The 72,089-nt window shown below is 38.8% G+C and overlaps 2 protein-coding genes across 2 annotated transcripts; both read left to right on the top strand.

Moving 5' to 3' along the window:
- The first annotated feature begins 62,255 nt into the window (after positions 1 to 62,255).
- On the top strand, positions 62,256 to 63,023 carry LOC138898921 (uncharacterized). The gene has a single exon (XM_070185030.1). The coding sequence runs from the start codon at positions 62,256 to 62,258 to the stop codon at positions 63,021 to 63,023; it is 768 nt and encodes a 255-aa protein (XP_070041131.1).
- A 723-nt stretch (positions 63,024 to 63,746) lies between these two features.
- Positions 63,747 to 64,343, top strand: LOC138898920 (uncharacterized). The gene is made up of 2 exons (XM_070185029.1): positions 63,747 to 64,041; positions 64,090 to 64,343. The coding sequence occupies exons 1-2, from the start codon at positions 63,747 to 63,749 to the stop codon at positions 64,341 to 64,343; spliced, it is 549 nt and encodes a 182-aa protein (XP_070041130.1).
- Positions 64,344 to 72,089: the final 7,746 nt, after the last annotated feature.

Here is a 72,089-nt window from a genome sequence, read left to right as displayed (position 1 = left end):
GCAGTGTGGTAAAAAGCAAGAAGATGAAAGTGGAGATTGTTGTAGGTGAGGGGTCCTCCTCACAGGCAGCACTGCCTGAGGGACCATTTGGGATGTTGAACTCACATCTTGTCTCCATCCGTGACTTAGTGTCACAGCTCCCTAGTGGGCCCTCACACTCCCAGCCTACGCCCGTGTATTTTACTAGGGAAGAAATGAAGACCTACCTTGAGAACCAGAAGAAGCAAGCAGAGTTGCATGAGAAGTTGGCAGCTTCTGATAGCAGGCTCGAGGCAGCCTATGACAACATAGCCAAGGCACATGTAGATCTTTAGGCAAACTTCAACAAGGAGAAATAGAGAAATAATAAGAAGAGCAAGTTCATGATAAAGATGTGGAGAGGCATCAAGGCCATCTTCAAATGGGGGCAGCCGAACAGGAAGATATCGATCGAGGAAAAGGATTATAGTGAAGTGTATTCCTTCTTGTCGAATGCTGCTGATGCTGATACTGATTCTACCGATGATGATGAGGCCGAGAGGTCCACACGGTAGTGATTAGCTTTTTCCCGCAGTCTGCTAGTCTGATGCAGATCTCAGGGAGACCCTCAAACTACTCTTATATTATCTTGATATTGTGCAGTGAGGACACTGCAATGATTTTAGTTGGGGGTGGCTTTAGGGAGTATACTTTATTTGTACATTGATGTTTAACTTGTGCCCTTGCCGGGATTATGCTTTTGTATAGATATTGTGTGCCCTTGTCGGGCTTGTTCTACTATTGTTTATCATGTGCCTTTGCCGGGCGTAGTTTGTGATTGGTGATATAATTGCGGATTAGTCGCTTTTGTTAATCTATTTTATTTTTCTTTATTTCTTTATTTTCTTAGTAGTTTTTAGTTTATGTTATTTTTATTCCTTTAGTATTAGTTTCTTTTGCTATTTTATTTTATTTAGTAGTTTTTAGTTATTTTTTTTATTCCTTTAGTGTTTATTTTATTTTCTTTAGTAGTTTTTAGTTTATATTATTTATATCTCTTTAGTAGTAATATACCTTTCAATAATTTCCCTATGATGGAAGGCGTGACAACTTTCTTAAGGGAATTAGTCTTGTTTTGTTATATGGAGACTTTTGGATTGTTTGGTACTAATAAAATTAGTCTCTTGTATGCGAAGTGTGAATTAAGAATACCCCTCCGAATTTGAGTTGTAAATTGAAAAGTAAGTTGCATGGAGAAGAATAATTTTTGTTACAACTTTTTGGTTCATTTGGTGACTCTTTGCCCACTAGTTGGCATGATATTGTTATAATTGCGCTTATTAAGAAGTAAAATTGATCTGTCTTGATTAGTTCATGTGCCATATATGTTAGTTTTTGTTAAAATTAATTCTTGTGTTTACTTTTATCATCTAGAACTTGCCCGGTTGATCTTTTAATGCTAATGTTAATTATGTTTGGTTGGAGGGATGAACTTAGGCATTCTTTGTGATCTTTGAAAAAGCCTCTTTATCCTTTCAACCCTACCATTGCATAAATATTATCACTAGTTTACCCCATTTGAGCCTTTAACCTTTTCTTTGGCTACCTCATTACAAACCTTTACCCTTTTGTGAAATAATTCCCTCTTTTGAACCCGTCCCTCCTTAAATGTTGAGAATGAGGTTAAAAGCATAAGGTGGGGGTGTTGGTATTAATTGATAAATGGTAAAGATGTACATTGTGTGTAGAAGCATATACCTCAAATATGTTTATATGAAGATACTCGAGCTCCCAAAGAAAATAGTTGTATAAAAAAAATATGGAGTCTTGAGAAAATTAGAGAGTTACTTTAAGGTGGTTCTATGTTGGTAACTAGATATCAATAAGGGCTATGTGGTTTAAAAAGAAGCAAAGTGCAAAAAGAAAGACAAATGTGAGTAGTGTTCAAGGAGGGTGTAGTCACTTGTATCCTAAATGCTTATCCTACCCTTCCCTAAGCCTACATTACAAGCCTAAAAAGTCCTTATGTGATATCCAACCGAATGTTCTTGAATACACGGCGAATTAAAATAAAGGCAAGCTTATGGTATGATATTTTATAACACTTGAAATTCTTTGTTGAGAGTGAGTGTCTTTGTGCATTTATCCCTTGTGTTGTTATTGTAAATATGGTGATTATGGGACTTTCTTTCTTGTGAGGGCACATGGATTATTATGGATTGGTGACATTGATATATTTCAAATTGAGTAAATTGAGCATATGTAGTAGACTAGTGCTTTTGAGTCACTTCTTGAGGCTTGGTTATTGTCACTTGATTATTTTGAAACTTCATTGCATTCTTGAGATTGTTTTAAATGAGGGAGTTATTTGGTTGAGATTCACATGCTTGAGCCTAATTATTAGTACCAACCAAATCCATAAGTATTATGCTTAATTGGAGAATGTAATTTGGAAATGATAGCGATGCTAATTGTGCTTTAAATAGTACAGCCTCATTGCATTTTTGGTTTTGATTGGCTTGAGGGCAAACAAAAGCTTTAAGTTGGGGGGTGTTGATGAGTGATAATTTTACCATTTATTCTCGCCTTTTTATTTAGTTTTTGTGTCCTTTAATTATAAAATGAGGTGATTTATGGTGTGCATTGTTAGATTTTCAGGTACAATGAGTTTTGAAGAGAATTGAAATTAAATGAAGCGGATTCATGCAAAAAGAGTGAAAGAAGTGCAAAACATTCCAGTGGAATCGCATCTGCCCAGAACCATCCGCATCTGCGATAAAAGGTGTGCATTTGAGGAAGAAGATAGCATCCGCATCTGCCCAGGGATAGCATTCGCGAACGTGGCCATTGCCTCACATTCGCTAAACACAAAAATTCAACAGCCTCAAATAACCCTTCGTGAATGCGGCTCCAACCCCGCAAATGCGATGCACAACCTCCCCAAGCCTACACAAACGCAAGTGCCAAGGTCCTGTTAATCCCACAACTGACTCACCTCTATGCAAATGTGACCACCAGTCACAAACGCGAAGACTACTCATCCACAACCCAATGCGAACGCGAAGCACAAACCTACCCATCACCAAAATTCCCTCTGCGATTTTGATACTGCATCCCCTATCGCAAACAAGGGACTGACACCAACAAAAATCTACAACTTCCAAAAATGCTTTGGGTGGTTCGAAAATCACCCAAGCCACCCGGGACCCCGTCCAATCATATCAACGAGTCAATAAATACTACCCCGACCTATCCAAATCCTCCAAACACCTATGATAACATCACATCAATGATCAAAGGCCAAAACACAAGTTGATCTTCTCTTAAGTTCAAGAACCTTCAAACTTCAAACCAAGCGTCTGATTCAAGCCTACAATCTGGATTACAACCTGTAACGATCCGACAGATTATTTTTTGTTCTAGTATCTCTTTCTATGATTTAATATTTTGAGTGCCTTCATACGATGTACTATGACTGAAATGCATGGTTGATTTTGATTTTCGAGTGGTTTGGGATGGTATTAATAGAGTAATTTTCCATTTGGAAGCTTTAAGTTGGAAGACTTAACCAAGGTTTGACTTATATGTAAATGACCTCAGAATTGTGCTTTGATTGTTCCGATAGGTTCATATGATAATTTTGTACTAAGGTGTATGTCCGGATTGAGATTTGGAGGTTCCTAGGTTGATTCGACTCAATTTGCCGAAAGTTGGCAATTTGAAAGTTTGGAAAGTTCATAGGTTTGACCAGGAATTTATTTTGGTGCTATCAGACTCTTATTGTGGTTTGGAAACATCATATAGGTTCATTTTCTTGTTTGGAACTTCTGTGTAAAGTTTGGATATCATACAAAATGTTTAAGTGTGATTGAGACGCGTTCGGCGAAGGGTAAAGGTTTGAAAGTTAAGGTAATGACCTTCATCTTCAATTTTTGGTTTTGATGTTATTTATGATGTTTATAAATTTTGGTTAAGTTTGAATAATATATTTATACTTATTGGATTGATAGGACGAGGTCCCGAGGGGCTCGGGTGAGTTTCGGGGTGGTTTCGGACTTAGCATTGCTGATTTTCTAATGTCTGTGATGTTCTTTGCCATCGCGAAGGATTAACCGTGTTCACATTTTGTTTGGCAGGTGGCATTTTTTTGTTTCGCATTGGCATCAGTAGCTCGTGTTTGCGAAGAGGATATGGATTGGAAGAACTTGATCCTACCCATTCGTGATGGTTTACCGCATTCACGGATGTGGAAGTTCAGTTGTGCATCGCAAACGCGATAGTCTAGCCGCATTCGCAAAAAGGATAGGAGGGTCGGTGTGTTTTGTGCTTTGCGTTCATGAAGTATTTATCGCGAACGCGATGGAGCATTTCGGTCATAGGTATATTTTGTCCAGAAATTCGGGAATTACTCATTTTTTACTATTTTGAGTTTTCGAGCTCGGGAAGAGGAAATTTTGGAAGGATTTTCACTACTACTTTATGGGTAAATAATTTCTACTTAGATTTGATTGTATATCTTGGTTTCCCATGGATTTACACACTTTAATCATGGAATATTTTAAGGAAAATTTTGAATTTTTGCCTACATTTTAAGACAGTGTATTTTGGGGACTTGAGTACCGATCTAGACACGGTTTTGGAATCTTACCATATATTTGGACTCGCCAGGTTATGGGTCATCGGTTTTTCATCTTGGTTCCAGATTTCGGGCATACAAGCCCATGTTGACTTTGTTGACTTTTTGGTAATTCATCAAAGATCGAGTATTTATGGATTAGGGGCATTTCCTATGGAATTGGGGGACTTCCTTGGTTGATGTTTGGCTAGATTTGAGCCGGTTAGAGGTGATTTGTCGAAGAAATGCGATTTTGGAGCTTTGGACTATCCTCGGCGAGGTAAGTATATTGCCTAATATTATTGGGGGAATAACCCTTAGGATGCCATTTTGTTTGTCTAATTGAAATGTGTGAGAAGTGATGTATCTATGAGGTGACGAGCGTATAAACAGGTGCTATGTATGATTCATGATCGGAGTAGTCTTTAGGCTGTAATATGCCTTGATTTGGATATTGTGCCTCTTACGATCATGCTTTATATGTTTGTATGACTATGCGGACAATGTGAATCATGCTAGAGTTCATGTGTAGGAGTTGATTCCCTATTTGAGCATAATATTTGCTATTGTGGCGTATCCTCCTGATCTCAACGACAATTGTTCACTTCGCACAAGCATACACCTTAGCATGCTATTCATCAGTCCATGAGTGCTTGATTTGATAATTGTTGATGCTATATATGTATTCTTGGATATGCTTGTGTGTGATGGACTTGATTGTTAGCACGTGAGTAGTCTGTGCGGTGATTATGAATATGGTACGTGAGTTGTCCGTGCAGTGATTATGCACTTGAGTTGTCCATGCAGAGTGTGGATAAGGATTCATCCCCCTAGGGTTGTCCTCTCATATTTCTCCTTGATGAAGTATACATAGATTATGGAAACTGGCATGTGGTTGGATTTTGTGTATCTTCTTTATATGCAAACTCCTTGGATGTATATGTTTCTCTTACTGCGTATCATCTCTATATCTAGGTCATAGAATATATTCATGCCTTCTAAGTATATCTTCTCTATATGCCGCATGATTTAAGAAATGATTCAAATTATGTATCTTCTCTATATGTCAATCTATGCAACATGGCTTATCTAATCATGCATATCTTTTTCTATATGCCATTGTTAAAGGATTTCTTAGTATTTCATGCATATCTTCTTTATATGCAACTATGGAAGGATTATGTGATATTTAATGCATATCTTATCTATATGCAAGCTTGACAATTTAATGACGTTAGACGCATATCTTCTCTATATGTTGAGTTGCAAACTTGAATAGTACTTGTGCATAACTTATCTATATGCAATTGTTGGTGTGTTATCTGATATCAAATGCATATCGTCTTTATATGTTGAACTATTAAGAGACTTACGCACATCATCTCTATGTGCAGTGTTTAGTGGTACCTGTATTTCATGTTTAGACTTCAATATTGTTGTTGGGTAAACGCATATATTTTTGAGCTATACAGGTTAAATTATGAGTATCCTTGACTGTCACGACACAAACTAACCCCTGTCATGATGGCGCCTATCATGGAACTAGGCAAGCCGACTCATTTCCAAAACAAACCGATGTTTTCATTTCAAAGATAATTTCAATGTTATTTAACATAAAAACCTTCGTAAAGGAGTTCAAATCAAAATAAAAGTGCGGAAGAAAAAGCCCAACATCGGGGTGTCACTAGCCATGAGCATCTACTACAATCCATTTAACATTATCAAGTCTAACTCAACCTGGAAAAATAGCTAAATACAACTAGAGGAAGATAAGAGGGAGAAGAGCAGGGGCTGCGATCGCCAAACAACTACCTTGCTATCTCCAAGAAAATCTACAACCAGAACAATCAATAACCGCTACCGTGTCCAGCTACACCTGAATCTGCATACAAGATGCAGGGACTAACGTGAGTACCCCAACTCAGAAGTAACAACAATAAATAAAGACTGAGCAATAGTGATGAGCAATAGAGCATACAACATTCATATCAGGAAAACTCAGTAAAATACCACATGATTTTAAAATCAGGATTTGAATCAAAACATCTCGTTTAAACCCAGTTCCGGTAAAAATTATTTAAAGATATTTTTCAACAGTTTTCAAACAGAGGAAAAATGCAAAGGTGAGCAAAATGGTGAAATCATAAAAAGTCCCACAGGCAAAACATCACTCATATACAGCCCCTCTGGCAAACCTCACAGTCACTCGTGCCACTCGGGCATACCACACAATCACTCTTTCCACTCAGGCATACCTCACAATCACTCATGCCTCCCAGTCACTCAGCACTCGGCACTCGACACTCGCACTCAGTAGGTACCTGTGCTCACTAGGGGTGTGTACAAACTCCGGAGGGGCTCCCTCAGCCCAAGCGCTATAATCTGCACGGACAACTCACGTGCTATAATAAAAAAGTATGCTGCAAGCGGGCAGCCCCAATCCACACTCATCCTCACAAATCAGGCCCTCGGCCTCACTAAGTCATAAACCTCTCAAGCCACTCGGGCATTTGAGTAAAATAGGGCATTCGGCCCAAAACATTTATATGCATCAAAATAGAGTCATAAAACTGAGTTACGCGGTAAACAAGTATAAACATGACTGAGTATGGATTTTCAATCGAAAACAATAAGAGTATGGTAGGAAAAAGCCCATAAGGGTCTAAACAACACTGGCGCAAAGCCCGAACATGGCATTCAACCCAATTTACAGAAACTCTTTCTAAAACATATAAGTATCATATAGTTTCAACAAAATATACAACTTTACAATTGCTACGGGACGGACCAAGTCACAATCCCCAATAGTGCACTCCCACACGCCCGTCACCTAGCATGTACGTCACTAAAAATAGTACAATGATACAAAATCTGGGGTTTCGTACCCTCAGGACTAGATTTACAATCATTACTTACCTCAAACAGGTCAAATCTCTACCCCGCATGCTCTTGCCTCGGGGACTCGGCCTCCAAATGCTCCGAATCTATTCACAATCAGTACAATACCATCAATACGCGCTAATCGAATGAATTCCACAAGAAAAGCTACAAAATTAGACCAAAACCCAAAATTGGCTCAAACCCGGCCCCCGGGCCCACATCTCAAAATTTACAAAACTAGAAAGCGCATTCACTCACGAGTCTAACCATACCAAATTCATCAAAATCCGACATCGTTTGGTCCTTTTAATCCTTAAATTACTCTCCAAAAATTCCAAGCCCTAACCCCTCATTTTCACTAGTTACGATGATTAAACAACGTAAACTCACAATATATACTAGTATTTAACTATAGATTCTGTAACACTCAACTGTTTCCATCCATGTGTCACATCTCACTAAAAATGCTTCACTATGCCTCTTTGCACTTCCCTGCTAATATTTCTATCTATCACTTTATTCTGAAATTTTAATAAGACATTCTTTCGCTTTTTCCTCCCCTTGCCCCATCTATTGGCTCTTCAGGTTGCCTAACATTCTTTGTCTACTAGGGACGGGAGCCATACTAAGGTGATATTTATCCCTTCAAGGCTTCCAGTGCCTATCTTTGTTGTACTCATATCTAGCTGTACTATTTTGGAGTACACCATCTGGGTGTCTCACAAGGAGATCTATTAACACATTTGCAATATCCTTCGGAAACGTCAACTAACGCAAACACTTCATCCACCATTTTAGGTGACTCTAACCCAAGCCGGATCGTGATATTATGTCCTCTTCCTAAACTATATTTATTAGATCCCATAGTGCATAACTTAGATCGGTGTTGCCAATTATACATACCTCTGTTACTGTTGAAGGTAACTCAAAATGCTTATATCTCTCTTCCTAAATTGTATATAATGTTCATCTCTACTAATTAGGTACTTCATACCCTTCTTCACCTTGCTTCTTTTATTTGTTGAAACTTGTATTTACCTTCTAAATCTTTCATTACCCTTCACCATAGGGGTGGGCACATATTCCTGCCTTAAGGCTCCTTTTCCAGAAGCTCACCGGGTTCTTCTGACTCAACTCTTTCACACTCGCGTTCAATCCCTTACCAATCATCTTTCTAAATGTAGGCATCACCGTATTATGAATAAGGTTGAGTTTAGGAAATTGTGTTCTTACAACTGAGCTCTACCATATGATCTAGAGTAAGAAGAAAGAGTGACAGTTCTAAATTCCTTGTAGCCTCCTACTTATAAGTGCGGTGCACGACACACCCATAAACAAGACTCTACTAGACACGGCTTGTAGACTTCCTAGGACAGTATTGCTCTGATACTACTTTTGTCACGCCCCGAACTTGGGGGGCGAGACCGGCACCCGGTGCCTTACCTATCCTTGCGTACCAACTTGCAACTAAGGGATTCTGAGCATATAATTTCATACTTTGGCCATGGGCCACATCGTAAGACAATTGCGATTATTGACTAAATCTCAATATAAAGCTGGGCCAACAAGTCCGTCATAATTACTATAGTTGAAAAACAAATAAAATGTACATAAAAGGACTACAAGCCAAACATATAGCATTAACTGACAGGACATGTCTACAAGCCTCTACTGATGGATATAGTATGATCGGAACAGGGCCCCGATCTACTCATAACATATACATATATACAAAGATGTACGTAAAGCTCTAGACCCGGCAACTCCGAAGGGTATGGAGCTTACCAATCAAGCTGAACTCGGGCAACATCTAATGAGGAGGTCTACCCGTTTGTCTGTCTGAACCTGCATGCATGAAATGCAGCGCCCCCAGAAAAGGGACGTCAGTACGAAGTAATGTACCGAGTATGTAAAGCAATATACTGAAAGCTGAAACTAAACTGATAATATAATAAGTGAAAGCAACTGGGAGTCATAGATGACCTGAAGATATGCTTACCTACTGATACTGACTCCACTCTCTCAATATAGTAAGTAAAATAGTTGTCCGGCCTTATATGGCTCGGTATATATATATAACTGCTCTGCCGTAGTAGGCTCGCTCATAGATGCTCGGCCATACTAGGCTCTATATCTCGACCAACTGAGCTCGCTCATAGGTGCTCGACCACTGTAGGCTCGGTATATAACTTACCATCTGATCAGAGGTTGCCCAATAGGGGCCTGCCAATCCATTATAGCTCGATGGTAATGAAAATATTGTAATACTGTATATATACTCTCTGCTCTCTTGACTGGAAAAAGGAAATGGTCAATTGAATATGATGTCCTGATAAGGAGAATATTGTAACTTACAACACTAGAAAAATATACGTAAATCCCGAAATATAAATTTCTCTTTATGCCTCGTTATCAAACTCGTGTAATTACGAGATCATGCCAAAATGAAGGAAGGGCTTAGCCTTGACATACCTGGAGTAGGAAAAAATCAGTATAATATTCTTGGAAAAGGTTGCACCGTACTGCTTTAGAACCGCAAAACTTTACGTTGCTAATAATTCTCGTTGGATTCCTTTTGGTTGCAAGAATTCACGTTGAGAGCTTGTAGGAAGATTCTAACGTCTGGTAGTGTCTTTGTATTCAAGACATGTGAAAATGAAGTGTTTTTTTGTACATTACCTTTACAAGTCTTAGTTTTCAAGATATTAAGAATGATGTGGTTTATTATTAACACATTGCTTGCCACCTAGCCAAAATGACTAAGAGTCATCTGGTTAATAATTAACTTGCTGTCACGTTCTTGCTTTGGTCCTTATCCAAAGTTTTTAATTAATCCACCACTAATTATTAATTAACTAGGTAATCTCCCATTACCCAATAATTAAACAATTACCGACATAATTAAGAATTATTTCCACTTACTTTAAATACTACTCACTTTTCACATACCTTATACACCTTACTATCATGGTCATGTGGTACCTTGTATGGCACTAATCCATAAATACCGAGTATTTTAGCTCAGGCCGTATTTTATCCCAACATGTCAAACTTGAACGAAAATTTATTTTTTTGACTTGCTTCCCCTCTCACCTTCACGAATTTACTTATCATTTGTTTGAAATAGTATAATACTTATAATCTCCAAATAAACTTTTCATTGGACTGATGTCAATTACCTCACGACAAATTAAACGTACAATACTACATGGTGCAACATCGTCGTAATTTAATACTGCGAAGCTTAACATCATCGTAATGTAGTATTGCAAGGCGTAATATCATCGTAATATAATACTGCGGGATGTAATATCGACATAATATTATGGGATGTAACAACAATCACCCAAATAGCATCGAACTTCCTCACAGTCCGTGGGAGCCCAACTACGAAATCCATGGTGATACGCTCCCACTTCCACTCTGGAATCTCTAACTTCTGAAGCAATCCACCCTGTCTTTGATGGTCATACTTCACCTGCTGACAGTTAAGGCACCAAGCTACAAAACCCACTATATCCTTCTTCATTCGCCTCCACCAGCAGTGCTGCCTCAAGTCATGATACATCTTCGCGGTACCCGGATGAATGGAATACCGTGAACTATGGGCCTCTTCAAGAATCAACTCACGTAGTCCATCCACATTGGGCACACAAATCTTACCCTGCATCCTCAATACCCCATCATCCCCAATAGTCACATCTCTGGCATCACTGTGTTGAACCGTGTCCATAAGGACATGAAAATGGGAATCACCATACTGGCACTCTCTAATGCGATCATATAAGGAAGTCCGAGAAACCACACAAGCTAGAAACTGGCTGGGCTCCGAAATATCCAATCTCACGAACTGCTTGGCCACAGCCTTAACATCAACTGCAAGAGGTATCTCTCCAACGGGAATGAATGCAAGACTACCCATACTTACCGACTTTTTTCTTAAGGCATCGGCCACCATATTGACCTTTTCGGGATGATACAGAATGGTGATAGCATAGTCTTTTAGTAGCCCCAACCATCTCCGCTGCCTCAAATTTAGATCCTTTTGTTTGAACAAGTGTTGGAGACTCCGATGATCCATAAACACCTCACAAGACACACCGTAGAGATAATGCCTCCAAATCTTAAATGCATGAATGATGGAAGCTAACTCCAAATCATGAACATGGTAGTTCTTCTCATGAGGCTTCAATTGATGCGAATCATAAGCGATCACTCTACCCCCTTCAACAACACATACCCAATGTCGATCAGGGAAGCATCACAATACACTATATAAAAGCCTGAAGCTGATTGCAATACTAGAACTGGAGTTGTGGTCAAGGCAGTCTTGAGCTTCTGAAAGCTCTCCTCACACTCATCCGACCACCTAAAAGGAGCACCCTTTTGGGTCAATTTGGTCAAGGGTGATGCAATATACGAGAAACCCTACACAAAGTGACGATAATAACCGGCCAAGCCGAGAAAGCTTCGAATCTCCGTAGATGAGGACGGTCTGGACCAACTCTAAACCGCCACTATCTTATTCGGATCTACCTGAATACCCTCACTGGACACAACGTGTCCCAAGAATGCCACAGAGCTGAGCCAAAACTCACTCTTAGAGAACTTGGCATAAAGCTTATCCTCTCTTAACCAATGCAACACAATACTCAAATGTTGAGCATGCTCCTCCTGGCTACGAGAGTACACCAGGATATTATCAATGAACAATATAACAAATGAGTCGAGGTAAGGATGAAACATACTATTCATCAGATGCATGAATGATGCTGGGGCGTTGGTCATCCCAAAAGACATCACAAGGACCGCATAATGACCATAACGGGTCCTAAATATTGTCTTTAGAATATCCAAGTTCCAAATCTTCAACTGGTGATACACAGACCTCAAATCAATTTTGGAGAACACCCTCCCTCCCTGAAGATGGTCAAACAGATCATTGATACGCGGTAAAGGATACTTGTTCTTGATTGTAACTTTGTTCAACTGCCGGTAATCAATGCACATCCTCATAGTACCATCCTTATTCTTCACAAACAAAACTGGCGCACCCCAATGTGACACGCTAGGCCGAATAAACCCCTTATAAAGGAGCTCCTGAAGCTGCTTCTTAAAATCCTTCAACTCAGCTGGTGCCGTGCGATATGATGGAATAGAAATAGGCTGAGTGCCTGGTACCAAGTCGATATAGAAGTCAATATCCTTGTCGGGCAGCATACCCAACAAGTCTGCAGGAAATACGTCCGGAAACTCCCGCACTACCAGAACAGAATCAATAGTGGGAGTATCAGCACTAACATCCCTCATAAAGGCCAAATAAGATAAACAACCCTTCCCAATCACCCGCTAGGCCTTCAAGTATGAAATTACTCTACTGGGAACATAGTCTAGAGAACCTCTCCACTCAATCCTCGGCAACCCCGGCATTTCCAACATGATAGTCTTAGCGTGACAATCTAGAACAACATTGAGAAAACCAATCAATACCCAAGATCACGTCAAAATCAACCATACTAAGCAACAAGAGATCAAATCTAGTATCCAGACTCCCAATGGTCACCACACACAACCGATATACACGATCCACAATAATAGTATCACCCACGGGATTTGAGACATGAATAGATGAAACTAAGGACGCACGGGCATATCCAAATGACAAGCAAAATATGATGATACATATGAATAAGTGGAACCATGGTCAAATAATGCAGAGGCCTCCCTGTGGTAAACTGAGATAATACATGTGACCACTGCGTCCGAAGTAACAACATCTGGTCTGGCAGGAATAGCATATAATCGGGCCTGATGACCACCTGATTGGCCTCCCCCTCTAGGGAGGCCCCTAGCTGACTGAGCTCCACCCCGGGCTGGCTGAGCGGGTGATAAAGTAATGGGTGCTGAAGCCGCAGGCTGATTCCTCTGCTTAATTGGACCTCCCGTAATGTGATATGTGAGGCCATCAATGAACCTCCTGATCCTCTCCCTATCAGTGGGAACCAACCAAAATGTGTGATGAGCCAACGTAGAAAACCTCCTTTCGTACTGCGTCACAAACATACCATTCTGACGAAGCTGCTCGAACTGTCTACATAGTTCCTCTCTGTGAGACTGTGGCACAAACTTCTCTAAGAAGAGAACGGAGAACTCTTACCATATAAGTGGTGCTACACCAATCGGCATGTGCCTCTGATAAGCCTTCCACCATCTGAAGGCAGCCCCAGAAAACTGAAAAGTAGTCAACAAGAGCCCACTGGTCTCCAGAATACACGTTGTCCGAAGCATCCGCTCGCACTTAACCAGAAAGCCCTGACCATCCTTTGACTCAGCACTGCTAAATGATGGAGGTCGAAGCCTCCCAAATCTCTCAAGTATCCTCTTCTCATCATCAGCCATAATTGGGACTACCAAGGCCTGAGCAGCTACGGCAGGTTGGGCTGGTCGTTCCCTTAGTATCTGAAGTCCCTGCACTACCTGCTCTAGAGTACGGGCAACAAGGGTATGAGTACCTCCCCCAGCTTTAGAAGTGGCAGTTGCGGGCCGAGGCGAAACCACCTGAGCGAGGCTAGTGCAAACTGTCAATATTTGGGCCAAAGCCTCTTAAAGTCCTGGAATCAAAATGGGCACACCTGGTGCCTAAGCTGGCCCCACTGGCTTAACTATATCGGGTACCTGCTCCTGAGCTGGAGCGACTAGTGGGTCTATAGGTGCTTCCCTAGCTGTTGTGCGAGCTGCACCCATGACCCAACTGCGGTCTCTATCGCGACCTCGGCCTCTCGTGGTCCTAGCAGGTGGTACTGGTGGTTGTCCATCCTGCCCAGTAGTATGTGTCCTCACCATCTGTGAGAGAATAGAATAACAGAAGTTTAGTTATCGGGAATCGACAAATCTGCACGACAAGAATATGAAATTTCCTAAGGGTTCAACACCCTCTGAAAGATAAGTACAGACGTCTCCGTACCGATCCTCAAGACTCGTGAGACCTATGTAACCTAGGCTCTGATACCAACCTGTCACGATCCAAAATCAACCGCCATGATGGCACCTATCGTGGAACTAGGCAAGCCAACTACACAACCAGGTCAACCAAATAAAAGCTTTGAAAATTTAACGAAAGCAGTTAATACTTTTAGATAAACCCTTTAAAAATCAAAATAAAACCACAACGCAATACAAATCTCTCCCATAACTGGGGTGTCACTGAGTACATGAGCATCTATACAAGGATACAACCTACTATAATATATGAGGAATAAGAAATGAAATATAAATAAGGATAATGAAGGATATTCAAGGCCTGCAAACGCCATGTAGCCACCTCGATAGTCTTCGAGATCTCGACTCCTCACTCAACAGCCGCCGTAACCAGAAGCACTAGGATCTGCACATGAGGTTCAGGGTGTAACATGAGTAGAACCAACTAAATAAGTAATAAATCCAAATGTTGGACTGAAAGTAGTGACGAACTCAACCGGCACAGGTCAATATAGAAAATAACAGTACAGAAACATTGACATGCATTCAAGTTCGATAGATATCTCAAACAGTAAAGTGGATCAAATTTGAATGATATGAAGAATATAACTCCTCTACTTCTACATGTAAATGCACATGTTATATGTGACACACCATGCTGACAACCTCATGTGCTCACACTCTCAAATGCTCAATCACTCAGTATTGTATATGGCCCATACGGCCCAAGGAAGATCCATCTCAGAATATATACGTCACTGACCATCAGTCACCCAGTACTGAGTAGGGCCAATCCAGCCCATGGAGAAGATCTATCTCCAGGTACATAATGCTTCGGACATTATTCTCTCCAGTCTCTCTCTTGCGGGCTTACAATGTCATGATACTAGCGCGAAAACAACGATATGATGCATCAATAAATATCAACAGATACCTGAGATATGATATGAAATGAATGAATATGAGCGAGTACGAAATATCAATAAAATAAGTAAGGCAGCAGCAAGAAACGACCACTATGGGTCCCAACAGTACCGACATAAAGACTAAACATGATATTTAGCATGTGTGACAGCTCAATTACTTTATCTCATGATGAAAACACAGACATCAACAAAATAGAACCACTAGACAGTGCCATGGAATCGACCAGGTCACAATTCTCACGGTGCAGGCCCGCACACCCATCACTTGGCATGTGCGTCACCTCAATACCAATCACATAACATATAATTTCGGGGTTTCAAACCCTCAGAACCAAGTTTAGAAGTATTACTTACCTCAATCCGACCAAATCCCTACTCCAATACGCCTTTTTCTCAAACATTGGCCTCCAAATGACCCAAATCTAGCCACAAACAGTACAATACAATCAATACAGGCTAACAGAATCAATTCTACAAGAAATTATAATGTTATAACTCAAAAATCTAAAATCGGCTCAAACCCAGCCCTCGGGCCCACATCTCGAAATCCGACAAAAGTCATAAACTAGAAAGACCATTCACTCACGATTCTAGTCATACCAAATTCATCAAAATGTGACACCAATTGGTCATTCAAATCATCAAAATCAACTCTCCAAATCCCTACCCTCAAACCCCCAAATTACACCTCAAAAATACACCATTTAGGTGGAAAATCAGCGGGGAAACAGAATTATTGAAGAAAAAATAAACACAAGGAACTTACCTCAATAATCCCCTTGAAAATTGAAGCTCAAAATGTTAGAAAAATGAAAAAAATCGCGAACCCTTATGTTTATATGTTCTGCCCAGTCAAAAAGCACCTACGATCCCAAAATCCGCTTATGCGGTCCCGCTTTTGCGGTGAAAACTCCGCACATGCGGAATTCACTTAACTCACCCGGGGCTCACACCTGCGCTCCAGGTCTCGCACATGCGGTGGCGCTTTTGCAGCCCATGTTCCGCTTCTACGAAAACAGCCTACGCCCCTTAACTCCATCACACTCCACTTCTGCGCCCTCTTAGCCGCATCTTCGGCCTCGTAGGTGCGGAAAGGACCTCGCACCGATGACCTCTGCCAATTCCTTCCTAGTCCGCTTATGCGGCTCCCTTCCTCCTTCTGCTAGCTCACACCAGCGGTGCCCACTCCGCAGGTGCGATTACACCAGTAGTCCTCAAACTTCAGCAGCTCTTCAACTTCAAACCTTGATCTGTTAACCACCCGAAATCAATCCGAGCCGCCCGAGACCTCAACCAAACATACCAACAAGTCATAAAATATCATACGAACTTAGTCGATCCATCAAATCCACTCAAACAACATCAAAAACACAAATCGCACATAGATTCAAGCCTAATGAACTTTGAATTTCCAAATTCTACAAACGATGCTAAAACCTATCAAATCACGTCCGATTGACCTACTCCAACTTCCGGAATCAAAATCCGGCCCCGATATCAAAAAGTCCACACCCGGCCAAACTTCCCAAAAATTCAACTTTCGGCATTTCAAGTCTAATTCAACTACAGACCTCCAAATAACAATTCGGACATGCTTCTAGGTCGAAAATCACCCAACGGTGCTAACAGAACCATCAAAATGCAAATCCGTGTCGTTTACACATAAGTCAACATGCGGTCAACTTTTCCAACTTATGCTTTCAGTTATGAGACTAAGTGTCTTAATTCACTCCGAAATCTATCCAGCCCGAACCAACTAACCCGCTAAGTCAAATAACAATTGTAAAGCACAAAAGGAGAAGTAATTAGGGGAATTGGGCTACAACATTCAAAACGACCGATCGGGTCGTTACACATTTGTGATTAGATATGTAAATAATACAAACTCTCTAGCAATTAGTACTAGAGGTATCTTTAATTCAAAATCAGACAAAATATAGATAAAATGGTGCAGAACAAAATACCAGTATAATACGCTGGACCTTTCTGAATTAATATGTAAAATTCACAAACTTTCAGCATATTATACTGGAAATATCTATGATTCAAACTAGAAGAAAATATCTAAATGTCTACCGTTCCTCTAATGTCCTGAATAAAATATTGGACTCTTGTGATTAGATATGTGAAAACTACAAATTCTCCAGCATATAATACTGAAAGTTGCTCTGATTCATCATATAAGAAAGAAAAATGTGAATGGCTAATCTTTCCCTTGTTTACTAAATAAAATGCAGGATACTAATATCGAATTATTTGTGTACATGAAATGCAGGATGCATACAAATTTCTTTATTATTGCCTTTGATGGAAAATAGACACCAGATTACAAGTATTTAGATCATAAAACGAAGCTTCTGCTTATAAATGATGGGACTTCATTTGATGAATTCATTAATAAGATTTTTGAAGTTATAGAGTTCGACAGGAATAAGTTTGAAGCAACAGTATGACTTAATATCAACCTAGGTACCGGCAAGGGAATACATGTAATAAAAGATGAAGAACTTACTTCTTGTATGATGCTTTTAAGAAACGATCCATACTACAAAGGCTGCAACTTTGTTGCTGATGTATCAGAAATACTATTTGAAATTTTTACTGGAGATCAACAACAAGAAAGTAATGCAATAATGGAGATTGACAATTAACAATTATTGAAGGGAACCACATATATACCAGAAAAGAAAGAAATGCTGATTTCTGAAACACCAGAAGAGCAACACATGTCGATTTCTGAAATTACAATGAAAAATGAGAGTGTAATTCCTATAAAAGGTCAACAATTTGAAACACTGCACACAATTGAAGGAAGAAAAAGGAAAGCAAAAGGAAAGGCAAAAGAATCCCCGTCAATAATACTAAAAGAAAATGCATCATTGGATGATGTAAAGCTGGGGTCTGTTTTTAAAAATAACAATGCTATGATTAGATGTTTTTGCTTAGCTGAAATCAATGAACACTTTGAGTTCTATGTTGAAAGATCAAGTACTACAAGATACTCTTTGATATGCAGTGATGAAAAGTGTGGTTGGACTGTTCGAGGTTCAAGAATTAAGAAATCAATACTTTTCAAAATAGTTAAATTTCAAAGAAAACATGAATGCTCGGTTGATATTAGAAAGTCACATCAAAGACAACCAACTTCAAATGTGATAAAAGATTACATGATTGACAACTTAAGAGACATAGTTATTGAAGTAAAGCCTACGTTTGTTATTTCAGAAATGAAAAGAGAACATGGAATAGATGTTGGCTATGGAAAAGCCTAACGTGCTATTCAAAAAGAGATATCTTTATTAAGAGGAACAATAAAAGAAAATTATGAGCAGCTGCCTTCATATTTGTACATGATGGACCAAAAAAACCCAGGAACATATACTAATATTAAGAGAGATGCAGAAAATAGGTTTAAAAAAAACATGTAAAAATTTAGTATTTCTTTTATATTTTGTCATCATTATTTTCCAGCTCATTAGTGAATACTGTAGATGACACCACAAACTCTTCATTATATTAAATATAATAATGTATTTTGATATGAAAAATATAGATTCAAAATGCAGTATTAAAGGTGCAAATCACTAGTATAATATACTAAAAAGTTTGGAATTTATATGAAAAATCTACAAAATCTCAAGGCTATTATTCTGGAAGTATCTTTGATTCATAGCAGAAACACACATCTGGTAGTATTCATTATTATGCAGCTTGTCGTACCAGAAAACTATATTCTATTTACTTTTTAATGTAATAGGCTTCTTTACATGTTTTTTATGTATGGGGCATCAATTTATGGGTGGAAGTATTGTCGACCACTTATTGTTGTTGATGTACCATTTCTAAAAAGAAATATAGAGGTGTTCTATTAGTGACAGTTACAAAGGACGCAAATAATCATATTTTTCCTAAAGCATTTGGGTTAGCAGATTCAGAGAATAACGAGTCATACAAATAGTACTTCAGAGAATTAAGAAAAACAATTGGCATTCGTATTGATTTAATGTTCTTGTCAGATCGATACAAGGAAATTGCAAATGGAATTGCAGAAGTTTTTCCTAAATGCTACCATGGTATTTGCATATATCATTAGAGAAGAATCTAAAGCAAAGAACAGTAAGAAACAATATAATAAACTTGTTTCAGAATGCTGCAAGAGTATACAATCAATCAGAATTTGATGACTTTATGTCCCAAATAACTGCTATTGATAAGAAAATATTTGACTACTAGATGGAGGAAGCACCAGGAAGATGGGCTCGTTCACATTGTCCAAGACGATGATATGATATGGTAACAACAAATATTACAGATTTAATGAATAATGTTTTGAGACGTGCAATAGAATTGTCACTTTTGATAATGATGGATTTCATACAAGAAAAATTACAAATCTGGTTCTATGAAAGAAGGACGGCAGCAAAAGGAATTGTTCGTAAAATATCAAACTGGGCAGAAGAACATTGAAAGACAAAATAAAACCAACTTTTACATTTAGAGTATCGCCCATTGATTGACTCAAAATCAAAGTCAAAGAAGGGGGTATGGAATTTATTGTTGATATAGATAAGAGAACATATGATTATTCTAAATTTCAGCTAGATGAAATACCCCGTGAACATGAAATTGCTGCAATTGACACCATATATCAAAAGAAATCGGCTTTCTGCTCTGCCTTTTATACAAGGGCAAGTTAATTTTATAAGTGATTCAACTACATGGGTTATATCAGATACTGTTAAATCAAAAATCACTAAGCCTCCGGATGTAAAAGTTATGCTATGAAGATGACAGAAGAATCGGCATGTCTCTTGTACAGAATTCAAAAAGGAATCAAGATGTGGTCGTTGCAAAAGATATGGGCATAATAGAACAAATTACACATATTCAGCAGTAGTTTATCCTAATTCAAGAAAATACAGAAAAATGAATGATTGATTATATACAATAAGGCTGTGTGCGCTCATTCAAAAAAGTGACTGTAATTCACAATAATTCGGTCGAAATTCTTGTTTCTCAAAATATTATTACTGTCTATTTTTTTTTTGTTTCTTGATTTGAAGTCAAAACTGACTGTAATCTTTGTTTCTTCTATTCCAAAATACTTTGCTGTAGTTATCAAGAAATATTTCTTTTTTCGAAATCCATATATCTATCAAAAGTAAGAGTGTACACTCGATAGTATACCTATATAAAAAGCTTAAAGGAATACCCTGAACATTATACTGGAACTGATAAAATTTTCTATCGTGTACTTAGTTTATTATACTGGAACTCATCACATATAATATACCAGTATCCACGGATTACTCTAAAGTATACCAACTATAATAGGTATAAAAATAAGAATGGTATATAAAGGATGGTAGTATAACAGTAACCACAATATACTCATATTGTATGGTATTCAACAATAGAAACAACAATAGACATGTTATAAAATGTAGTATATGTACGATAGTATTATACATAAACTGTGTGAATACCAGTAAACCGCGTTATACTTTGTATCATAGTAACATTACTTGCAAAAAATAATATACGTTTCCAAAATATGCTTTATATTAATGTAGAACTTATAATATGTGTCTTTTAAAGACACTATATAACATACTAATACTAATTAACACTATCAACGGGTGTAATAATAAATCGTATAATATACTCATACCCAAAACATATCCTCTCCATAACTCTATATATTATACTGGAAGTCATAACAATTTCAACCTAATGTTAAAATTAAATTATGCATAACTAATTTTCAACTCTTTTAGGAAAAATTCATATAATGTTTAATGTTTTTTATATTTAAAGTCCGGCTGGATTCAAAGTATGGAACACTATTTTAAACTTCATACGAATATCCATTTCTTTATTTTATGCATTAAGATATTTTATTAAGTTTTTTATTATTTTCTGCAATTATGTTTTTCCTTCTGTTATTTTCCGAGTTTGAAGAGAATTAATATCAAAAAATAACACACAAAAAGATTAAAACAAAAACATATAATATTTTATTAATTGCATTAACATAAATTAAAAATACGTAAAGAAAATACATAAACTAAAAATAAGATAATAACCCTTTGAAGAAAAGGATTCTACAAAAGAAAACAAAACCTACACATCCATTCCATCTTCGTCATCATTTTCAGACACACGAGCGGCTCCTGGATCACCAAGGCTATCATAGAAGCTATCTCTAGCCAGCAATTCCAGCTTGTCGAGCTTGGTGTTGATTTTATACAAATCCTTTTCGTACTTGTCTATGAACTCACCGAGTTTTAACTCGAATGCTTCTATGATATCTTCTTTTATTTCATCAATTATTTTCCTTATGACAGCATCCATTTTTCTTTGTTTTGTTTTTTATCAATTGAAAATATATGTGTTTGAGTGAATAAACTCACAAGGCATAGCGTACTTATATAGGCAAAAACAACTTCCGTAGTGTATATGATAAGACCTAAAGGAAATTTGAACGTCCAGTGTAATATACCGAAAAAGGGTGCATGAATGTCACGAAAATATAATTATTACACTAACACATACCCCAACGCAAAATAATTACTATAGTAAATGTGTTTGTTCTATTTTGTTGTTAAAAATGCACAAGAAAATGATTAATACCCTAAATGTTTTACTGTCATTCATCAAATATCCTTTGTGAAACCCAGTTTTTTATACAGGAACTCGTCATATCTCTCTTTTAAAAGACACAATATAATATACTGAACGTCCATTGTATTATACTGGAAATAAAAAGAATTAGTTCGTACATCCAGTATAATATACATAAAGGGTGCAATTATGTCATAGCAATGTAATAATTACATAAATACATATCCCGATGCAAAATAATTACTGTAGTAAGTGTGTTTGTTACGTTTTGTGGTTAAAATTCATAAATAAATATTTAAGACTTCATCATTCACATTGTAAGTATAAAAAATAATATGAAAACACATAAAGTAACCCTTATTCAAGAAAATAAAAATGATTGATTATATATAATAAGATTGCACCCAATCGTTAAAAAACGATCATGTAAACTACTGGAATTTTGACATACTTGGCATACTGTATAGTATACTAACTGTAACCATATTATGGTATACCTATGGAAATAATAGTAATAAAATGATCCAGTATATTAATCTGGAAGTCATCATATTTGTTCATGGGAGACACTGTAAATAATGGTGGAGCTAAAGCAATGTGCATCACTATCATGACCCCACTTTCCCTCCGTAGGATGTCATGACGGCACCTAGTCTCTAAGACTATGTAATTCTAAAACTTACTAAATAAATAGAAGAATTCAACCATCGAATGATAAATACGAAATAAAAATCTTATACGCAATTACAATTCTCAAAACCGGTAGTAAAAGTCATAAGCTCTACTGATTTAGTTAGAAAAATTTCTTAATGTAATTGTTCGGGATAGAATTAAACAGTATAATGAAAATATCAAAAGATGACTCTGAGGCCTGCGAAAGCGACGGCAGGTTTACCTTGAGTATCCACAGCTCGACCAACCAGCTAATAATGAACAAAAACCGTGGCATCAGAATCTGCACAAAAAATATGCATAAACGTAGTACGAGTACACCACTGTTGTACCCAGTAAGTAGCAAGACTAACCTCGATAGAGTAGTGACGAGGGACAATCAAGACACCTACTGGACTAAACAACCTGAACAAGTGTGAAGGTGAACTTACCGAGAAAAAAACAATATTAATATATAACTAAGTAGGATAAGCAATACCAAACAATACTTGCAACGTTACACCAATAGCAACAAAATTTAATAGGAAGCAGTCACTTAATAATGTCGTAGAGTAAGCTGGACACAGTCTAAGTCCGGTGAAATCAAAATGAAGGAAATACCAGCAACAGCTCAATAAGAACAACAACTTTCACACCAGATCTATTTAAGAATTTCTCCGAGATACCGAACCTCATAATCACAGCTCATAGGTTCTAATTCATGAACCCTATTCACTTGGCATCTTGTGCCCACATTACAACTCATAACCGCACGGATGACTCATGTGCCAATAGACAATACTCACACAGAAGGCAAGTAGACAAGAGTATGCATGATGGTCAATGATGCCAAGATTCATCTTCTAAAACCAATATGGGTGATTTAACTACGTGTTTGCTCGTGCAAGTGTTCTATCACAATTCAAGTCAATAGATAAGAGCAGAGACAATTAATGGCACGTAAGAAACGATCACCACGAAATGTACAGTATAATAAAGGCAGCAATGAAGTTTAAAGCAACGACCAAAAAAAAAGATTAGCTACATGGAACTGAGCAAAAAGGGTATCACAGAGGAAAACAATTAGTAGTATTGTTTACCCAAAAAATGGATAGAGTTAAATTTGTACGTAGCTCTAAGGATATGTGGTATAGCTTAACACAAATCGTAAAGATAAATAGAAATATCAAATATGGATTGCAAATAATGCAAAGTAAACAAGGTTGTAAAGAAGATGATTTTTAGGACTAAACAAGTTGAATCAATTTATGAAGCTTCAATGAACAACTTTTCACTATATGATAATATGGTGCTTGAATTATAATGTAAGAAAAAACTTGATCCTTACAAAAATAATAACCATCCCCTTTATAGTAGAGGGGTCTTACTTTAGATATAATTAAAAATAGATAGTGGGAGACCCATGATAAATTAGCTTTTCCATAATTCCTGCCAGGATTCTCTCCTCTAGCGTGATTGTAACAGCTCTTGTCTTTGAGCTCGATATTTCTCGAGTTTTCGGTCTTGACTCGAGCTCTCGATCTTGACTTGAGCTCGATTCTGACTCAAATCCTTGAATTGATCCGGGGTCAGTGTTGGTCGGTCTCTGAATCATAAGCTCGATAACTTTACTTTACATCATAGTTCGACTTGGATAAGAGCTTGATAATGATATCGAGCTCGACATTGATCGGTCCCCCGGGCTCGAAGCATGTTTGTACCATCTTCGGAACCCATCTCGAAGTCTTACTTCGATCCATTATGTTTTGACCTCGATCAATCGTAGGAGGCCAAAATCTATTTTGATTGTATACAGATAGTCCCCTCATTTCTCGGGAAGGATGTGGTGAGAAACGATATGATTTTTCAACGGCTCGATCGGATTATAAGCTAACATTTACATTGGGCTCGACCATGACGCACGTGATAGTTGTCCCATTGATTTAGTATTTTAAGGCATTTAATGCATGTCAGACGGCGGTCGGCCACCGCTGATACTGAACCTCCATTGCTTTAACCTATAAATATCCCTTTCTTTTATCATTTACCACTTTTACATCTTCAATCTTCCAAATTTTCCAAGTTCTTTTTTGTATTCTCTGAGTTTATTCGCAAATCAGTGATTCCTCTTTGCAAAATTCTTCTTCTAAACCACAAAATATTTGTCACCTTCTTTAAATCCAAAATGGTGAAGACATCAAAAATCGTCCCCCAAAAAGAAAGAGCTTCTTCTTCCCAATCTGTCGCTGACAAAACACCGATGGATCCACGTCCCGAGGAGTGCATTCCGGCGGCGTGTGATCTTACCTCCGATTTCAAACTCGATAAAGGTTCATCGGTTCCTAGCCGATGTTGGCCCATATCGAGATATATTTGTTCGATAACCCGGGAGCACATCGATCGAATAAAAATAGATTGTAATTGGGAGAACAAAGAAGTGGTAGTGCCGTCTCCTGCAGAGGATATTACTACTCACGTGAGAGGGTTTTTAAGCGTGTATACTTACCCTTTCACGTTAATTCCCCTTAACCCTGTTATCATAGATTTTTGTCATAAATACATAATAACCCTAGGCCAGATACATCCTTCCTTTTGGCCGATCGTTATTTTGATCCGATATTTTGTGAGTAAAATCGAGGGGATGCCTTTCACCCTAGATCATCTTGTCCGATTATACCGTCCTCGCCTTTTTTGAGGAGGGTTAATAAAACTCCAACGTCGAGCTACCAAGGCTCTTCTTTCGAGTATAGACGAGGATAAAGATCGAGGTTGGATGGGCAGGTTCGTTCGAGTAAGGACTTCAGGTCTGATTCAGACCGAACGAAAAGATGCCTTTTCCCGAGGGGTGGAAGATGAAGCGTAAGTGTAATTCTGCTCTTATCTCCTATTATTTTATTCTTTCATTTCCTTTCTCACCAATATTCCCCTTTTGTGATGCAGCGGTTCCCTGGATGCCCGGCGCAATGCCCGATCTCAAGAACTAGGTACCTGATATGGTTTCGACCACCTCATATGCCAAGTACTCGTGTTGCGACTTGCCAAAGGGCCGATGGGAGGCCAAAAATCATGGCAAGCACCTTTCTTGTATCTTTTGGTAATTGAAATAAGATGCTTTTCAAACACTTTAATAAAACAATTCATATGTAGGTGTGGGCAAAGATGCGGTTTTGAGGCCCTCATCCATCGAGTTAGAGGCTTCAGCTTCTGTCCCAAAACCGGTGAAAGATAATAAGAGGAAAAGAGCCCCCGTCATCGAAGATCAAAAACCAAAAAAGAGGACGACTCGTAAGACGAACAAGAATATCATTCCTTGGACCGTAGAATCAGTTCTGGTATCTGAGGGATGAAGAAGAAGAAGAAGAGAATGATGGGTCTCCGCTGGCGGCCCGAACGAAAAAGACCACCGACGTTCCATAGGCAGCTGAATCGATGATGGTTCATAAGGCTCCGCCTCGAACTAAGGATATATTGGAGAGAGATTCGGGCAGAGTCCCCGAGTTGTTAGAGATCGAAGATGCTTCCCATCGAAGCCAACAGATCGGGGGATATGTCTGAAGTGGCTCTTCCCAAATCTTTTCGAAATAAAGAGAATTCCCAGGTGATTCACTTGGGGCAGTAGCAATCGAAGACTCGCCCACCTTCCCTACTTTTTCTGCAGGGGAAATTCGGGAAGCCCAAGCTTTGGGGGCCCTCGAATTAGATAGGCCTCATGATGGCGAGGATCCTTTTTGCGACCTAATTATCGGTGTCAAGGACACTACTGGTACAAGTGATGCATCAGATCTTTTTCACGGGGTGCAGTAGGCTATGAATTAGGTAAGCCTTAAATTATATGGCGTTACCTTTAAGTTTGCTTTTCTTTTCTAACTTCGTTTCTTCTTTCTTTGTAAGCCGTGACAGTTTATCTAGAATCATGGTCTTGGTCCCGAACCGAGCTGCGTCGATACGAGGCCGAGCTTCAATGGGTTACGGAGGAGAGGAACTCTCTAAAACTCCTCTTAGGCCAAAGGAGAGAGGAAATAAAAGACCTCCAATCTGAGTTGGCCCAAGCTCACCAAGATCAGATCGATCTATCTGAGTAGGTAATAATACATTTAAAAGCCTATAGGCTCGATACCAGAACGATGGCTAATTTTTCGGTCTCACAGCTACAGCAGAAAATTGAGATGATCGAAAAACTCCATGAAGAAGTCGATGTGATAAGAGTGGAGTCTTTGAAATGGAAAAAAGGAATGGACCGCTTTGCTGTAGAGAAAGAAACTACTCGAGTCCAATTGTCATCAGCCGAAAACCAACTGCAAAAAATAAAGGAGAAAGGCTCGGTCCAAGCAAAACGAATAGAGGAGCTCGAGGCTCGGTTGGCCTTTGAACTTGCCAAGGCCGAATCTAATGCCGAAAAGGCAAAGGCCGATGCGGATGCACTCGTGGTCGTCTATTAGAATGATGCTAAAGATGCCCAGGTCCAAACAAGAAAGGCAGCTGAGACCGCTAATACTCGAGCACATTGGGTCGCTGAACTTGCTAAGTGCCGATCTCGGAGGAAGACCCTCGAGGAGATCCATGCTAGAGGTTTCGACCTCGCTGAAGAGATTAAAATGGCCAAAGAACTCGAAGCCGATTCTGAAGCCTTGATTTTCGATTATGATGATGATGATAATGGGAGTAATAGCGGGTCCTAGAATGGGGAGGAGCCCGATAGAGAAGAGTCCGCTCCTGGGGATAACCAGGAAGCTTAGTCCTTAATTTTTATGTTGTAATCAATCATGTAAACAATCTTATATATATAAAAATATCCCTTTTTGCCATCTTGCTTCTGTTCTGTTTCCTTTCTTGTGAAGATTTTATTCACGCCTTATGAATATTTTCACAAGGATTTAGGCAACTTAATCAAATTTTGACTTCGTAGCCTTTATAACCGAGTGAGCGCTTACTCAAACATGAAATAAGGTAGCTCATATGCTTTGTAGTCTAGTTGAGTGATTGTTTGAACATAGGATTACTCAAACTTGAAGTTATGTAGCCATTAGGCTTATTAGTTGAGTGAGTGATTCGAACTCGAAGTAATATAGCCCATAGGCGTAATGATCGATTGAGTGCTTGCTTGAACTCGAAATAAAAATAGCCCGTAGGCTTAGTAGTTGAGTGAATGATTCGAACTCAAAGTAATGTAGCCCATAGGTATAATGGTCGAGTGAGTGCTTACTCGAACACGAAATAAAAGTAGCCCGTAGGCTTAGTAGTCGAGTCACTGATTCAAACTCGAAGTAATGTAGCTCATATGCATAATGGTCGATTGAGTGCTTTCTCGAACTCGAAATAAAAGTAGCATGTGGGCTTAGTAGTAGAGTGAATGATTTTTGAACTCGAAGTAATGTAGCCCATATGCGTAATGGTCAAGTGAGTGCTTGCTCGAACTCGAAATAAAAGTAGCCCGTAGTCTTAGCAGTCGAGTGAATGAATCGAACTCGAAGTAATGTAGCCCGTAGGCATAATGGTTGAGTGAATGCTTGCTCGAAGTCGAAATAAAAGTAGCCCGTAGGCTTAGCAGTCGAGTAAATGATTCGAACTTGAAGTAATGTAGCCCGTAGGCATAATGGTTGATTGAGTGCTTGCTCGAACTCGAAATACAAATAGCCCGTTGGCTTAGTAGTCGAGTGAATGATTCGAACTCCAAGTAATGTAGCCCGTAGGCATAATGGCCGAGTGAGTGCTTGCTCGAACTCGAAATAAAAGTAGCACGTGGGCTTAGTAGTCCAGTGAATGATTTCGAACTTGAAGTAATGTAGCCCTTAGGCGTAATGGTCGAGTGAGTGCTTACTGGAACTCGAAATAAAAGTAGCTTGTAAGCTTAGCAGTCGAGTGAATGATTCGAACTTGAAGTAATGTAGCCCGTAGACATAATGGTCGAGTGAGTGCTTGCTCGAACTCGAAATAAAAGTAGCCCGTAGGCTTAGCAGTAGAATGAATGATTCGAACTCCAAGTAATGTAGCCCGTAGGCATAATGGCCGAGTGAGTGCTTGCTCGAACTCGAAATAAAAGTAGCATGTAGGCTTAGTAGTCGAGTGAATGATTCGAACTCCAAGTAATGTAGCCCGTAGGCATAATGATCGAGTGAGTGCTTGCTCGAACTCGAAATAAAAGTAGCCCGTAGGCTTCGTGGTCGAGTGAATGATTCGTACTCGAAGTAATGTGGCCCGTAGGCATAATAATCGAATGAGCGCTTGCTCGAACTCAATCCTATTTGCATAATAAATCTCGAAATAGAGGAATCTTTCTTGGATATAAGATATCGGTAAAGAAGAGAACTTTCTTTGCAAGTCATTATACATGTGTTCATGTTTTGCGTCAAGGCTCGGCCCAATTACATGAGCATGGTTCGTTTTGACCATTTGGCTCTTACAACTTTTCCTATTGGAACCTTGTTGTTATGAAATAACTTTCTTGCATAAGAACTTGATATATTTGAGGGCTAATCCCCCCCCCAGTATTCAAGGTCGATTGTAAAGAGGCCTCGGATACTGTCAAATATTTTCTATATTTATCACGATCACTAGTTGCCTCATTAAAAACCTTGCCAAAAAACCAATTTGGGATAAAACTGGTCTAAGGAAAAATGAGTGCAACGCGTGCTTTCAGAAATATGGCTTCGTGTTGAAGGATCCATCCTAGCTCCTGATCGGACTTCTGCAGGGGTTAGTTTTGAAATGTAAACGAATATGGGAGGGTCGTACCTTAGCAGTAGTATAGTTTTATGTGCGACACATTCCAATTGCTTGATAGTTGTTTGCCGTTTATAATATCGATCTTGTATGATCATTTTCTGACGTTTTCGAGAACTTGATACGGTCCTTCCCAGTTCGGTCCTAGTTTTCCTTCGTTTGGATTTTGGGTACTGAGGGTGACTTTCCTTAGCACTAAGTCCCCGAGTTTAAAATGGCGAAGCTTGGTTCTTCGATTATAGTATCTTTTGATTCGCTGCTTTTGGGCGGCCAACTGGACGAGAGCAGCTTCTCGTTTTTCATCTGATAATTCGAGGCTAGTGTTCATAGCCTCATTATTTTACTCTTCTGTTGTATACCGAAACCTGGCACTGGGTTCCCCGACTTCGACTGGAATCAAGGCTTCGGAGCCATATACTAAGGAGAACAGGGTCGCCCCCGTACTAGAATTTGATGTTGTTTGATAAGCCCAAAGAACTTCGGTAAGGATTTTTCTCAACTTTCCATTAGCGTCGTTCATCCTCTTTTTTAGGTTTTGAATGATAGTTTTGTTTTTTGATTCGGCCAGTCTATTCTCAATGGGGTGATACAGTGTTGGTAATATCCTCTTTACTTTATGGTCTTCGAGGAATTTTGTCACTTTGCTACCGACAAACTATTTCCCATTGTCACACACTAATTCGGCAGGTACGGCGAATCGACATACGATATGATCCTAGGTAAAGTCCATAACCTCTTTCTCTCTTACTTTCACGAAAGCATGTGCTTCAACCCATTTAGATAAATAGTCAGTCATAAATAAAATGAATTTAGCGTTACCAAGGGTCGATGGCAGAGGGCCGACTATATCCATTCCTCATTTCATAAATGGCCATGGGGATAGGGCTGAGTGAAATTGCTCTCCGGGCTGATGGATAGTTGGTGAAAATGATACCCGGCCCTGATTATTTTTCGGACTAATGAATCGGCACCGGAGTGATTCCCACAAGTGTCCCCGTGCACCTCACGTAGGATGTAATCGGTGTCTCTTGGACCTAAGCATACTGCCAATGGTCCATCGATATAGCGTTCCATCTACAGTTCATGTGAATCGAGCAGCTTTGGTTTGTAGGGCCCTCAAAATTTTAGAGGTCGATGGGAGCTTTCCATTCTTTAAGCATTCAATATATTTATTCCTCCAATCCCAAGTTAAGCTCGTAGAATTTATCTCGGCATGACCTTCTTCGATCACGGATATCGAGAGTTGAATGACTGTCCCCGAGCTTATATCGCCTTCCTCGACCGATGATCCCAAATTTGTAAGTGCATCAGCCTCACTATTTTGCTCTCGTGGAACATGCTGTAAAGTCCATTCTTTGAAATTGTGCAAAGTGACCTACAGTTTGTCCAAAAATCCTTGCATTCTATCTTCTCAAATTTCGAAGGTTTTGTTTACTTGATTTACCAGCAACAAAGAGTCACACTTGGATTCGATGAATTCTGCTCCCAAGATTTTATCTAGCTCGAGACCTACAATCATGGCCTCATACTCGGCCTCGTTGTTAGTCAACCTAGTAGTTTTGACAAATTGCCTAATAGTGTTACCCGTGGGTGGCTTTAAAACGATGCCTAGCTCAGACCCCTTCAGGTTCGAAGTCCCATCTATAAAAAGGGTCCATACCCCCGATGACATACCCGATTTCAATAAGAGTTCTTTTTCGACTTCGATCATGAGGGTCGGCATGAAATCGGCCACGAAGTCTGCTAATATTTGAGACTTGATGACCGTATGGGGTTGATATTCGATATCATACCCACTGAGTTCGATGGCCCATTTAGCCAATCGGCCTGATAGTTCGGTCTTGTGCAAAATATTACGAAGCGGGTAAGTGGTTAACACGCATATGGGGTGACATTTAAAGTACGGTCTTAACTTTCTAGAGGCGCTTATCAGTGCAAGTGCTAATTTTTCTAGGTGCGGATATCTAGTTTCTGCTTCTCCTAAAGTTCGACTTATATAATAAACGGGAAATTGCATACCTTGCTCTTCTCGAACTAGGATATCGCTTACCGCGATTTCTGATACTACCAAGTACAAGTAAAGTTTTTCGTCTGTTTTTGGAGTAAGAAGTAGTGGTGGGCTCGATAGATATCGTTTTAATTACTCTAATGCATGTTGTCATTCCGAGGTTCAAGCGAAATCGTTCTTCTTTCTGAGTAGAGAGAAAGATTTGTGGCTTTGATCTGACAACCTCGAAATGAATCGGCCTAACGCTACAATCCGTCCTGTTAGCCTCTGTGTGGCTTTCACGTTGTCCATGATGGTTATGTCTTCGATGACCTTGATTTTATTGGGGTTAATCTCGATCCCCCGATTTTACACCATGAAGCCGAGGAACTTGTCCGAACCGACCCCGAAAGCACATTTCTCGGGGTTGAGCTTCATGTTGTATTTCCTTAAAATATCGAATGTTTCCTGTAAATGGGTCAAATGGTCCTCTGCGTGCAGGGACTTAACTAGCATGTCATCAATATAAACTTTCATTAATTTACCTATTTGTTCCTCGAACATTTTTTTTACTAGGCGTTGGTAAGTAGCTCCCGCAATTTTTAGCCCGAAGGGCATCACATTATAACAATATGTTCCATACTTGGTGACAAATGAAGTCTTTTCCTCGTCTTCCGGGTTCATTTGGATTTGATTATACCCGGAATAGGCATCGAGAAAAGTAAGTATCTCATGGCCGGCCGTGGCATCGATCATGCGATCGATGTTGGGCAGCGGAAAGGAATCTTTGGGGCATGCTTTGTTCAAATCCTTATAATCTACACACATCCTAAGTTCGTTTTCTTTTTTAGGCACTTCAACTATATTGGCTAACCATTCAGGATATTTCACCTCCCGAATGGACCCTATTTCGAGAAGTTTGGTTACCTCATCATTTATGAATGTGTGCTTTACCACGGACTGGGGTCTTCTCTTTTGCTTTACCGGTCTGAACCTAGGGTCCAAGCTCAACCAATGTATCGTTATATCCGGTGGGATTCCTGTTATATCTAAATGGGACCAAGCAAAACAATCAATGTTATCGATAAGAAATTGAATAAGTTTGTTACTTAGTTTTGGGGTTAATCCCGGTCCCAGGTATACCTTTCATTCGGGCAAACGCTCGATTAATATGACTTGCTCCAATTCTTTGATCGTTGATTGAGTGCCGTCGGAATCATCAGGAAGTACGAAGGATCGAGGAATCCTATGATCATCATCTTCATCGATCTTCTGACTTTCTAATTGGGTTAAAGCCGGTGTCTGTGATTACTATTTGGCACTTTGTTCCCTTTTTGAACTCGATTCCTTTATTGGCGAAGGTGAGGATATCGGATTTTCTTCTTCGACGGCAAACATTTCTCTTGCGGCCGGTTACTCTCCCTACACTTTTATGACCCTCTTGATGTTGGGAATTTAAGAACCTAGTGTAGGGTCGATTGTATAGCTCTCATGTTGTGGATCCATGGCCTTACAAAAGGGCATTGTACCTCATATCGCCTTTGATTACGTGGAACTTCATTTCCTAGATGGTCCCGGCCATGTTTATTGGAAGAATTATCTCGCCTTTGGTGGTTTCACATGCCATATTGAATCTATTTAAGACCAAGGTCACGGGTACGATCTGGTCCTATAGACCGAGTTGCTGTACAACCTTCAACCTATGGATGTTGGCCGAACTCCCTGGATCAATTAACACATGCTTAACTTTAGTTTTATTCATAAGTACGGATATTACTAGTGCATCGTTATGAGGTTGTATGACTCCTACATCTTCATCATTGAAATACAGAGTTCCTATGGGTGCATAATCCTGAGTTCATGATCGCTTTTCTCTCACAATCGATGTCTTAGTTCATTTAAGCACCGACCCTTGAGAGGAATTGACACCGCCGATGATTATGTGAATGACGTGTTGTGGTTCTTCTTGTTCGTTCTGCTTGCCGAAATACCTATTTTTGAAATGGTTCTTCGCCATGTCGCTTAAAAATTCTCGAAGGTGCCCTTTATTGAATAACCGGGCTACCTCCTCTCTTAGTTGCCTGCAATCTTCCATTCTGTGGCCATGGGTGCCATGACATTCGCACATTTGGTTGGGATTTCTCTGGGTAGGATCAGTCTGCATGGGTCGGGGCCATTTAGTGTCTTTGATGCGTACGATAGCTGACACGATGGCGGATGCATCAATGTTGAAGTTATACTCTGATAACCGAGGCACTTCCTTAGATCCGGTAGGCCTGTCGAACCCACTTCTATTCGTCGGTCCCTGAGACCCTTGACCACGATCACTTCCTTTGTTGATTTTTTGCGGATTACGTGTCGATTCATTCATTCTGTAGTTTCCGTTATACGGTTGATATCGATCCCTGGTCGAACCTTGTTCTCGATTGATATCCCTTCGAGCAGTGGGTTTAGCCCCGAACTGATAATCTTCGACTCTAATTTTTGATTGGTACCGATTGTGCACGTTGGCCTAAGTGATAGCTGGGTACTCGATCAGGTTATGCTTCAGTGGCCATGATGCCGTCGAACTTCGTTTGTTCAAACCTTAAGTGAAAGCTTGAACAGCCCAATCGTCTGTGACTGGTGGGAGATCCATTCTTTCCATTTGAAAACGAGATATGAACTCCCTTAGCATCTCATTATCCTTTTGTCTTACCCCTTAAATGCCTGATTTCCTTGTTGCGACCTTTATGGCCCCGGCGTGTGCCTTTACGAAAGAATCTGCTAACATGGCAAATGAATCGATTGAATTCGGTGATAGGTTGTGATACCAAATCATTGCTCCTTTTGAGAAGGTCTCTCCAAACTTTTTCAACAACACAGATTCGATTTCATCGTCCTCCAAATCATTACCCTTGATGGCGCACGTCTAATAGGTGATGTGTTCGTTGGGATCGGTCTTTCCGTTATATTTGGGAATTTCGGGCATACGAAATTTTTTGGCTATTGGTTTTGGGCGCTCTAGGGGAAATGCTTTTGCACGAAGTTTTTGGAATCCAACCCTTTTATCATTAGTTGAGCCCCTGGGATCTGGTCGACCCTGGAATTATATGTTTCTATTTTTTTATCGTTGGCTTTGACCCGCTTTCTAAGCTCCTAGAGTATTTTACCGATTTCGGGAGTAGTCCCTGATTCTTGCTGATTTGACTAACTATGGATGGCTCCGTTCCGTGGGCAATTTCTCAGGGTGGACTAGGCTCGGCCTACTTGGTAGCTGGATTTAGCTCTGCAACTGAGCTATCGCTACCTGTCGGACTTGTAACATTTCAAAAATCATACGCAAGCTGACGCATTTTTCCTCAATGTTATAGGTGTTTCGAGTTGCAGACCGAGTGCCACCATGAATGCTATTTTCAGGTTCAGAATGTATGTTCGCCTCAATGGCCACATGTGAATTGATATCTATCGGCCCTCCGGTCTGAGCTCCAATGGCATTGACAAGTGGTCTTTCGGCACTGGGTGTCAAGTTGTTATTCTCATCTTGAAGACCATCGTCGTTGTCGATTTTTCCAACTATCGGAATTGAAATCCAACCCCGATATCACAAAAGTCAACTCTTGGTCAAACCTCTCAACCTTCCAAAAACTTTAGAAGAGTCCAAAATTACCATACGAGGCTATTGAAATCATCAAAATTCTATTACGGAGTCGTCTACAAAAAAGTCAAAACTCCGGTCAACTCTTACTGCTTAAGCTTCTAAAACAAGAATCATTCTTTCAAATTGACCTCAAATCATCCGAAAACTGAAACCGACAACACACGCAAGTTATAACACATAATACGAAGCTGCTTGAGACCTTAAGCCACCGAACGTGATGTTAATTCTCAAAATAATCGATCGGGTCATTAGCATCACGCTAATGGCATAAGCGTAATGGTGAAAATATTATAGGAAACTCTATAACGTAATAGCTATAATGATTATGTCATAAAATGCCAGATTTATTACATTAATACAAAGCAAATGTGCATCACGTAATATGTGAAAATAAGAACTCCTGCGAAAAAAATATATTTTTTGAAAATCCAGCAAAAATTACTGTCTTAAAAATGAACATACATCATCAAATCCAGCATATAAAAAAATAGAGTGGCGAATTATCAGCAATAATGGGTTATGAGAAATAAAAAAACTCTGTTATTTTACACTTCTCCTTTATAATGTACTAAATTACAACTCTTCAGAAGTCATATTTCCAGAGTAATATACAGGGGGACCAAAAACATTTTAAAGAAATGAAGAAAAAAAAAGAATGAAAAAATTATGAGAAATAATAAATCTAGCTTATTGTACTAGAATAGAATGAACAAAAGGCATGAAATACAACATATTATAGATAAAATCTTAAAAAAGGAAGACACAACATAAAAATCTAAATCTCTAGCACATGTAGCTTGAAAATCACTCAAAAAATAATGGATTAGAAATGAACAAACATTATCAAATTTGCCATATAAAAATAAAAAAAGTATCAAATTATCATAAATTACAAGTTATTATAAATAAAAAAGAATTCCGCTATTTTATAATAATAATAATATAGTACAATATATTGAAACTTATATCATAATTGTAAAAAGTGAATATGAAAAGAATAAAGGAAGTTTTGAACGTCTAGCGTATTATACTGGATAAAAGAAATTAGTTCGTATATCCAGTATAATATACAGAAAAGCATGCGATTATGTCATAGCAATGTAATAATTACATAATTACATATTCCGATGCAAAATAATTTATGTAATAAGTGTGTTTGTTGCATTTTGTGGTTAACAATACACAAATAAATATTTAAGACTTCATCATTCACATTGTAAGTCTAAAAAAGAATATGAAAAGACAAAAAGTAACCTTTATTCAAGAAAATACAAGTGGTTTATTATATATAATAAGACTGCACCCATTCGTTAAAGAAAAGTTATTGTAAACTACTGAAATTTTAACATATTGTATAGTATACCACCTATAATGGGGACACCAGTAAGAATAGTTTAGTATACATATACAAATAATAGTAATAAAATGATCCAGTATATTAATCTGGAAGTCATCACATTTGTCCATGGCAGACACCGTAAAAAATACTAGAGCTAAAATAAAAGTATTCAATTGATAATTACAAGAGAAAAATGTGTTAGGTAAAATATTAAAGCTAGTGTCATAGGCGTAATGATGAAATATTATAGCCATTCCGTCATGAAAACGCAAAACTCTTTCACGTAATAGCTGTAATGATTACGTCATGAAAAAGCAAATTTATTACGTCATACAAAGCAATGTGGATCACGTAATATGTGAAAATCCAGCAAAAAATACTGGCTTACAAATGAACAAACATCATCAAATCCAGCATATAAAAAAATAGAGAGGCGGATTATCAACAATAATAGGTTATGACAAATAAAAAAGTAACTCCGTTATTTTACACTTCTCCATTATAATGTACTGAATAACAACCCTTCAGATGACATATTTCCAGTGTAATATACTGCGACCAAAAACATTTGAAAGAAAAGAAAATAAAAAAGAATGACAAAATTATGAGGAATAATAAATCTAGCTTATTAGAAATCTAAACTCTAGCACATGTCGCTTGAGAAATCCCGCAAAAAATACTGGATTAGAATTGAACAAACGTTATCAAATCCACAAATTATCAGAAATTACAAGTTATTATAAATAAAAAAAGAATTTCTCTATTTTAAAATATACACGGACTAAAACACATTTTAATAAAAATCAACTAAAAATATTTCAAAAATTATAAGAAATAAGAACTCCAATTTAACGACCCGGAATTCACATCGCCGGGACCGTGTTGGCGCCTAACATTCCAGTTGCTAGGCAAGCCGACGTTAGAGAGTTATTAAGCCAATTCTTATTCAAACCAGTAAATAACAACAAATAAGCTAAAATAAAATACAGCGAGTGTAGAATAGTATAAAAACTTCATTAATTACTACCACCCGGATCTGGAGTCACAACTGACGAGCAACTATGATTTACTACAAACAGAGTCTGAAAAGGAAAAATACATTGTTTTGAAGTAAGGAAACAGTAAATAATAAAACTAGGAAGAGACTCCAGGATCTGCAGACGCCAGCAGACCTACCTTGGGTCTCCTGACAGCAAATCCAAGCTGCTAAGCCTCACTATCAGCTAGGACTGGTACCAAAATCTGCACAAGAAGTACAGAGTGGAGTATCAGTACAACCGACCCCATGTACTGATAAGTGTCGAGCCTAACCTCGACAAAGTAGTGACGAGGCTATGACAAAACACCTACGTAAATAAACTTGTGCAGATAACAGTATATGTACAAGAAAACAACAGTAACAACTAAACATGTACTATTGGGATGGGGAACATGCTAAAGGGGCAATGATATAGGAGATACAGTGGAAATGATAACCAGAACATTCAACATGCTTTTAACAAGTGAAAAACAACTAAACACAATGAACAAAATTGTACGGCATCACCCTTCGTGGTTTTACTCTCAGCCTCACGATATAAATCAATAGATACGACACGACATCACCTTCGTGCATTAACTCTCATAACGTGGCACGGCATCACCCTTCGTGCATAACACTCATAATATGGCACGACATCACCCTTCGTGCATTATCACTCATAATATGGCACAGCATCACCTTGCGTGCATTAACACTCACAACGTGGCACGACATCACCCTTCGTGCATTAACACTCTCACTTACCATAATGTAATGAACAAATAACAACAGGGACATAGAATAACAAGTACAAGCCTTACTTCAATATTTGGTTCCACAATATCAACCTCGACTTCGAAATCAATACCCAATTATCACTAGAAGATCCGTAAACATGATAAGAACGATCAATTTAGCAATACTAGTCTAGACATGGATAACATGAACAAAGGAAGCTATAATTGCAAGAAACAAAGCCCCCACCCACATGCTTTAACTCAACTATAACACATAAGTGCTCGTCACCTCACATATACGTTGTTCCCCAACATCTAAACATATAGTAAATAGACAAACAAATCTTATTCCCTCAAGTCAACGTTAGACACAACACTTACCTCGCTCCAAAGGCCATTCAATGCTCAATTACCGCTTTTCCTCTAGAATCTACCTCCAAACCACTCGTATCTATCTACAAACAACTCAATAATATCAAATATTTCTAAAGAAATCAATTACAATGCATAAATTTAGATTCCCCAAACCTTTCCCCAAAAAATCAAAAATCGACCCCGGGCCCGCATGGTCAAAATCCGAGGTTCGGACCAAAATCCATTAACCCACTCACCCCCGAGCCCGATTATATAATTTATTTCGAAATCCGACCTCAACTCGAAGTCTAAATTCCAATTATGCAAAAATCTCTAATTCTACCCAAACCCCCAATGTCCACCATGATAATCCTAGATTTTAGGTTGAAAACTCATGAAATGTAATGGGAAGTCGAAGAAAGTATGTTAGAATCACTAACCAACAAATTGGGGAAGAAAATCTTTTAGGAAAATTGCCTCTAGGTCTTCTAGTTTTGAAATATTTGAAAGAATGGAAAAATCCCATAATTGGGACTATTTTAAGTCACTGGCATCAGGTGTTCATCGCGTTCGCATGAAACCTGACATGTTCGCGAAGAGTATGGCCCAACTGGCCAACGCGATCGTGAGTAACTCCATGCGTTCGCGAAGGTCATGACCGGCTCACTTCCGCATTTGCGAGACTGGGCTTGTGTTCGCATTCACGTAGAGTTACCTCAACTCCCCTGCCCCATCTATCTAACGCTATGCGTTCGCGTGTGGCTGGTCATGTTCGCATAGAGCAGGCCCCCCAATGCTCCGCGTTTGCGACCAAGGTTTCGTGTTCGCATACAACAAACTCTCCCCAGCCCATTTTACCCTTCGCGATCGCGGGAGTATATTTGCGACCGCAAAGAAGGAAACACCAGAAACCAGCAGAAGTGAAAACCAGCAAACTTTCTAAGTTCAAATCATCCCGTAACCTATCTGAAACTCACTCGAGCCCTCGGGGCTCTAAACCTAAAGTGTACACAAGTTCAAAAACAACATTCGAACTTGCTCGCGTGATCAAATCACCAAAATAACACCTAGAACTATGAATCAGACACCAAATTAAATGAAATTTTCAAGAATACTTTAAAATATCTATTTTCACAACCGAACGTCCGAATCACGTTGAATCAACTCCCTTTCTCACCAAATTCGATAGACAAGTCAAAATTATTATAGTGGACCTATACCGGGCTCCAAAACCAAAATACGGACCCGGTATCAACAAAACCAAACATCAGTTAATTCTTAAAATTATTAAACTTTCAAACTTTTAATATTTCATCAAAATTCCATATCTCGAGCTAGGGACCTCGGAATTCGATTTCGGGCATACGCCCACATCCCAAATTACGATACGGACTTACTGGGACTGTTTACTAAAAATGTTGACCAAAGTCAAATCAAATAGTTTTCAAAGCAAAATTTCATATTTCTCACAGCTTTTAACATAAAAGCTTTTCGTGAACACGCTCAGACTGCGCACACAACTCGAGGAGGGTAAAAATGAGATTTTTTAAGGCTGCAGATCATAAAATTAGGTTTTAAAACATAAGATGACCTATCGTGTCATCACATCCAACTAGTTATACTATAATACAAGGAACAAAATTTATGAATTCTAGCATATTATACATAAAATACAAAATAGAAACACAAACGCATGCCAAAAATATAGACTACGCTACATTAATATGGATTTCAATCAAAAAAATCTTTTAATTTGCAGCAAAAAACAATGGATTAGTGTCATGACCCAAAACCTAACCTATCGTGATGACGCCTAACATGGAACTAGGAAAGCTGAAAAGTCAATTATTTCCAGCAACTTTAAATTTAAGATGAGCTAAAAACAGGTTTAAGAATTTAAGCTCTAATAAACTAGATAAGATCAGAAAAACTAAATACGGAAATATCCCCAAAACCTGGGTGTCACTGAGTACATGAGCATTCTATATATAATAACATAGTCTAGTACACTGTCTCGAAAGTAAGACTAAATACATAAAATCGAAAGATAGGGAAAGGAAAATCAAGGCATGTGGTCGCCAAGCAGCTACCTCGATCATTTTCGAATAGGTAGACTCCACAATCAGCGACGGTCGTGCCCCGAAATATCTGAATCTGCACATGAGGTGCAGGGTGTAGTGTGAGTACAACAAACTCAGTAAGTAATAAGTCTAACTATTACTGAAAGTAGTGAGGAGCTCAACAGGTATAGTTCAATATAGAATTAAAAGTGTAAAAATGTAGGCATGATTTCAAGTTCAACAGATAAACTCAATACAAGTAAAATAGATCAACTCATAATGGTATGAGGAATGTGACATCTCTATATCTACATGCCAATGTACATATTGTATGTGATGCACTACAATGGAAGTCTTGTGAACTCACACTCTCAAAATACTCAATCACTCAGTACTGTATATGGCCAATCCAGCTCAGGGAAAATCCATCTCTCAATATAAGGATCAACTGACAGTCAGTCACTTAGTATTGTATAGGGCCAATCCAGCCCAAATATGAAAGTTTAAGGAAAATCCAGCCTAGGGCAGATCCAACCCAAATATGAATAGTAGATGCGCTCACTGTGGGTGTGCAGACTCCGGAGGGGCAGATCTAGCCCAAGAGCTATAATAAGCTAGATCTAGGCATAAATCAATAAAATATGTTGCGGCGTGCAGCCCAATCCCATAAATATCACTCAAAATCAGACCCTCGGCCTCACTCAATCATCAACCTCTCTAGTCTCTCGGGCTCACAATGTCATGAAAATTAGTCAGACGGGATGATATGATGAATCAAAGAATGGAAACAGAGACTGAGATATAATATTCAAATGATAGATGTGACTGAGTACATAATTGTAAATTAAACAAGTATTTCAACAGCAACACGACCTCTATGGGTCCCAAAAATATCGGCACCTGGCCTAAGCATGATTTTCAACATGAGTCTCAACTCAACTTTTCTAAAACGTGGAGGATATATGGGTATTGACGTGATTATTTGATTATGCAACTCCACAGGAACAATTAAGTCATAATTACTATGGTGCATGCCCACACGCCTGTCACCTAGCATATGTGTTACCTCCATACCAATCATATAACACGTAATTTGGGATTTATACCCTCAGAACAAAGTTTAGAAGTGTTACTTAACTCAAACTATGAGAAACTCTACTCCAACAAGCCCTTTCCTCGCAAAACTACCTCCAAATGCCTCGAATCTAGTAACAAACAGCTCGATACAATCAACGCGAGCTAAAGGAATCAATCCCATAAGAAAATACTAAGCTATTAATCAAAAATCAAAAAGCTAACTCAAAAATCGGCCCCCGAGCCCACGTCTCAGAATCCAATAAAAGTCACAAAACACGAACACCCATTCAACCACGAGTCTAATCATACCAAATTTACCAAAATTTGAAATCAAATCGCTACTCAAATCCCCAAATCAAACTCTCCAAATCCCAAGCCTCAAACCCCCAAATTACACCTTAAAACCACACAATCTAGGCGGGAAAATCAATGGGGAAACAAAATTATTGGGAAAATTAAACCACAAGTGACTTACCTCAAGAATCCCTTCGAAATCCCTCTCAAAATTGCCTAATCCCGAGCTTGGAATGTTCAAAAATGAAGAAAATCTCGGAACCCTCGTTTTAATACACTTCCCACCCTTTTCGCTTTTGCGGATCACTTAACCACACCTGCGGTTCCACTTTTAGGGAAAATCATCCATTTCTGCGGACATGCCCCAAGGCTCCCTTCGCTTTTGTGGCCCTGCCTCCGCATCTGCACAATCGCAGGTGCAGAAATTCCATCGCACCTGCGCAAGCTCCCCCACTGGCCAACTCTGCTTTTGAGTTTATAAGTAATTGCCTCGCACCTGTGACCACTACACACCTCGATCCTAGGTCGCTTCTGAGCTTCCCAGCTCGCACCTGCGTCCAAAGTTCCGAAGGTGCGATTGCAACAGAAGACTTCAGCTACAACAACCTTTCAAACTCCAAATTCGATCTGTTAACCATCTGAACTCCACCCGAAGCCCCCGGGACCTCAACCAATTATACCAACAAGTCCTAAAATACGATATGAACTTAATAAACCCTAAAATCACATCAAACAAATCTAAAACACGAATCATACCCCAATTCACGACTTTTGAAATAAAGGAATTTTAACTTCTACCAACGACACCGAAACCTAACAAATCACGTCCGATTGACCTTAAATTTTGTAGACAAGTCACAAATGACACCACATACGTTCTCTAACTCCCGGAACCCCAATCTCAGCCCGGTAACCACAAAGTCTACTCTCGGTCAAACATCTGAATTTCCAACTTTCGCCATTTCAAGCCTAATTCAACTATAGACATCCAAATCACAATCTGGACACGCTCCTAAGTCCAAAATCTCACAACGGAGTTAACAGAACCATCAAAACTCCATTCTAGAGTTGTTTACACATAAGTCAACATCCGGTCACTTTCTCAACTTAAGCTCCCAACCTTGAGACTAAGTGTCTCAATTCATTCTGAAACCTCCCCGGACCCGAACCAACTACCCCGGCAAGTCACATAGTAGCTATAAAATATTAAATGAGCAGTAAATGGGGAAACAGGGCTACAACTCTCAAAAATAATCGGTCGGTTCGTTACAATTAGAAATGAACAACTATTAGTTAAAGTATTATAAAATGTCTTCAACATTTGTTTTTTGTAAACCAATCAATCTATGCTGCATTAGTTTCCTGCAACATAAAAAAACTACTTCTTGCTCTTTGTTATGCGCCTTTTTGAAACACAAGGTTTGTCGAATCTTCTGGTGGCCTTATCTTCACTAACCAGATATTCCACCTGCTTCTTCTTACCGTAATGGTATAATAAGGTTACATATCTAGTTTGAAGATGTTCAGAATCAATAATGTTATTGTCAACGGGAATCTTCTTGCCTTCAATGAAAGACTCCGCAAATGATGTCATGACCCAAAATTCCACCTCAGATGTCGTGATGGCACCTAGTGTCTAAGACTAGGTAAGCCAATTTAAGTTACATTACAAGCCATTTTTGTTTTTTATAAGTAATCAAAACTTACAGCGGAAACAAATATGAAAATCTCCCCAGACTGGTAACACTGAGTCACAAATACTAGTTGAATACATAGAATGATCTCAAGGATCGAATACTCAATATTGTTTGATTAAAAATTAACTATACAATAAAATGAAAAGACTCCAAGGGACTGCGACGACCAAGCAACTCTACCTTGAATCCTTACGATCCTGCTTTAGCTTTGTCCAAGTCCGATATCTCCAATACCTGGCACTGCACTTTAATGTGCAGAAGTGTAGTATGAGTACACCACAGTCGGTACCTAGTAAGTATCAAGACTAACCTCAATGGAGTAGTGACGAGGTACAATCAAGACACTCACTAGTCTATTAACCTGTGCAATATAGTATACAAAATAATAGGAAACAGATAATAATAATGGCAACACTAATCAACCAGTAATCTGCACAGCAGGGCAACAAGAACACCATTAATATTGCTCAACAAATAATAAATACAAGTACACCCAATTAATTTAAGTCTTTCAGATATAAATCTTTCGCATATATACTTCTCAAATAATAATCTTTAGGATATAATACTATCCAATAAATATATTTTGAATATACTCCCGTCAAATAAATATCTTTCAAATATAATTAATTAAAATAAATCTCTTTCAAATATAATTCCTTCAAATAACTATCTTTCGAATTTGATTCTTTCAAATAGATCTTTTTGAATAATAATCCTTCCAAATAAATATTTTGAATATAATTCTTTTAATTCGAAGTCACCATGTGACACCTCATTTCAAAATTATAAAATACGGGTCTCAGCCCACTTTCATATTTCCACGGCACCTCGTGCCAAATTTATCTATCACAATCGCACGAACAACTCACGTGCCAATATCATCATCATTTAGCCAATTGCCTAGCAATAGCCACAGGCCCCCAATTCTAACATAAATCAGACTATTACCAATTTACCAACAATAAGACCAATTGCACAAGGTATAAAAATAAATACAAGGAAGATCACAACATCACATAAAAATCACCAACGCAACAACTCCACGTCATCACATATCATCCCTGACAATAGCCACCCTTATCACTCCTATAATAGCCTCCCTTATCCCTCCGCCCTGAAAATCTCAATAGACACCCTTATCTCTCTTATAGCCACCCTCATCACTCCTATAATAGCCTCCCTTATCCATCTGCCCTGACAATATCAATAGGCACCCTTATCGCTTTTATAGCCACCCTTATCTCTCTTATAGCCACCCTAATTACTCCGCCCAGACAATATCCCAATACACATAACAACGGTGAAATGCCACCCTTATACCCACATATTATCAACAGTGGAATGTCACCCTTATATCCTCAAAATAATAACTCAAATAACACAATAATTTACACGGAATATTATCACGACAATATAACAAAAACCAATAAACATTACAAATTGCCTAACGGCCACAACCAAATTCCAAAGATATAACAGAATCAATTAATTTCACAACAAATAGCCCAAGGTTCCACACAATGCATCTAAAATCTAGAATCAATAACAGAGATGGAAAAATAACTCAGCATAGGACAACACCTTTTTTATGCAAATTTTTGGTAAATATACTAACACCTATTCTTAAGATTATTTAATTATTTATTTGCAGAGGAAAAATCAATAATGAAATTAAATTCCAAGAAACATCAAATCATCAAACTCACAAAATTCAAATTAATACTCAACTAAAAATCACATCAAACTGTAATTTAAAAACAAATTCAACAAACACGAATTGAGGCATGACAAATAGATGATTTAATAAATGTCAACAATTATCCAACTTACTAAAAAATATGTCTACTACTTTAACCCAATATAGTTTTCACATATAAGCCCGAGTACGTACTCGTCACCTCGCGTACACGGCTTTTTACATTTCACAAATGTCACATAAGACTCGATGCCTAAGGGGTAATTCCCCCACTCGAGGTTAGGCAAGATACTTACCTTTTTGAAGTTCTGCCGATATTCCAAAATCGCCATCTTTCTTGAATTGACCTCCGGACAGCTCAAATCTATAAAAATTAATTGTACAACTTCATTAAAATTCATCGGAAATAATTTCGGATAAAAAAACGTCGACTTAAAAATTTATTCCAAAAAGTCAACAAAAGTCAATATAGGGCCCGCCCCCGGAACACGACATAACATTCATGAAATATGAATACCCATTCCGATACGAGTTCAACCATACCAGTTTTATTAAATTCCGATAACAACTCGACCTCCAAATCTTAAATTTTTCGTTTTTGGGAGATTTTGCATAAATCTTGATTTCTTCCATCTAAATCCGAATTAAACGATGAATATAACCATGGATCTATAAAATATAAACACCTTCGGGTATAGGACAATTACTTTAGTTGAAATCGTGAAGAAATCCTCAAAATCGCCCAAGAACCGAGCTCCAAAATTTACAAAAAGAAATGGCAAAGTGACTGATTTTTGGTCCTTATGTTTCTGCCCAGTTTCGCTTCTGCGAGCACTGTTCATGCTTCTGCGTTGCCTCCGCTTCTGCGAGCACTGTTGACACTTCTGCAATTTCATGCTTCTTTGAAAAACAAAACCAGCAAGTTTCCAGCTTGGCTTCTGTGTTCTTACTTGCGCTTCTAAGATTGCGCATGTGCGCAGAAATGTCCGCTTCTGCGAGTTCAAGCCAACCTCTGTCCAGCTCCCTTTCCAGTCGCTTCTGCCCAGAAATTCAAGCAGCTTTTCTTCAAGTCCGAATTGATCCGTTAACCTTCCGAAATCCAACCGAGGCCCTCGGAACCTCAACCAAATATACCAACACGTCCCAAAATACAATACGAACTTAGTCGAGGCTTCAAACCTTGTCAAACAACGCCGAAACTATGAATCGAGCATCGAATCGAATTATGAGTTTTTAAATCTTCCAACTTCTATATTTTGTGCCGAAATGTATCAAATCAATCCGGAATGACTTCAAATTTTGCACACAAGTCATAAATGAAGAAATGGAGCTATTCAAATTTCCGGAATCGAAATCCGACATCGTTATAAAAAATTCAACATTCGGTCGGACTTTCCGAAAATCTTTCATTTTCCAACTTTCGTTAAAATGCGTCGAATAGTCCTACGGACTTCCAAATCCAAAACCGAACATACACCTAATTCCAAAATCACAATTTGAAGCAATTGACATTATACCAATTCTATCTCGAGGTCGTTTGCTCAAAAGTCAACTCTCCGGTCAACTCTTTCCATTTAAGCTTCTAAATAGGAATTGTTCTTTCAATTTAATTCTAAATCTTCCGAAAATCAAACTCGACCACACCCGCGGGTCATAATACATATTACGAAGTTTCTCGAGACCATAAGTCACTGAACGAGGCGATAATTCTTAAAACGACAAGTCGGGTCATTACATTCTCCCTCTCTTAAATATACGTTCGTCCTCGAACGTGCTAAGAATTATTCTGATGACATTAAATTACTGAGTGCATTATTTCACACATACTCATGGGCGATTCTACGTTACAGTAAATTTAACAGGGGTCCGACAACATCATCTCAGTGGATATTATTTCTTTTATTCATACTTCTAAGCCTTTAAGCCAATTCCTTAACACTGCACATAAATTTTGAATTGCTGACATCAACACACGACATTAGTCTCAACCGGCTGTAGCAATTTGTGCCTACGCACACGACATACGTATGTCCATAACCACATCTCAGGTCATAATAGCTGTTTATAATTAATTTTCAGCATCCTCAATTAATCTCATATTCACCAAAATCTCATTTCAACTTTTCGGAACAATGACAGCAACACGCGAGGCATGAATACCTCATAATTATTTACCCGAATTAAAGAGTCACATTTAACGCCGCCTGGGTACCCACCTTATAGGCTAAAACTCAATGTTTATAGCACGAATATGGCTAATATGCACAGAAAAATATACAAGAATTGTCAAATAAGCCTAACAGGCATGCCTCCATATTAATACTATAGTACAAATTAAATTTCACAAAATGGAGAATTTAAACTCATAAAATTTTGACCACAAGGACCTCGTCCTTATATCACATCCACCGCGGCTCGTAGCCTAGTTTAAATATTTCACATCATATAAAAAATGTGAGGATTTCGTCCTCAACTCCGAATCACAATTATTTTGCACATTATGCCAACATAAATTATCAATTTCCCCATTAATGGGATTTTATTGGGTTGTTGTTGTTTGTTTGTTTCTTTCTTTCTTCTTTTCAATAAATTCCGTAAATAATTTTCACAACGCATTGTAAACCCTCATACCAATAGGATATAAAATTCCTAAAATTAAAATTAATTATTCCGAAATCACATCAAAACCCACTGTAGTGAATAATAAAAATTACTTTTTGACTTATAGCCCTTAATGGTGTACAAACATAAAATTGTCAGACGCGGGCTATCATTATCAAATTTCCCAACAGGGATAACATATAAGTGGGTCACAAAGTTACGAAGATCATGCATAAGCGGAGCATAATAGGAGGGCTCACCTCAATATTCAGAACCGAATCAAATTAAGGAAAAATATCCTTTTATAACAAATCAGGATCATACCTATAACGACACCATCTGGTGTAGTGGACCCCGCCACACCACAGCAAATAAATCAACGGGCTAGGCCTCCCTCTCTAGGACGCCCTCTACCCGCCTGTCCTCTACCCCTAACTGGCTGTACACGTGGGGTAGTAATTGCATTGGGGCCCATAGCCTGAGTGTTCTGATGAAATCCACCTCTCCCAAGTCTGGGACAATCTTTCATGATATGCCTAGTATCATTATGCTCATAACAACCCCTCTGAGGTCGCGTCTGCTCGTACTGAGTTTATGTCGGATAACTGGAGTAACCACTGTAAGGATCTCATATCGGTGGTGCACTACAAGAACTTACTGGAGCACCCCCGAGTAATCTGATGTGTGGACTGAGCTGGCCGACTGCTTAAGCCTCCGCCATAATGGGCGAGGAGTAAAATCCACTAAACCCTCGAAAGCTTCGAGACCTTTTGGCCTCCTTATACTCCCTTTCCTCACATAAAACACCCCTGATCCTCCTTTCAATCTCAACTACTTGCTAAAATGGAGTATCAGATTGTAACTCTCAAGCCATGCATATTTTAAGATCATAATCGAGCACCTCGATAAATCTGCGGACTCGCTCTCTAATTGTAGGAACCAAGATAGGTGCATGACGGGCTAATTCACTGAACCTGATAGCATATTTTGACACTGTCATAGTGCCCTGACGCAACCATTCAAACTCTGTGCGCCACGCATCCCGGAGAGTCTGGGGAACAAATTCTTTCAAAAACATTTCCGAAAATTGAGCCCAAGTTGGTGGTGTTGCATCGGCTGGTCTAATAATCCTTGGGCATCCTCTGAAGTTGTGCCACTGAAAATAGGTGGACTATACCTCTTAAACCTCTGAAGTCTCTTTTGTTCTACTTCTGATGCCCCTGGCCTAACCTCAGGCTGAACCGGAATAACAGGCCTTACCGGTACTACACCCGGAACTTGACCACTGTGAATTTGCTGCTCTGGATTACAAGAGGTGGGAGTCAGAGTTACTCCCCCAATCTGTGCAAAATTTGGTGCAACAGAGATCAATCCCGCCTAAGTTAATGTACCAAACATATTCAAAAACTGTGCTAAAGTCTCCTAAAGTACGGGGTAACAACAGGTGCTTTTGGTACTTATTCCCCTACTAGAGCTACTGGCGGCTCCTCAGCTGCTGCTATCATAGGTGCGCTAGTCGATACATGTGCCCTTACTCATCCTCTACCTCGGCCCTAGAAGTATGTGTGGGTGCCTGCTCAGCTGACCCAGTAGCACATGTCCTTACCATCTGTGAGAGAATAGAGATGCAAAGGCTCAAATTTCAAATTCAACAAATTCCGCATGAAAAGAATGAAAGAAGTGAAAATTTCCTAACAGTTCTGTAGCCTCTCAAAGATAAGTACACACGTCTCCATACCGATCCGCAAAACTCTACTAGACTCGTAGAACCTATGAACCTAGAGCTCTGATACCAACTTGTCACGACCCAAAATTCCACCTCAGGCGTCGTGATGGCACCTAGTCTCTATGACTAGAAAGTCGATTTGAATTACATTTCAAGCCATTTTTTTATAAGTAATCAAATCTATAGGTGGAAACAAATATAAAAATCTCCGAAGACTGGTAACATTGAGTCACAAACACTAGTTGAATACATAGAATAATCTCAAGGATCGAATACTCGATACTATTTGATTAAAAATTAATAGTACAATAAACTGAAAAGACTTCAAGAGATTGCGATGACCAAGCAGCTCTACCTTGAATCCTTACGATCCTGCTTTAACTCTGTCCAAATCGGATATCTCCAATACCTGGCTCTGCACAAAAATGTGCAGAAGTGTAGTACGAGTACACCACAGTAGGTAAAGTATCAAGACTAACCTCAGTAGAGTAGTGACGAGATACAGTCAAGACACTCGTGCCCACATTTTATATCATAATCCGCCTGGCAATAGCCACAGGCCCCAAATTTCAACATAAATCAGACTATTACCAATTTACCAACAACAAGACCAATTGCACAAGATATAAAAATAAACACAAGGAAAATAACAACATTACATAAAAATCACCAACACAATAACTCCACATCATCACATATCATCCCTGACAATAGCCACCCTTATCTCTCCTATAGCCACCCTTATCACTCCTATAATAGCCTCCCTTATCCCTCCGCCCTGAAAATATCAATAGCCACCCTTATCTCTCCTATAGCCACCCTCGTCACTCCTATAATAGCCTCCCTTATTCCTCTGCTCTGACAATATCAATAGCCACCCTTATCGCTTTTATAGCCACCCTTATCTCTCTTATAGTCACCCTTATCACTCCGCCCAGACAATATCCCAACACACATAACAACGGTGAAATGCCACCCTTATACCCACATAATATCAACAGTGGAAGCCACCCTTATATCCTCAAAATAATAACTCAAATAACACAACAATTTACACGGAATATTATCACGACAACATAACAAAAACCAATTAACATCACAAATTGCCCAACGGCCACAACTAAATTCCAAAGATATAAAAGAATCAATTAATTTTATAACAAATAGCCCAAGGCTCCACCCAATGCATATAAAATCTCGAATCAACAACAGAGATGAAAAAATAACTCAGCATAGGACAACACCTTTTTATTATACAAATATTTGGTAAATATACTAACACCTATTCTTAAGCTTATTTAATTAATTATTTCCAGAGGAAAAATCAATAATGAAATTAAATTCCAAGAAATATCAAATCATCAAACTCACGGAATTCACATTGATATACAAGTAAAAATCACATCAAACTATCATTTAAAAACAACTTCAACAAACACGAATTGAGGCATGGCAAATAGATGATTTAATAAATGCCAACAATCATCCAATTTACTACACAATATGTCTAAGAATTTAACCCAATATATTTTGCACATATAAGCCCGAGCACGTACACGGCTTTTCACATTTCACAAATGGCACATAAGACTCGATGCCTAAGGGGTAATTCCCTCACTCGAGGTTAGGCAAGATACTTACCCTTTTGAAGTTGTGCCGATATTCCAAAATCACCTTCTTGCTTGAATTGACCTCCGAACAACTCAAATATATCCAAATTAATTATGCAACTTCATTAAAATTCATCGAAAATAATTCCGGATAATAAAACATCGACTTAAAAATTTATTCTAAAAAGTCAATAAAAGTCAACGTGGGGCTCGTCCCTCGAAATCGAAAATAATTTTCATGAAATCCGACCACTCATTCCGATACGAGTTCAATCATACCAATTTTATCAAATTACGATAACAACTCAACCTCCAAATGTTAAATATTTTATTTTTGGAAGATTTTGCAAAAATCTTGATTTTTTCCATTTAAATTCGAATTAAACGATGAATATAACCATGAATTTATAAAATATAAACACCTTCATGTATAGGACACTTACTTGAGTTGAAATTGTGAAGCAATCCTCAAAATTGCCCAAGAACGGAGTTTCAAATATTCAAAAACGAAATGGCAAAGTAACTGCTTTTTTGTACTTATGTTTTTGCCCAGTTCCGCTTTCACGAGGACTGTTCACGCTTCTGCGTTTCCTCCTCTTCTGTGAGAATTGTTCATGCTTCTGCATTGCCTCCGCTTGTGCGAGCATTGTTCACGCGTCTGCGGGCACTATTCAAGGTTCTGTGAGCACTGTTCACGTTTCTGCGATCACTGCTCATGCTTATGTGAAAAAAACCTAGCAAGCTGCCAGCTTCGCTTCTATGTTCTTACTTGCGCTTCTACGATTGCGCAGGTGCGCAGAAATCTCCGCTTCTGCAAGTTCAAGCCAGCCTCTGTCCAGCTCCCTTTCCAGTCACTTCTGCAATGAAACTTCGGCAGAAGCGAAAGCATTAAATGCTGCCTAGAAATTCCAGCAGCTTTTCTTCAAATCCGAATTGATCCGTTAACTTTCCGACATCCACCCGAGGCTCTCGGAACCTCAACCAAATATACCAACACGTCCAAAAATACAATACAAACGTACCCAAGGCTTCAAACCATGTCAAACAATGCCGAAATTAGGAATCGCGCAGCGAATCAAATTATGAGTTTTCAAATCTTCAAACTTGTATATTTTGCGCCGAAGCATATCAAATCAATTCGGAATGACTTCAAATTTTGCACACAAGTCATAACTGACGAAATGGAGCTATTCAAATTTCTGGAATTGAAATCCGACCTCGTTATCAAAAATTCAACCTTCGGTCGAACTTTCCAAAAATCTTTCATTTTCCAACTTTCGCCAAAATGCGTCGAATTGTCCTATGCACTTCCAAATCCAAATACGAACATACGCCTAAGTCTGAAATTACCATGCGAAGCTATTGACATCATAAAAATTCCATTCCGGGGTCGTTTTGCTCAAAAGTCAACTCTTTCCATTTAAACTTATAAATAGGAATTGTTCTTTCAATTTAATTCTAAATCTTCCGAAAATCAAACTCGACCACACCCGTGGGTCATAATACATATTACGAAACTGCTCGAGGCCTTAAGTCACTGAACGGGGCATTAATTCTTAAAATGACAAGTCGGGTCATTACAAATACACAATAATATATATCACAATCAAAACATACAAAAACATATTAAGAAAAAAATAAGATAACAATAAAAGAGTAAAAACAGAAAAATATCATATAAAAAATATTACAACTTACGCTTTTTCCTGTTGAGGCAAGCCATTCACTGATAAAAGAGGAAATGGTTCAGATAGATCCTTTTTTCCCAAATAACGAGATATATTCGTTGCAATATCAGTTCTTTGCTCATAAAATGGAGTAGTTTTTAGCAACGATTGTATCATTACAGCAAATGAGTGCAATGCTTTACGAACAACAACATCATGACTTGCAGATCTCATTGAGTCGTATATGTAAATGCAGCCATCATGCAAAAATAGACAGAACGCCCAATATCCAATGCCATGCATCTTTCACGTTAATTGGCATAAGAACATAATCAACAAAAATCCAGGGGTTGTTACAAAGAATGTAAAACCCAAGCACATACTCTTTTAATTTCTTAGTCAAGTCAAATATCTGTTTTTTTTATATTCCCGCTATCTGTGCTTGATTTATTGTACACCTCTTGAATGGCACAACTGAAATAATTGTCAGTAGTTGTTATCCTCACTTTTCCATATTTAGCTTTCTTCCTGAGGTAATAGAATATAACATAAATATGCTACAAAAAGAAAATAGACATCAATCGAACATACCCACACATAGTCAAACTAAAAAAAATAATGTTTGTTGACATACCGTCTCATTGATACCTATACCAATATAGTGAAGTTCAAAAAACAATGTCCTCTCAGCTATAAATACAATTCCAAGATCAAACTATTGATCTAGTATATCATCCTTCTTTTCATACACCTTCTTGCTAAAACGATTTAATAAATATATAAATATGATAGTCCAAACTATCATTAAAAAGAAAATACAATAAAAAAATAAAAAAATCTGTAACATTACATGCAAGTTCCAATTAAATTTGTTTCAACAAACTTAGTAAATTCATCACTAATTACTATAGGAACTTCTTTCGTAATTGACGTTTTAAAAGGGTGATCCCCTTTCACAATAACACGAGGTACAACATGTTTTCTTATTTCTGTTGCATCTTCTTGAGTAGAGTCATCTGAAACCTCATAAGATTGGACACCTTCACAACTTGACTGAATAGGCAAAGAAGAAGTTGCAGCATCTTCAAGTGTAGAGCATCTTCAAGTTTATAAATTTGAAACTCAATTTGAGAGTCAGTCATCTCAACCTCATAATCTGGCATCATCTCGGTTGTTGATTTTTTATAAACCTCAACAACCGGAACATCTTCATCGCGTGACTGTTTAGGTATCTGAACAGATGGAATATCTTCAATTGTTGTTTGTTTACCAAACTCAACTGTTATGTTATGAGCCTCTGAATCACACATTTCTAACCCCTTATCTTAATCCAGAATTCCAACATCAACCAACCCAGGTGCTACATAAAATATACATAATGATGTCAGAAAAGGTAGATATAAAACAATTTAAATATACAACTATACGTTTCAATACCGGAAGTCCCTTCCTTTATCACTTCTAAATTCATATCATCTAATTTCGCATTTTCATTATTGACATTTTTTTCATTTATATCATGGGAATCCTCTACAAAGCCAGAAATTGAAGCATTAAAAATAAGTTATCAGAAAAAAAAAAGAACTCTAGTATATCATACTCATCCAGTATAAAAATACCGCAAAACAAGCCTTCAGAGATAAGATGTCAAGTATAATATACTGCAACAAAATTTTGAATTATAAAGGCTAGCACATTATTCAGGATTTCATGTTATGAGAACTAATAAATATTGGATTAGAATGGAAAACATAATAAAAAATACAGTATATTATACTTATACACTAAATTATACTCATCCAGTATACAAAACAGGACAACAAGTCTTCGCACACCAGATTTCCCAGCATAATATACTGTTTACTAGTATACCTTCTAAGACTTCAAGTATAATATACTAGAACAAAACTTTGAACTATGAAGGCTACCATATTATTATAGAAATCCAATAAAAAAAATGGACTAGAATGGAAAAATATGATAAAAAATACAGTATATTTTACACTCATCCACTAAATTATACTCATCTAGTATATAAAACTGGACAATATCCCTTCGGACACCAGACTTCCATCATAATGTATAGTTTACTAGTATACCGTCTTTATTTTCATTGACTGCATCCTAGTTCCTGTCACCATCACCTTCTTCATCTTTTTCACATATCTGTTGTCTTTATGCTACATCAATAATTTCAAATAAAATGTTATTAGGTTAAAAACTACCAAAAAACAGAAAACAATACAGACAATAAGTACTAGTATACCTCTAAATTGCTCTTCTTCATTGAATCAATGGCATGGAACACCTCCACAAATTTCTCATCAAGATAATTTTTTAAAACCACTGTTCATCCTTGTATTCTTTCTTCAATAACGTTACATCTTTCTTCAATTCCACTTGGCCATCTGCCAAAATCGTAAACTGAACATCCTAGTCACTACCTTTAGGTGGAGGGTCGAGCAATTTCCTACTCCCTACTAGCCCATCATCAGCACACAAAGATCAAATCTCACACCTCATCCATGGAATCTTCCTCTGTCAGCTCTCACCTAGCTTCTGCGACTCCTTTGTCGCTTCTGCGGCCATCGCACCTGCGCAAACCAGCCGCATGTGCGATCATACCAGATCCTGCAACCAGCTGCCTTAGCCAAAAATTGATCCAAACGATCCGAACAACGTTCAAAACTCTTCTGAGCCACTCGGGACCCTGCCTGAAAATACCTACTAGTCCTACAACATAACGCGGACCTTCTCGTGGCCCCAAATCCCCCATAACAACATCGAAATGATGAATCACACTCAACTTGAGCTTAAATGAACTTTGAACTTTCAACTTTCAAAACTCGCACCGAAACATATCAAATTAACCCGGAATGAACTCAAATTTTTGCACTCGAGTCCCAAATGACATAACGAAGCTATTCTAATTCCCGGAACCACAATCCGAACCCGATATCATCAAAGTTAACTCCCGGTCAAACTTATAATATTTTATAGCCTTCAAATTTCCAACTTTTTCCAATTAGCGCCGAATCCTTCTAAAAATATCCAAATGCAAATCGGAACATACGCCCAAGTTCAAAACCACTATCGGGGCCTAACAGAACCATCCGCACTCCGTTCCGGGTTCAAATTTACAAAAGTCAAACTTAATCAACTCTTCCAACTTAAAGCTTCAATCATGAGATTCATTCTTCCAAATCAATTCCGAATAACCTGAAAACCAAAATCTACGATTCACACAATTCATAATACATCATACAGAGCTACTCATGCCCTCAAACTACCGAGCGAAGTGAAAATACTCCAAACGACTGGTCGTATCGTTACATCCTCCCACACTTAAACATATATTCATCCTCAAACGTGCCAAAAGTCATTCCAAAGACATCAAATCTCCGTGTAACCTTACCACACACATACCCGAGGGTGATCCCACGTCACCATATTCCACATAGGCCTCACAACGCAACATAACTGAAGATCATTACTTCAACCTTAGCCCGTAAACAACAGAATCGAATTCCCAACATCTGAAATTTTCTATAAGATGTGAATCTCGCATCTACACACTATATAAGTATGAACAAGCTGTATTAAGCCATAACCATAACCCAAGATGCAATCCCATAATATACCACATAACTCAAATACTCATAGCAATAATTTCGACCATAATAACTATTCGAAGAAAACCCGGTACTGGTAATAAACCTCGTATCAAACAAAACCGTTTTAATACCTTTGTACACTGCCAATGATGGAAGAAACACGCATAAACTCATAACTACTTATCAGATCAACGAGCCATGGAGCTCCCTCTCATTCCACAAGAACTATAGCAAATTTCTAAGCCAGTCAGCAACAGTATCATTTCAAATAGACCGCAATCAGATCCGATATCACTCATTCTAGGTCCAACGACCTCATCTTATCAAATACAAGTTACTCTAATGACATTCCACACCAATACTACCCAGCGCCACAAACCATTAAATCCGTGCACCAATATGCAACAATTCAAATGTACTCAAACATAGAAAATGACTCCAATGAGAGAACCATCCTGCAAGCTCAACAAGTACCACAACAACCGCAATGTTACAAACCCATCTTACATTGTAGAACCAAGACACACGAATCTAACACAAAGAATCATATACCGACATAACTAAGCTGCAATGCGTGATTCCATCCAGAGACGGGTCCATATGAAATACCTCAAGCCACCATTCTCAAAATCAACAACTATACGCAATTCGACATCAAATACCCGAAGTGTATAACCATAACCACAGAGAAGCAAATAGCATAATATACCATAGTCCGAAGAGAACATAACCAAGGCGCAATCAACTATTCGACACCCCAATAACAATCTCGCTCAAATCCCGCTACAAGACCCAAATAGAACTGCACCATGTGTGCTTATAACCAACAAATCAAAACCCCTCGTGGCATAGAAGGGTAACTCATAGAACATATCAGAACACGAATACGCTCAACTATGACCGATTGGCACATCCCTCAATAATAGCAGTACAGAATCAACCAATCCGACCTGGTGTAGAATACATATCCTCATTGGGCCTACCAATTGACCCCAAATCAACTCTGGTCACCCACAAATAGATAAGTAACCTTCCGAAAGTCTACAATGACTGAATCACAACACATACTATCATCTGGCTAGCTTTAGCCACAACTTCACAGTCCACGACCACAAAATAATCTGCTTCTGAGAACTCCCAGTCTCCAAATACATAGAACACACGAATCACCATATATGATCCCAACTCCATCGCCCGAATGGCTAACACATCTCTCATGCACGATCATCCCACGAGGAATACTTCTAAAATTCTTCCGTGACACATAGAAAAGATCTGAATATCAGCAGTCAATCAACCAGACGAGTAACGCAATACCAATGAAGCATTTGTAAGTCAACACACAGTGCGCCTTCTGAAATGCGCACCCTTATCAGGAATTACCAAGCAGTTATAATATTCATATATATATATATATATATATATATATATATATATATATATATATATATATATATCTGAAATTGTACATGCTATCCAAAATTCATGACCTTCCCTCCATATATGAATCGTGACCTTGCACATGCAAAACTCAATCTTACACAATACATCGCATCTATCATGCCATCATATGAAAAGTACAAGAATCTCATAATCAACTCTGAGTCACCAGCATAAAACTTACCCGATCAGTCAGAAACCTTCCATTTGATCCCATCCTGGAGAAAATCACAGTATGCAACATGTTCCTCACGCTGGTAGGAAATATCCATCTCAAGCCATAATAGAAACCATCGAGAACACATCGAAACCCATTTACCCATAACCAACCATCAGAACTGAGCCTCTCTAACTCAACCAAGGCACGCAGATTGCCAAACCCAAGAGTATTGACACCAAAACACATGTAAAGCCTCACCACATCATAAGTACCCAAAGAACCGATCATATCTATTACCGTACTGATATAACCTATTACCAAGATTTCCCATTTCTCTGAGTTCCTTCCAAATTGCCCTCAAGCTAACACTTCTCCTTGTTAGAATACCACGATCCTCACCCAAAGCTCACCACAAGAGATCCTAGCATAAAACCACACCGATCTAAGGCCCATAAGCCGTTGTATTCCCTATTAAGCACCCCCAAACGTACTGCAATTAAGATACCCAATTTGAAGAGACCTTTTGTGAATCTGAAGCCATTTCCTCCACCTTTCTAATACCGAAAAGTAAAATTCATAATGACATAGAAATCCCGTGAGTCTCGACACCATCCAATATAAATCTCACATCCTAGCCCTATACAAATCCAGAAAAATTCTCAATTGCTATATATAATTCTTGAATCCATTAGATCCTTCTCGATTGTTATCCATTCTACTCAAATCTTAATTATGTCACCCAAACGGGCCAAACGACATATGCCCCATTAGCACAACAACACCAAAAAAGAAGTAATCCACACATTTAAGAAATTGAGCAATTTCCTACTCCACGCATAATACATCCTTCACGAATAACAACTCAATAATCCCATGATTCCCATATACCCATAAAGTGTAACACATCCTGTATCCAGAAATTTCTTTACCCGAGTCATCCTTGATCTCAACCTCTGCAAGTCCTAACCGATCTACAAGTATGCCTCATACCAAAACTAATACAACACGTAATCATGCAATCAAATCGTCGATAGCAGACTCCCCCACTTAGCTCAATGCCATAGAATAGAACATCTAATAACTCACCATACCCATACTCTATTACTTCCATAATACCGCAGGGAGATTCAACTAAATCCTTCATAAGCTCACATAACACAAACTATCTAGTACCTCAAATCATCTACTAAGATCCTATACATCCACATGACATTCAAGTCAACTTTCTCAACCAAATTCAAATTTAAATCTCAACACATAAACCCCTATGGTAGAAAGGAAACTCTCCCCACAATATTATAAGGATCACACCTCCGTAGATTACTCTGCATGAGATAACCTACCTGCTTAGCCTCAAATTGGCTTTTTTCTATACCCTTTCGCATCCGCGATTACTACGCCATCACTTAATCTTCCTGAGTCTAAACTGTTACACCCTATATTTTCATACGTAAAAGTGCGTCGTAAGCAAACTAATGTAGGACCAAAAATGAGATAATATTTGAAAGTATATAAAGTAAGTTAATCATGTTACCTTTGAGGTTAAAAATATTGAAGATAATGAATAACAAGTACAAATAAGGTTGGAAGGTTCAGAAGCTAAAGGAATTGAAGAAAATAATGTTTCGTCAAAAGTCTACAAGTTGGAAATGTTAGAACATGTACTTTTGGGGTGAGACTAGGATTCTTAACATGATAAGGAGATTATGATATTATTTATATTAGTTATATAACAGTCATGTGTTATGTTTTGAAGTCAAGCAAGTTGTGGAACAAAAGTCGATGAAAGTCATCACAAGTTACGTTCATAAGTTTTACTGAAAAGTTTGGTCAAATGTAACTGCGATTTTCTCCCAATATACTTAGCGTTACGGGGTGTTCCACCCATGAAATTGAATATCTATGAGTCTAATTTCTAACTCATTAAACCGTTTGTTAATAAGACATCAGAGTAGACAGATATGAGCATTTTTGTGAAACTACGCAGGCAGCTAGGTGACAAGTAGGTGTGTCACCTACTTGCTTAAATGAGAGCCCAAAAATGGGCCGTTTCGGGTCGTCCAAAGAGGCCTTTTAAAGGACTATTTTCTTCATATATTATACTGAAAATAGGGCATAATAACTAGACATAAGCTCTGCAAAAATCCTCCCAAAACTTTCCCACAATCCCTAATTGATTTTCTCTCCCTTTCAAGTTCTAATTGGAGGTAAAACCTAGAGTTTGAAGAACCAAAATAAGAGCTGAGTTATCCAAAAAATAAGGTGAGTTTACTTCTCTCTTTCATCCATTTTGTATGCTGTAAATTCATGGTAAGTCGTTCTATACTTGTGTGAACTCACGGGACGATGATCGGAAGCCGTGGGTTCGAGTTATTCACTTGTAGCGGACTGTTTTGAGGACTGTTTTGTGTTGCTATTGGGCTGCGTGTTTTACTACTATTTTGTGGGGTTTTGGAGGAGGACGGGTTGGAGAAACACCATATAAATATAGGGTGGTGAGCTGGTCTTTCGTCATAAATTTTCGGGTCGTTTGACACTACTACGGTAGTCATTTTGTGTATGAAGAGATTGGGGTGTGTTGGGCTATTTTGTAGTATTTGATGGTGTATATATGTTGTTATTGTTGTGTTCTTATTTTGTTGGTGTTATCTTGAATTTGGAGGACGTAAGGATTATAGGGGAGATGCTGCCCATTTTAATACAAAATAAGCTTATCGTTCGTTGTGCGATAGTTGTACCTTTCGTAACTTAATGATAGTATTATTATCGTTGTTGTAGATTAAGGTGCGAAGAAGTGAGTTTAACTTGGTGATAGGAAAGATTGTGATAAGCTATGTTAAGGCTAAGCCTTTCCTGCATTTTGGCATGATCTCGTAATTACATGTGTTTGATAACGAGGAATAAAGAGAAGTTCATACTCCCGAATTTATATACACTATCCTAGTCTCATAAGTTAAAATATTATCCCTTATCGGGACTTCATATTCAGTTTAGTTTTGTCTATATTAAGTGAAGAGAGTAGAGGGTCTATATATACATAGTATTACAGTATTTTCACCACCATAGAGCTATAATCGGTGGGCAGGCCCCTATTGGGAAACCTCTGATCAAATGGTAAGTAATATACTGAGCCTACTGTGGCCAAGAGCCTATGAGCAAGCCCATAATGGCCGAGATACATAGCCTAGTATGGCTGAGCACCTATGAGCGAGCCTACCACGGCGGAGCAGTTACACGTTCCCAACCTTATAGGGCCAGACATTTATTTTACTTATTATACAGAGAAAGTTGAGTCAGTATCAATAGGTAAGTATATCTCCAGGTCATCTTTGACTCCCAGTTAATTTCAGTTATCATATTATCAGTTCAGTTTCACCTTTCAGTTATTTTATTGCCTTACATACATACTCTGTACATTATTTTGTACCGACGTTTATTTTTCGGGGGCGCTGCATTTAATGCGTGCCGGTTCAGACAGACAGACGGGTAGACCTCCTCAGTAGGTGTTGCTCGAGTTCAGCCTGATCGGTAAGCTCCACGTCCTTCGGAGTTGATGGGTCTAGAGTTTTGTGTACATCTTATGTATATATGGATATATGTTATCGGTAGGTTGAGGCCCTATTCCGATCACAGTACATTCATCAGTAGAGCCTTGTAGACATATCCTGTCTGTTATTGTAGTATGTTGGGCTTGTAGGCCTTGTATGTATATTTTATTTATTTGTCTGCTGTAATAGTTATGACGGCCTTGTCAGCCCAATGTTATATTGATGTTTAGTCATCGTTGGTTTCCGTTTAGTTTTTATTTTGCTTCGCAAATTGTCTTGCAATGTGGCCCCATGGCCAAAGTATGACATTATATGTATAGAGTCCCTTAGTCACATGTTGGTACGCAAGGTTAGGTGAGGCACCAGGTGTCGGTCTCGCCCCCCAAGTTCGGGGCGTGACAAACTTGGTATCAGAGCAGTTCTGTCATAGGGAGTCTACAAGCCGTGTCTAGAAGGGCCTTGTTTATAGATGTGTTGTTCACCACATTATATAAGCAAGGAACTACAGGGCATTTAGGAGTTGGTTACCCTTATTTCAAATCTAAATCATGCTATAGAACTGAGTATAGGAAATTTGAGTTAAACTTACGTGTTGGTGTTTGCATGCATAAATGACAGTGACTAGTAAAACTATGGCTAGCCACAAGAGAGATACAGCAGCAGGTGAGGGGACTAGTAGGGTACCCCCAGTAGATGGGGCCCAGTCTGAGGCCCAAGGCGAGACCCCTACTCAGCCATTACCGGCTCCTCCACCACCTATGGAGATTCCTAGGGATACCGCACATCCAGTTCCCCCTCCCTTTCCAACAGATCAGGACTTGAGGAGTGCGGTATATTTGTTGACACAGTTTGTAGCTACCCAAAAACAAGTTAGGGCATCAGCTAGTGCAGGATCTTCCGAGGGGTCTGGGAGTTCAAGGGTCCGAGAGTTTATTGCTTTGAGTCCCCCAGAGTTCACGGGGACAGATCAGAGGGAGGACCCGCGGTATTTTATAGATCAGCTTCACAGGATCTTTCGGGTTATGCATGCCACGGAGAAAGAGGTATTTGAGCTAGCAGCCTACCTTTCGTACGAGGGATGGGAGAGGTCCCGAGGAAGTGATGCACCTCCAGCTATTTGGGAGAATTTTTCAGATGCCTTCCTTGACCAATACTTACTGCGGGAGATTCGACAGGCTCGAGTCGATCAGTTTCTAGCCCTCAAGCAGGGCAATATGAGTGTTCGAGAGTATAGTCTCCATTTTTACTCATTGGCCAAATATGCACCATCCATAGTTGCTACTATGCGGAACAGGATTCACAGGTTTATAGCAGGGTTGGCCCCAGAGTTAACCGAGGTATGTGCCACCGCTGCATTGCAGGATAGTATGGATATCTCTCGAATTCAGGCATTTGCCTAGAATATAGAAAGAGTAAGGCGTCAGCAGCAGGGTACAGAGAGGGCTGAGCAAGGGAAACATAAGAGGATGAGATTTCCCAGGTCGTAAGAGTAATATACTCAGTTAGGACCAGGTGAGAGCTCACGGGCGTCGGGTTTGCAGCGACAACGAGGTTCTGCACAAACATGGTCATTTCTGCCGCGGTGTGACATATGTGGTAGAGGTCACTTAGGCCAATGCCGAGTAGGTTCTGATGCTTGTTATACATGTGGGCGTTCGGGGCATATGATGCGAGATTTCCCAAATAAATATTTTGGATGAATGGCACAACTAGCGAGTTCAGCAACATGATCATCTATGTCTGTGCATCCTTCAGGGCGCGAGTCTTAGTCTTCGGCTGATAGAGGTCGAGGTAGAGGTAGAGGTTCCAGTTCAGGTGGTAAATAGAATTGTATCTATGCTTTAGAGGGTCGATAGGACCAGGAGTCTTCACCAGACGTTGTGACAGGTATATTGACCATTTGCTCTCATAATGCTTATGCTTTGATAGACCCAGGATATATTTTATCGTATACTACCCCATTCGTCACGGGGAAGTTTGGTATAGTGCCTGAAATACTAAGTGATCCTTTTGCGGTACCTACACCGATCGGAGAATCGATTATTGCTAGACGGGTTTAACAAGGTTGTACGGTTACAATTTATAGTCGTCAAAACTCAGCTAACCTAATTGAGCTAGAGATGATGGATTTTGATGCTATCATGGGCATGGATTGGTTGGCAGCTTGCTATGCCACAGTTGATTGCCGAGCAAAGGTAGCCAAATTTCATCTTTTGGGTGAGCCAGTCCTTAAATGGGTATGTAATATAGTGACACCCATATGTAGGTTTATTTCCTATCTAAAGGCAAGGAAAATAATCGCAAAACGGTACATTTATCATATTGTGCGAGTTAGAGATTCAGATGCTGAGATACCTACACTTCAGTCTATTCTTGTAGTCAAAGAGTATGCAGATATGTTTCTAGATGAGCTTCCAGGTATTACTCCAGAGTGAGAGATTGATTTTAGCATCGATTTGCTTCCAGGAACTCAACCAATATACATCCCTCCATATAGAATGGCACTTGCCGAATTGAAGGAGTTGAAGGAGCAGTTAAAATATTTGCTGGAGAAAGGTTTAATCAGGCCCCGTACCTCATCTTGGGGTGCAGCGGTACTATTTCTGTGGAATAAAGATGGTTCGCTGAGGATATGTATCGATTATAGGCAGCTGAACAAGGTAACTATTAAGAACAAATATCCACTTCCAAGGATCAATGACTTGTTTGATCAGTTATAGGGGGGCTAGATACTTTTCAAAGATAGATTTGAGGTCGGGATACCACCAGGTAAGAGTTCGGGAAAAAGATATTCTGAAGACAGCCTTCAGGACCCGATATGGGCACTTCGAGTTCCTTGTCATGTCCTTCGGGTTGACGAATGCACCCGCCATATTTATGGACTTGATGAATACCTTATTCCAGCCATTTTAGATCTATTCGTGATAGTATTTATTGATGATAATTTGGTTTATTCCCGTTCAGATGATGAGCATACAGACCACCTACGAGCGGTACTCCAAACCCTCCGTGATCGTAAGTTGTATGCTAAGTTTTCTAAATATGAGTTCTGGTGGAAATCTGTAGCATTCTTGGGGCATATTGAATCAGATGAAGGTATAAAGGTAGACACTCAGAAGATTGAGGCCATGAAATCTTGGCCTAGACCTACCACTCCGATAAAAGTTCATAGCTTTCTAGGCTTAGCAGGATACTATCGGAGGTTCGAATAGGGTTTTTCTTCCCTTTCGGCACCATTGATGAAGTTGACGCAGAAAGCAACTAAGTTTTAATGGACGAAGGATTGCAAGCGGAGTTTCCAAGAGCGTAAGAACACGTTGACCTCAGCACCAGTTATAACACTTCCAGAGGGTCTAGAGGGTTATGACGTGTATTGTGATGCCTCAGGTGTCAGGTTAGGATGTGTCCTGATGCAACATGGGAAGGTAATTGCGTATGCTTCAAGGCAGTTGAGGAAGCACGGGAGGAATTATCCGACCCATGACCTCGAGTTAGTTGTGGTTGTCCATGCACTTAAGATATGGCAGCATTATTTATATGGTGTTCATGTTGATGTATTTACAGATAATAAAAGCCTACAATATATTTCAAGCAGAAAGAGTTGAATTTAGGATAGAGGCGATGGCTTGAGTTATTTAAAGATTACGATGTTAACATTCTCTACCATCCAAGGAAAGCTAATGTTGTAGCAGATGCCTTAAGTCGCCGATCTATGGGTAGCTTAGCACATGTAGAGGCTGAGAAAAGACAATGAACTAGAGAGATTCATTAATTGGCTTGTTTGGGGGTTCGGTTAGTAGATTCTGACGATGGTGGAGTTGTACTCAAAAACACTGAAAAATCATCTCTCACAGCTGAAGTCAAGGAAAGGCAGTACGAGGACCCAGAGTTGGTCGAGTTGAGAGAGCGAGTTCCGCAGTAGAAGAAGCCATTGTTAGAGCTCAAGGGAGATGGGGTTCTCAGATATAGGGGTCTTTTGTGTGTTCCAGATGTAGCAGGGCTACGAGACAGGATTATGTCATAGGGACATTATTCATGGTACTCCATCCATCCTGGGTCGACAAAGATGCATCATGACATTAAGGATGAGTACTGGTAGAACGATATGAAGCAGAACATTGCTGAGTTTGTCGCTTAATGTCCTAGTTTTCAGAAAGTGAAGGTAGTGCACCAGAACCCTGAGGGTTAATGCAGACTATAGAGATCCCGACATGGAAATGGGAGGCGATAAACATGGACTTTATCTCAGGTTTACCTCGTTCTAATCGTAAGTTTGATTCCATATGGGTGATAGTTGATAGGCTCACGAAATCAACTCATTTCCTACCAGTCAGATCTACATATATAGTAGAAGATTATACAAAGTTATATATTAAGGAGATAGTGTGGCTACACGGAGTACCGGTTTCTATTATATCTGACCGTGGGGCTCAGTTTATAGCATAATTTTGGAGGTCATTTCAGAGAGGTCTAGGGACTCAATGAATCTTAGAATAGCTTTTCATCCACAGATTGATGGACAAGCCAAGCACACAATTCAGATGCTCGAGGATATGTTACGAGCATGTGTGTTGGATTTTAAAAGAAGTTGGGATGAACATCTACCTCCTATCGAGTTTGCATATAATAACAGTTACCACCCTAGTATCCAGACGGCTCCGTACGAGGCTTTGTATGGACGTTAGTGCAGATCTCCTATAGGGTGGCTTTATGTTGGAGAATCTGGGTTACATGCACCAGACTTGGTTTAGCAAACCATAGAGAAAGGAAAGCTTATCCGAGAGCGACTGTTGATAGCTCAGAGTCGTCCGAAGTCATATTCTGACGTGCGGCGATGAGACTTAGAGTTCAGGGTTAATGACTGGGTATTCTTAAAGGTATCACCTATGAAGGGCGTGATGAGGTTTGGCAAGAAAGGCAAGCTTATCCCACGGTATATTGGGGCTTATAGGATCATTTGGAGAGTGGGCCAAGTAGCTTATGAGTTAGAGTTTCCCTCAAAATTGGAGTTTGTCCATCCGGATTTTCACCGATCTATGCTACGAAAGTGCATTGGCGATCCTACCCTAGTGGTTCCCATGGATGATGTACTGATTACAGAGGACTTGTCATATGAGGAAATTCTAGTTGCCATTCTAGACTGACAAATCCGCAAGCTACAAAATAAGGAGGTAGCCTCCGTGAAGGTTTTATGTAGGAGAAAGAATGTAGAAGAGATCACGTGGGAATCGGAGGAAGAAATGAAAACTAAATACCCCCACCTATTTCAAACTGAAGATATGGCTCAAGATGGGATGCTACAACACATCTCTATTCAGGCTAGCAGGTCATCAGGTAAGCTTTTATTTTTGACTTTCAATATTTATCATTTACGGTCGGTGAGGCAAAGTGTTGTTATTTATAAACATTGGCCATGTGTGGCATGCCTAGTGTGCGGAGGAGACTGGCAAAATTTTCCAAAGTCTCTAAGAGAAAACATTCGAGCATGAATGTTCCTAAGGGGGGAATGATGTTACACCCTATATTTTCGTAAGTAAAAGTGTGTCGTAAGCAAACTAATGTACGACTAAAAATGAGATAATATTTGAAAGTATATAAAGTAAGTTATTCATGTTACCTCGGAGGTTACAAATATTGAAGATCATGAACAACAAGTACAAAGAGGGTTGGAAGGTTCAGAAGCTAAAGGAATTGAAGAAAACAATGTTTCGTCGAAAGTCGACAAGTTAGGAATGTTGTAACATGTACTTTTGGGGTGAGACTAGGGTGCTTAACATGATAATGAGATTATGTTCTGATTTATTTTAGTCGTATAACAGCCGTGTGTTATGTTTTGAAGTCAAGTGAGTTGTGGAACAAAGGTCGATGAAAGTCATCACAAGTTACGTTCATACGTTTTACTGAAACTTTTGGTCACATGTAACTGTGATTTTCTCCCAATATAATTAGAGTTACGGGGTGTTCCACCCATAAAATATGACATCGGAGTAGAGATATATGGGACGTTCTGCCAGACTGCGCCGGCTGCTAGGTGACAAGTAGGTGTGTCACCTACTAGCTTAAAGGAGAGCCCAAAAATGGGCCATTTCGGGTCAAACAAAGAGGCCTTTTAAAGGACTATTTTATTCATATATTAGACTGAAAATAGGGCATAAAAACCAGACATATGCTCTGCGAAAATCCTCCCAAAACTTTCCCACAAACCCTAATTGATTTTCTCTCCCTTTCAAGTTCTAATTGGAGGTAAAACCTAGAGTTTGAAGAACCAAGATAGGATATGAGTTATCCAAAAAATAAGGTGAGTTTACTTCTCTCTTTCATCCATTTTTTCTACTGTAAATTCATGGTAAGTTGTTCTATACTTGTAAGAACTTATGGGACGGTGATCGAAAGCCGTGAGTTCGAGTTATTCACTTGTAGTAGACTATTTTGTGTTGCTGTTGGGATGCGTGTTTTACTACTATTTTGTGGGGTTTTGGAGGTAGAAGGGGGTGTAGAAACACCATATAAATGTAGGGTGGTGGACTGGTCATTCGTCGTAACATTTCCGGGTCGTTTGACACTACTACGGTGGTCATTTTTTGTATGAAGAGATTGGGGTGTGTTGGGCTATTTTGTAGTATTTGATGGTGTATATAAGGCTGCAAGCAAAATAATGTATATATGTTGTTATTATTGTGTCCTTGTGTTGTTGGTGTTATCTTGAATTTGGAGGAAGTAAGGATTTTAGGGGAGATGATGCATGTTTTAATATAAAATAAGCTTGTCATTCGTTGTGTGATAGTTGTACCTTTCATAACTTAATAATAGTATTATTATCGTTGTTGTGAGAAGAGGTGAGTTCAACTTGGTGATTGCAAAGATTGTGATAAGGTATGTTAAGGCTAAGCCCTTCCTTCATTTTGGCATGATCTCGTAATTACATGTGTTTGATAACGAGGCATAAAGAAAAGTTCATACTCCCGGATTTATATACACTATCCTAGTCTCATAAGTTATAGTATTCTCCCCTATTGGGACTTCATATTCAGTTTAGTTTTGTCTATATTCAGCGAAGAGAATAGAGGGTCTATATATATATATACAGTATTACAGTATTTTAACCACCATCGAGTTATAATCGGTGGGCAGACCCCTATTGGGCAACCTCTGATCATATGGTAAGTTATATACCAAGCCTACTGTGGCCGAGCGCCTATAAGCGAGCCCAAAATGGATGAGATACATAGCCTAGTATGTCCGAGCACCTATGAGCGAGTCTACTACAGCGCAGCAGTTACACGTTTCGAGCCTTATAGGGCCAGACATTTATTTTACTTACTATATTGAGAGAGTTTAGTCAGTATCAGCACGTAAGTATATCTCCAGGTCATCTTTGACTCCCAGTTACTTTCAGTTATCATATTATCAGTTCAGTTTCAGCTTTCAGTTATTTTATTGCCTTACATACTCGGTACATTATTTTGTACTGACGTCCCTTTTCTGGGGGCGCTGCATTTCATGCGTGCACGTTCAGACAGACAGACAGGTAGACCTCCTGAGTAGGTGTTGCCTGAGTTTAGCCTGATCGGTAATCTCCACATCCTTCAGAGTTGTCGGGTCTAGAGTTTTGTGTACATATTATGTATATCTGTATATATGTTATGGGTAGGTTGGGGCCCTGTTCCGATCACAGTACATCCATCAGTAAAGCCTTGTAGACATATCCTGTCATTTAGTGCAGTATGTTGGGCTTGTAGGCCTTGTATGTATATTTTGTTGGTTTGTCAGTTGTAATAGTTATAACGGCCTTGTCAGCCCAACGTTATATTGATGTTTAGTCAGCGTTAGTTTTCGTTCAGTTTTATATTTTGCTTCGCAAATTATCTTGCAATGTAGCCCCATGGCCAACGTATGACATTATATGTTCAGAATCCCTTAGTCGCAAGTTGGTACGCAAGGTTAGGTGAAGCACCGGGTGCCGGTCCCGCCCCCCCCCGTTCTGGGCGTTACATGAACTCACCACAAGACATGAAAATCTACTTTGTTCCACAATTAAACAACATGAAAAATCTTTCGACACATTCAACTCGAGACAACACATCACATCAAGAAAGCAATCTAGCACCCAATAATCCTTTTTTATATCAAGCAAACTCTTTTCATCACACTCAAACCATCTGAACACATGTCACAGTCACATCATACTCATCATATAGCCATCCAACCACTTATTGAGTCATAAATTCCACTCATAGGGACACTACCAGACTTATAAGTCCTAAAGAACGTGCTCACACAACCGAAATCCCTTTGCTCAAGCTACAGTCATAACCCAGCCTCAAGACCTCCATATTGGCCCATCACCAGCACACAGAAATCACATCTCGCACCTCATCCATGGAATCACAAGCAGAGCTTTTCTCCTAATATACTTTGAATTATAGGATGATCCACATATGAAATTGACGATCTACAAGTGTAATTTTGAATACATTAAACAGTTCATCGATACGACATTGGAGTAGAGAGATATTTGCAGTTTTGCGAGAATATACAGACTGCATATGTGACAAGTATGTGTGACACTAAAGCTTTTTGCACAAAACCTTTAGTGTGTTATATGAGGTCTTTATGGGACACATTATATACCAATTTGAAGGTCTTGGAATGTGGTTTAAAATGCTCTTGACCGGTTGTTCATACGACATCTAGATAAAGAGACATAAGCGCCGGAATAAGGGCTAATGATAGGGTGCCAAGCTATCACCTCTTTGACTTTTCAAAAATTTATTTTTCATAGAAAACGACCAGAGAACCCCCATAAACTTACCCTTTAAGCTCTCTTCTAGGGTTTCAAAATAGATTAACATCCCGAGTACGAAATCAACAAAGGATAAAATTAGAACGATCCCTACGACGTAAGTATCGCTATATCGCCTCTCTTCTTCTTTGTAGTTTAAGATTTTGAAGGTACTTCATAGTTAATAGAATGTATAATTTCTGCAATTAAGTTTTTAAATATCAAGGAAGGTTGATAAATTCGTTTCCTAATAGTTAGAACTCACGGGACGGTGATCGGAAGCCGTGAGTTCGATTTATTTTACTTTTAGTGGGCGGTTTTGTAGTCTACTCATGATTGGACTATTGTGCTTCTGATTTATGGAGTTTAGAAGGATAAAGGGCATGAATAAATGCCACATGTGGTAGGGTAGTGGGATGGTCGCTCGTTGTTGCATGTTCAAGTAATTAATAACTTGTTGATTGGGTGTGTTATGGTATGTTTGGGTTTTTTATTGTTTTAGAGGTCCCAAATTGTAGTTAGGTTGTTTCTGAGTTGTTGGTTGTATTTTGTTTTTGTCTCGCCTATAGTAGGCTTGAGGGAGCAGTAAAAATCAGGAAAATGCTGCCCGTTTTATTTTCAAACCGGGTTATCGTTTGAGATACATGATATACTAGCGCAATCTAAGTTGTACATGTATTTTTTTGTTATAGGGTTAACGCGCTAGTTGTCATAAGCTTGTTGTTGAGTTGCATTTACTACTTGAGGTATGTTAAGGCTTAACGTTTTCTTCATTTTGGCATGATCCCGTAACTACATGCGTTTGATAACAAGATATAAAGAGAAGTTCATATTCCTGACTTATGTACATTATCCTAGTCTCATAAGTTATAGTACTCTCCCGTATTGGGACATTATATTCAGTTCAGTATTGTCTTTTTTCATCCAAGAGAGAAAAGAATCTATTTATATAAAGTATTATAGTATTTTCACCACCATCGAGTTATAATTGGTGGGCAGCCTCCTATTGGGCAACCTTTAATAAGATGGAAAGTTATATACTGAGCCTACTATGGTCGAGCGCCTATGAGCGAGCCTAGGATGGCCGAGATACAAGGCCTAGTATGGCCGAGCGCCTAAGAGCAAGCCTACTACGGTAGAGCAGTTACACATACCGAGCCTTATAGGGTCGAACAACTATTTCACTTACTATATTGAACGAGATGAGTCAGTATCAGCAGGTAAACATATTTTCAAATTATATTTCACTCCCATGTACTTTTAGTAATTATATTATAAATTCAGTTTCAACTTTCAGTTATTTCGTTGCCTTACATACTCGGTACATTATTTCGTACTGACGTCCCTTTTGCTGGGGACGCTGCATTTCATGCCTGCAGGTTCTGATAGACAGCTTGATAGACCTTCCCAGTAGAAAAAGTCAAACATCAGCTTGGTTGGTAAGCTCCACTTCATCGGAGTTACTAGATCTATATGTTGGAGTCCATTTTATATATATACGGGTTTAATGGGTAGGTCGAGGCCTTGTCCCGGCCATGATATAGTTATCCTTGGAGGTTTGTAGACGAGTCCTATACATTTTTTATATCATTATTATGGCTTTACCAACCCTATGTAGATGTTTAGTTTGGTATTGCTGGTTGTAGACGTTATTTTCAGATGATCAGAATATGGCCTCATCGGC

This window comes from Nicotiana tomentosiformis, chromosome 9 (genome assembly GCF_000390325.3).
Source record: "Nicotiana tomentosiformis chromosome 9, ASM39032v3, whole genome shotgun sequence".
In the NCBI taxonomy this organism is placed as follows: Eukaryota; Viridiplantae; Streptophyta; class Magnoliopsida; order Solanales; family Solanaceae; genus Nicotiana; species Nicotiana tomentosiformis.
This window is presented reverse-complemented; position numbering and strand designations above follow the sequence as displayed.

What these genes read in the sequence shown, in the direction of transcription:
- LOC138898921 (XM_070185030.1), top strand. Translation starts at nt 62,256, where the DNA reads ATGGCTAGCCACAAGAGAGATACAGCAGCAGGTGAGGGGACTAGTAGG.
- LOC138898920 (XM_070185029.1), top strand. Translation starts at nt 63,747, where the DNA reads ATGGATTTTGATGCTATCATGGGCATGGATTGGTTGGCAGCTTGCTAT. An exon ending in GTTTCTAGATGAGCTTCCAG is followed by an intron (nt 64,042 to 64,089) that starts GTATTACTCCAG and finishes ATTTGCTTCCAG; the next exon opens with GAACTCAACCAATATACATC.